Below are 62409 nucleotides of genomic sequence, written 5' to 3' on the forward strand. Positions count from 1 at the left end.
CTCCGAATTCCTTAAAGTTTTAGATAATTATTCCACAATTATTCCTTAAAATTCTATTTGGTTAGATCACATCTTAGTCTAGTTCTAGTTTAAGTTGCTTTCAGATACAAGATTAGTCGTCGTGGATTCGACCTCGGTCTTACCGAGTTTATTACTACATCACAACTCGCTCACTCCCCAAGTATAGGGTTGTGATGTAAGAATAATCGATGAGACCGAGGCCGAATCCACAGGAAATGGAGAACATGTGTGATCTGAAACTGACTAGATATAGAACTAGCAAAAAGATGTAATATAAATCCAATGTAAATTGATGAATAATGGTGGAAAAATTATCTAAAACTTAAGTAATTCAGAGGAAGGAAACTAGAGTTTCAGAGGATCCACTTGTAGAGATCAGGGAGATCTTATGCCTGCATCAAGGATTATGAGATTCAAACTGAACTTACTTGGTCTGGTTTTCAAGAGATGAAAGGTATGTGAATTAGAATGGATTCCATCACCAAACCATGCCTAGGAGACAAAGTAAACAACAGAATTAAACTAATTACCAACCAACCAACAATGCATGAAGATCAGGAAGGGTACTATCATCCTACCATGCCCATGGAACAATGATGAACAACAGGGCCTCCTGACGTCATAAACATCAAAAGAGAAAAAGAGATATTCAAAGCCATTGCAAACCCATTGTAATTTCAGTCACAACAGACCATTAAAGACTGAGAAAATATTCTTTTAATAATCAACTTAAAACCAAGTTCAGTTCAGAAATTCAAATTAAACGCATGAGATAATGTCTCCCATCTCGCTACAGGCTTCACCTCTTAGCCCTAGCTAAGAGGATTAGCCACACATGGATGGGCTGATTAAACAACAAAATAAAAATAAAAAGGAAAAGAAAAGAACAAGAGGGGAAGAGAGAGAAAACCCAGCCGCTACTTCCGTTTTTCCTTTCCCACCAAGCTCCCAGCTTTTCCTCCCGTTCCAGCCGTGGATCCCTCCAAAAAAACCTCTGCCACGTCCAGCATAGAAATATAAAGGAAAAAGAAAGAGAAAAAAAAAACAGAACCGAGCACAAACCAAAACCGAGCACCTCTCTCTCGTTCCAGCCACCTCCACACGCTGCCAATCACGAAAAGCCTTCCTCCTTACTCACGTCCCCTGCCCAACTGTATATCCCCTGGAGCTCTCTCTTTTCTTCCTTTTTATCCCTTGCTAGGGACGGAGGAGCGAGGTTGTTGAATTCGAAACGGAAACCCATCCGTTTACGCAGACAGAGCTGACGCAGTCGAGAATTTCGCAGCTGGAAGAACGACGTGGTCGGTGATGTTCACCGCGAATATCTTCAAGCAAACTTCCTTGCACGGTCGGTTTTCACTCCTGCTCCATCCGAATGGCTTGGATCATCATGAGGTATGATGATGGTGGCCCACCAGAGTCGACCGTAGCTTCCTGCTGCGAAACAGAGTCGCCGCAAGCCGACTCTGCCACATGCGATGGCCCATTTGTTGAGGCCGAGTAGAAAATCCACTCCGTCCATTGAATGAAGAATGAAAAACCAGGTGGGAATGGCTGGTTTCGGATCAAACTTGGTGTGGCCCACGGATTTATTCGTTGCACCGTCTATCCTGCGTTTACATGCACTCTACCTGTGTGTGTGTGCATGGGACAAAAAGGAAAGCTAGGTGACGGTTTTGGTCACCTTGCAGAGCATATGGACGGCTCTGATCGTCGAAACCTGTGATGGATGGGGCCCACTAAGAGGCACCGGCGGACCCACAATCTCCCGCTGTGAGAAGGATCCCGTTTTGAGAAGGAGAGTCGGTCAGCGCTTGCTGACCGACTTTTGGTCTTTTGGTGTGCACCCGGTGCACCTGCATAATGTGTACATGCACTACCTGTGTGGGTCCCACAGAGATGTTTGTGAGAAATCTACTCCGTCCATCTGGTTCTTCACATGATTTAGGGCGTTGAGACTGAAGATGAGGTGTTTCCAGAGATCAGGCGGGCCCCAGATCAGTAATTTGTGGGCTGATCTGCCCGTTGGGCCACTTCCACAGCAATCCAATGGGTGAAATTTTACGTGTACGGTTCATTTATGGTCTTCAGGCCACATATGGAGTTTTGAACTGATCAGATGGTGGGAACCCCATGATCTTGCATTCTGGACACTTTTCAGGCCACTTGAGCTTCAGTTTCTCAATTTTCTCAGACCCCTGGAGTCCGTCCCTTGCCCTTGGTAATGCCTGAGCTTTAAATCCATGCTTTTAACATCCTTTCCAGCCCATGCTCGTAAATATACTCTGCATCACAAATACGATTAAATCAGGTCATTAACCGGCATCATGCTTGTAAATTCAGGAATTAATTGGGGTCTAATATACAGTATTTGACCCTCAACACAACCCTATACTTGGGGAGTGAACAAGTTTTTGGCGCCGTTGCCGGGGACTGACGGTTACGTTTTTCTGAAATTAATTAGTTTTAGAATTAGGTTAGGATTAGGATTTTAGTAACTTTAGGCTAAAGGTTTTGATTTTATTTTATTTTTAGAAACTAACTTGTTTCCATGTTTTGTAGGATCCTGACATAAGTTCCTAAATTGGTAATTCCTTCCTAATTTCTCTACTTTTTCCACTTTTAAAAATAGGGTTTAAATTTTAGAAATCTTTTAATTCTACTATTTTCCTATTTGTAGGAAATAGTTTATTTTTAGAAATTTTCCTATTTTGTTTTTAGAACTAGGTTAGTTATTTCCCTTTTTAGGAATTAACTTTCTATTTTTATTTCTTTAGTAACTTTCTAATTTTAACTCTTTTAGAATCTAATTTTGTTTCCAAATTTATTTTTTGAATTTTTGTTTAGAAACTAACCTTACTATTTTGTAGGCCTTTAAGATAGAAATTTCTAATTCGGTAAGCTCCTTCCTTACTTTCTATTTTTCAGTTCTCTTTTAGTAATTTACTTTCTAGTTTAGGACTTTCATAATTTATTTTAGAAATTTCCAATTTCTTTTAGGAATTCCTTCTTTTAGAAATCAATTCACTGCTATCTTTCTTTTAAAGGATTGTTCTTCTCCTTTTTAGAATCTAACTTATTTTGTTTTATTTTGCAGGTCTTCAACTTAGGGCCTCCAATTTGGTAACTCCTTTCCAACCCTCTCTTTCTTTTTAGATTTTCTTTCTTAGGATTAGGTTTCAAATTTAAATTGAGGGCTACGAGTGTTTCATGCCCAAGTGGGCCCGTGACGACACTCGACGTCTCTTGACTGAAGGAGGATTGGTTGAGGGGTTGACTATCCATCGCAGGACTAGACACCACTCGAAATCCCCTGAGTTAATTGAAGTTATGGCTGAAGACCAACCTCCTCTACTTCCACCCAGGGTGGAAGATACCCAAGATGAGAATGAGGTGCAACAGGCACCCCCGCCTTGTACTTTACGAGATTATCTACAACCGGTGGGAGTGAGTATGCCCTCATGCATGATTTTCCCTGAAAACACAGGACAAATGAACATCAAGCCAGGAGTTATCCAACTCCTTCCCAAATTCCATGGACTTGAATCAGAGAGTCCATATTTACATTTGAAAGAGTTCGATAAGATTATAGCTACATTATGTTTTCCTAATGTATCTGAGGATACAATTAGGCTGAAACTCTTTCCTTTTTCCTTAAAAGAGAAAGCTAAGACGTGGTTACATTCACTGCGTCCTAGATCCATTGGCACATGGAACGACATGCAGAGGGAATTCATAAAAAAATTCTTCCCACATTATAAAACGATTACCCTCAGAAAAGCAATAATGAACTTTGCCCAAAAGGAAGATAAAACATTCTTCCAATGTTGGGAAAGGTTCAAAGATTTGGTCAGTTCATGCCCACAACACGGATTTGAAACGTGGCGCATTACAAATTTTTTCTACGATGGACTGACATCTTCCATGCGCCAAATGGTCGAGACAATGTGTAATGGAGAGTTCATTAATAAGGATGTTGACGAGGTATGGGACTACCTCGACAGTCTGGCTGAAAAAATACAATCTTGGGACTATTACCCAAAGTCGAACACCACGTCTAGGCCGACTCAATTAAAGGAGAAAGGTGGATTATATCTCTTGAAAGAAAAGGATGATCTCAAGTGTAAAGTGACTACGCTCATAAGGAAAGTTGAGGCCATGGAAGGAAAGAAGGATAAGGTTAATGAAATTGTTTGCGGCATCTGTGATTGCAACATTCATACAACTGAAAATTATCCTACAATACCCGCCTTTCGAGGAGTGTTGAATGAACAAGCCAATGCCGTAAACAACTATCAAAGACCTTTTACTGGACCTAACTCCAATATGTACAATCCTGGTTGGAAAAATCATCCAAACTTTAGTTGGAGGAATGGACAAACGGCTACTCCTCTAGGTTTCTTCAATCAAAATCCAAACCAAGTGAAACCTTAAGAGGAACCGGTTCACAATTCCATACAAGAGCTGGCTCAAGCAATGCGGGGAATTACAGATTTATGCAAAAGATAGATTCTCGTATGACGGTTATAGAAAAGGGGATGCTTCCTGCACAACCTCTCCCCAATCCTAAACCGCAGTACGAGATTAATGATCCCAGCTCTTCAAATCAGATGGGGCACGCTAAATCCATCACTACTCTTAGGAGTGGAAAGATCATCGATAAAACTCTTCCGGTTAGACCCGAAAAACCTCAAGAACCAGAAGAGGACAACAATGATGGAGCTAGTGATGCCCCACAAAAATTAGAACTGGAACTTCTAGAGAAGCCAGTTGCTCCGTTCCCCCAATGGTTGGTTTCACCAAAACCTCTCTCTAACTCTCAGGATATTTTAGAGGTGTTGAAACAAGTGAAAGTCAACATTCCTCTACTTGATGTCGTGAAACAGATTCCTTCATATGCCAAATTTCTGAAAGACTTATGCACGACCAAAAGACGGCAAAGTATTCAAAAGAAAATTTTCTTGACTGAGAAAGTGAGTGCTATCTTAAAGCAAGACGCGCCACAGAAATTCAAAGATCCCAGTAGCCCAACCATATCATGTGTAATCGGGAACCATCGAATTGATCACGCACTTCTTGACTTAGGAGCGAGCGTCAATCTGATTCCCTACTCGGTATACAAACAGTTAGGTTTGGGTGAATTAAAACCCACCCTAACCACACCACAACTTGCTGATCGCTCTGTTCGTGTACCAAGAGGGATAATCGAGGATGTGTTGGTCCAAGTTGATAAATTTTACTACCCTGTAGATTTTATCATCCTGGACACCGAACCCATCAATAACATAAGCACTCAGATCCCCGTCATTCTTGGCCGCCCATTCCTTGCCACTTCAAATGCAATTATCAATTGCAGGAATGGTGTCATGACTATGTCTTTTGGGAATATGACATTAGAGTCAAACATCTTTTTCAATAACGGCAGAAACTTAGAGGAGGATGACGATGTCTACGACATTAACATGATTGACTCTTTAGTGGAAGATACGACACCTCTGACCTTATCCTCTTACTCTTTAGAGACGTGCCTGGCCCACTCCCATGATTTTGATGATGACATGATTAGGGAGACGTGCGCCTTGCTTGATACTGCACCGGTACTTGAAGTTAACTGGTGGAGGCCACAATTTGAAGAATTACCACAAACCGATGTAGTGCCTCTACCGTCTAACCTCAAGCCGCCGAAGCTTGACCTAAAACCTTTGCCCTCTGATTTAAAATATGCCTATTTAGGTCAAGATGAGACATACCCGGTGGTGATCTCTGCCCACCTGGAGAAAGAACAGGAGAGTATGCTCATATCTACTCTCATTAAACATAAAGGAGCCCTGGGATGGACGATAGCGGACCTCAAGGAAATCGATCCCTCGATTTGTACTCACCACATATATCTTGAGGATAATGTAAAAACTGCTCGGCAACCACAACGTAGACTAAATCCAAATATGAAGGAAGTGGTTAAAGCCGAGGTTCTTAAACTATTGGACGTGGGTATCATATACCCTATATCTGATAGTCAATGGGTGAGTCCAACTCAAGTGGTCCCTAAGAAGTCTGGAATCACCATCGTAGCCAATGTTAATAATGAACTCGTGCCAACTAGAGTCACTACTGGTTGGAGAATGTACATTGACTACAGGAAGTTGAATACCGTCACGAGAAAAGACCACTTTCCTTTACCATTCATTGATCAGATCCTGGAAAGGTTAGCTGGTCATTCCTATTACAGTTTCCTTGACTGGTATTCGGGCTACAACCAGATAGAGATAGCCCCTGAAGACCAGGAAAAGATCACATTTACATGTCCCTACGACACCTTTGCCTACCGAAGGATGCCATTCGGACTATGTAATGCCCCTGCCACCTTTCAGCGATGTATGCTTAGTATCTTTTCTGATATGGTGGGGCAATATCTAGAGGTCTTCATGGACGATTTCTCTGTTTACGGTCCATCTTTCAGCAAGTGCTTGGAAAGTCTTAAATGTGTGCTGAAAAGATGTGAAGAAAAGAACTTGGTACTTAATTGGGAGAAGTGTCATTTCATGGTTCAGAAGGGAATTGTCCTTGGGCATATCATCTCGTCAAAGGGAATCGAGGTAGATAAGGCAAAAATCGATCTTATCTCTAACCTACCGCCACCCAAGAACATCAGAGACGTGCGATCCTTCTTAGGACACGCAGGATTTTACAGGCGATTCATAAAGGACTTTAGTCTCCTCTCTCGTCCTTTATGTAATCTTCTTCAAAAGGATGCTCCGTACGAGTGGACTGAGCAATGCCAGGAAGCTTTCACCAAGCTTAAGGGCACGTTAACCACTGCACCTATCATGCAGCCACCCGACTGGAGCCTTCCTTTTGAGCTTATGTGCGACGCTTCTGATTATGCTCTTGGGGCGGTTCTAGGCCAGAGAAAAGATAAGAGGCCCTACGTCATTCATTACGCAAGTAAAACTTTAAATTCTGCCCAAGTGAACTATTCGACTACGGAAAAGGAACTCCTAGCCGTAGTGTTCGCTTTGGATAAATTTAGGTCCTACTTGATCGGATCCAAGATCATTATCTACACAGATCATGCGGCACTTAAGTATCTTCTTTCTAAGAATGATTCTAAGCCCCGCCTGATACGATGGATCCTTCTACTCCAAGAATTTGATTTGGAAATTAAAGATAAAAAGGGAGTAGAAAACGTTGTGGCCGATCACCTTTCTCGCCTTCATACCTCTGATTCCCTTGAGATGACTCATATCAACGATATGTTCCCTGATGAACAACTGTTCAGAGTCTCCCATTCACCTTGGTTTGCTGATATTGCTAATTATCTTGCTACAGGTGCCATACCGACACAGTGGACTGCGCAAGATAAGAAGAAATTTTTCACCGAGGTGCGCAACTTTTTCTGGGATGATCCTTATTTATTTAAATATTACCCAGACCAAATTTTAAGGAGATGTGTACCAGACGATGAGCATCAGAGCGTCATCTCCTTCTGTCACTCACAGGCCTGTGGTGGTCACTTTTCTGCTAAAAAGACCACGGCCAAGATTCTGCAGTGTGGCTTTTACTGGCCTACTATGTTTAGGGACACTCATGAGTTTTGCAAAGCTTGTGAGCGTTGTCAGAAATTGGGAGCATTGTCCCGTCGAAATATGATGCCTTTGAACCCAATCCTTATCATTGAAGCATTTGATTGCTGGGGCATCGATTTCATAGGACCATTCCCCCAATCATTTGGAAATCTGTATATTTTGCTCGCCGTAGACTATGTCATTAATGGGTTGAAGCGATTCCATGTTGAACTAATGACCATCGCAAGGTCATTAAATTCCTAAAAGAAAACATCCTTTCTTGATTCGGAACGCCTCGAGCCATCATTAGTGATGGGGGCTCACACTTTTGTAATAGACCATTCGAGAGCTTAATGAAGAAATATGGTATCTCTCATAAGGTGAGCACCCCGTACCACCCGCAGACAAGTGGGCAAGCTGAGATTTCTAATAGAAAAATTAAATACATTTTGGAGAAAACGGTTAACCCTGATCGTAAGGATTGGTCAATCCGATTGACCGATGCCTTATGGGCATACCGTACTACCTTTAAAACCCCTATTGGAATGTCTCTCTTTAGACTTGTCTATGGGAAAGCTTGTCACTTGCCTGTGGGGCTGGAACATAAAGCATACTGGGCGATCAAAAATTTTAATTTCAATCTGGACCACGCTGGCTCGCTACGCAAACTTCAATTGAATGAACTTGAAAAAATCCGGAATGATGCGTACGATAATTCGAGAATTTACAAAGACAAGATGAAAGCATTTCATGACCAACACATTTTTTGAAAATCATTCATGCCTGGTCAGAAGGTCCTTTTGTACAATTCTCGATTACATCTCTTTTCGGGTAAGCTTCGATCTCGTTGGATTGGCCCTTACATTGTTGTTACTGTTTTTCCTTATGGGGCCGTTGAGATAAGAGATCCCGACAATGGCAAGGAGTTTAAAGTCAATGGACATCGATTGAAACCATTTGTCGAGAAATTTGATTTAGAGGACATGTCCATGCCCCTGACTGCTCCTGTTTACCAGGATTGATCTCCTAGTCTGATGGAGGTACAGGTAGGTTTATCGCTTTCATAGGACTAGGATAGTTGCTTTATTTGTCTGGCTGAAGACGGTAAACTTAGCGCTCCTGGGAGGCAGCCCAGCTCTTCATTTCATTTCGTTTTTATCATTAGTTAGTTCAATGTTTGTGGGTAACATTACTGCAAACCCTCACGAGACTACAACTCGTCCACTAGGGGCAACCTAGGGGTTTAAAGGCTTGTTGCATATGCTAAATGCAATCGAGAGTACCTGCGAAAGTGGTGTAGGTAGGATTTCATTTTTTTGTTATTTTTATTCTGTTGGTTTCTCTCTTGTGCTAACCCGCTCTTACATAGATATCTGTGGAAAGCCTCTTGATTCTTTCGTTCAGGTACTATCTTTCTATCACTCCTATATTTTCGTTGTCTCATGTGCATTGCATGTCTATTTCTTTTACATTGAGGACAATGTAGATTTTTGGTTGGGGGTGGGAGATTAGGTTTCCTAATCAGTGTTTTCTTGGTCTTGAGCAAAAGTTGTGAAAATTTTTAATTTTTCAGGATTTCTGATGAAGTCGAAGTGATTTTGACGGCCATCTAGGGCACTTAGAATTTCAAGATGCGTGATGTTGGTACTTTATGACTCTTGGATTCAGTTATCTATTAAATTTCACAGCTAAGTTTGAATTGTTAATCCATTATTAGAATTTATAAACATTGATTGAGTCATGAATTCGCAGGACACATCTCACTTGCATATTAAGGTTTCAGTTCGATATTAAAGGATTAACTTGGTAATCACTAAACATGAAAGGAACCAACTTGAGAAATTAAATGGATTGGGTGAACAGTCTTTACCATAGGTTTGCTCCCTATAGGTGAAGATTCGATTCCCCATGAATGATATGTGAAAAAGTTGGGTGTATAGTCTTTACCTTAGGTTTGCTCCCTATAGGTGAGGATTTGATCCCTCTTCTTGGCGTTACTTCTAATGAAAAAATCAAAAATTAAAAGAATAAAAAGATAATGTGTAAGCCAAGTTGGGTTATCGTGAATTCTCTTATTGGTTACCAATGATATCCTTAAATATCGAGGTGAATCTTAATGTTGACAAGTCGAGATTAGACTATACATCCATGGAATTCAATATTTAGAATTGTTCTAATTGATGGACTAATATTTTGAACTTAATTATGAAGTTACCGTGTGCTTAAGTCTAGGAGAGGAAGTAATGCCAACATTCATGATCTTAGAATTATAGTATCTGAATTGTTTTTTTTTTTTTTCTATAAATCACTTGAGTTATAAAAATTGTCCTGTAATTCTCAATTTATCTTTCGCATACCTTGCTCGGGACTAGCAAGATGCTAGTTGGGGGTTGTGTTGAGGGTCAAATATTGCATATCAGACCCCAGTTATTGTCAGGATTTACAAACATAGTACTGTTTAACGGCCTGATTTAATCATGTTTGTGATGCAGGGCGTATTCACGAGCCTGGACTGGGAAAGGGTACTAAAAACATGGATTTAACAATCTGAAGTCACCAAGGCAAGCGACGGACCCTAGGAGACCAAGATCGACAGATTTGCACGCCAAGGATCCATGAAAATCGAGGAATTGAAGCTCCAGTGGCCTGAAAAGTGTCCAGAATGCAAGATCATAGGGTTCCCACCATCTGATCAGTTCGAAACTCCATACATGGCCTGAGGACCAAAAACCTAACCGTACACGTCAAATTTCAGCCATTGGATCCCTCTGAAAGTGGTCCAATGGACAGATCAGCCCCTTTAATCGTTATGTGGGGCCCGCTTGATATCTGGATATGCTTCAAAATTGGTCTAGACGGTCTAAATGAGATGGCAAAATGGATGGATGGATTGGATTTTGCATATACATCAAGGTGGGGTCCATTTTATGCGAGCGGTGTACAAAGGAAGCATGCACTCACCGTGCATCGAACAGACGGAGTCGGTCAGCAGGCGCTGACCCGACGTCCGTGTTTTAAAAGGAACAGGGACCCCGATTCGCAGCAGGGCTTTGCAGGTGGGCCAATATCAGTATGTGTTTTTATGATCCACACCGTTCAATGTGATCAGGAGGTCAAACCGATCGCACACTGATCTACGGTCCGATTTTCCAAAAGCAGTGCATGTACAGGGAGTCCAAACGCCGGTCGGATGGATGAAGAACAGAGTCAGTGGGCCGCAATAGTGGAAGTAAAAATCATCTCTTTCTGCATCGAAATTCGACTGCAAGACCAATGAACGACCCTGATCTATAAAAAGAATATCACAGGTGGGTCACGCAGAGATCAGCGCTACCCCCTGTTTCCGCGTCCGGCCGCTGGCCGATTTCTGCGATCATTGTACAGCCATGATGATGATCGTATGAACGATCTGGACCGTCCATCGGGTAGACCATCCCAAAATGTCCCAGGGGACGTTGTTCTCTTGGAAAAAAAGGAAAGGATTTAGCGTATGCAGCGCCCGTTCTCTCGATGCGGAAGTCCTTTCGCATAGTGATTCGCAGCGACTGCCCCTGCTGCGTAAACTGATGCGAAACCAACTCCAACTCGATTACGGACGGCAGCACAGCTCTCCAGGGCTTGCTTTACCTATAAGAAGAGGGAGATTTCGAAGGGATGGGGGGGACTGTCACCGAAGGATATTAAGGGAGCTTGGTTGGAAGGCGCCAGGGAGGCTGGAACGTGAGAGAGGGAGAGATTATTGAAGGAGCTGGACATCAAGGAGTTGGACGTCAGGGAGCTGTGGAGTTTAGCAGGAAACGTGGGGAGCTTGGCTTGGGTAAACGAGAAGACAGGAAGAGGAAATGGAAGTTTTTCCTTATTTTCTTTTTCTTTTTCTTATTTTTTCTGGGCTGTTATTCTTTTCTTTCCTTATGTTTTAAGAATTTAGCCTAATCATGGTCGGCTAAACCTCTTAGCTAGGGCTAAGAGGTGAAGCCTATAGCGAGATGGGAGATTCTACTTTGTGCCTTTAATTTAATATTCATAAACTGAATTTGATTTAGTTGATTATTAAAGGAATATTTTTCTTAGTCTTTAATGGTTTGTTGTGACTGAAATTACAATGGGTTTGCAATGGCTTTGAGTATTTCTTTTCCCTTTTTATGTTTATGAAGTCAGGAAGCCCTGTTGTTCATCATTGTTCCATGGGCATGGTAGGATGATAGTACCCCTCCTTACCTTTATAGTATGTTGATTGGTTGGTAATTAGTTTAATTCTTTTGTTAACTCTGTCTCCTGGGCATGGTTTGGTGATGGAATCCATTCTAATTCATATATCTTTCATCTCTTTAAAATTACATCAGAAGAAGTTCAGTGTAATTTTCATGATTTTTGAAGCAGGCATAAGATCTCTCTGATCTCTACAAGTGGATCCTCTGAATCCCTAGTTTCCTTCCTCTGAATTTCTTAAAGTTTTAGATAATTATTCCACAATTATTCCTTAAAATTCTATTTGGTTAGATCACATCTTAGTCTAGTTCTAGTTCTACTTGGTTTCAGATAACGTACAGGTATCAGTCCCTGTGGATTCGACCTCGGTCTTACCGAGTTTATTACTACATCACAACCCTATACTTGGGGAGTGAACAGTAGCCTCCACAGGCGTATCGTGGTTGGCAGGATCGGATACCGAAAATCTTGTTCTACATAGGGTGCTATAGATATCCCTGGGTGAAAGTCCCTAAACCCTTATGGTACCAAGAGGTTGCTCCAACGTCTAGACTGAGTGGGTGCATGAGCGCCGAGTGCCGATTACCAGATGGTTGCGCTTTTCACTGTGTCGTGGTCGGTTGGAAGGGGGTGCGGCCTTACCCGCCTGAGAGTAGGGGGCAATGCTAGGCTGAGTCTGACCAGCTCGAGGAATGGGTCCACTATTGACGAGCCGAGCCCGATATTGGCAGGCGGATAGTGAGGTCTTTTCCACTCACCTTATTGCACGCGATGGGGCGGCAATCTGGCTTGGAGTGTACTAGACCCCGATGATATTCTAGATTTTGAGCTGTATCGATATGTGGACTTAGATGGGGATTTGTATGCTTGAGTTACATTTCACATTGCATGGCGTTAGTATGACCGACATCATTCTTTGCACCGCATGGCCTTGGTACGGCTAATGGTATTCTTGGCATTCATCAGCATGTTCTGTATTACTCTGATACTGTATAACTGCATTACCACCTTGAGCATACACTTTCACCACCCTCTTAGCTTTCTATAAGCTTATGCACGACCGTTGCGTGCAGGTGACGTTGGATCGCAGCAGCGCTGAGGCTTGGGTGCGTGGCTGATCATTTTGGAGTTTTGTTCATCTTCATTGTATTTCCCTTTATGCTCATTGTACTTGTAAAGTTTTTTATCATAGTGGAAATGTGATGGAGTTTTTGGTTGTTGTTTGTGGGTTATGCCTTTGGTTATGCTTATTACGAATCAAACTGATGAAAAAAAAATCCTCCTCGTAGCATCCCAGGATCGGAACCTGGCGAATGGGCACTGGGAGCTGAGAATGGGGTTCTACGGAGGCTGTCGGCGCCGGATTCGGCGATCGAGAATTTTGTGAGCCCGGTTTCCGAGTTTGGGGCGTGACATGTAGTACAAAACACATATCATAGTGGGTCTTTCAACAGATGGACGGCGTGGATTACAAAACATACATCACGGTGGGTAGGCCCCACCATTTGAACGGTCTGGATGAAACACTTTCATCCAGGTGGGGTCCCACGCCCAGGGATGGACCACGTGGCTAAAACACTTACATCAAGGTGGGTCCCACCAGATAGATGGACGGCATAAATAAAACACAAATGTCAAGGTTGGCCCCCACATCTAGCTCAAAACGGACGGACGAGCTGGATATAAAATAAATATATCAGAGGTGTGGCCCCACCCCACACGTGCTACACGTGTGGGTGGGTCCCACTCGTTAGAAAAACGGACGGATGGTCCGAATGCATAATACACCATGGTGTGCTCCCTCAGCACTCGCTAGTGGGGTCCACATATATGGACAGTGCAGATAAAACGCGTGCGCCATGTGGGCCCTTGCCCAGGTGGACGGACGGTGTGGATGTACCCCACATCTGGTGGGTCCCACAGATGGTGTGTATAAAACACATACATCATAGCAGCCAACATGCATGCTAACACAATACAACAGTTATATTGCTGGTTGAGGTATACCAGCCAGTCCGCTTCTAGGAAAGTGGGTCCCACGTGTGAGACTCACCAGGTCAAGATGGAGCTGATATTTGTATTCTCCCTTCATCCAGACCGCTGGATGGACGACGTGGATGCTGCACATACATCACGGTGTGGTCCATGGATGGGTGGGCCGCCCCACACCCAATTAAGTCGATATTAGTGTTTTACCTTCCGTCCAGGCCCGCTCGAAAACAAGCAGCAAGGCGGGCCCTTAGTGGACAGTAGTGTGTCCCACTAGGTGGACGATATGGATAAAATACATGTATCATTAGGTGGGCCACACATCGAGAGAGAGAGAGAGAGAGAGAGAGAGAGAGAGAGAGAGAGAGAGAGAGAAACGTGATGGAAGGAAGGGACCTCGCCACTATGGGCCCTCCCTATACAATGCATACATCAAGATGGGTCCCACCACAAGTGGGCCCTTAAACCATCAAAACCATATGTTATGAACACCCACCATTCTCGCTTCTTCTTAGCTCCATGAAATGCCTAACACCTTGGCTACCACTTTGATGGAGGATGATGGAGATTGGATGGTTGGGATTGGGTGGTAGGGAGTGGGCCACACCTAGCTTCTCTTCCTTGGACGTTGGAGTTTTCTCCTCTCCTTGGGGTTGCTTGAAAATGGAGAGAGAATGAGAGAGAGAGAGAAGTGATGGGAGAGAGGGATGGGTGAAAGGTGATGGAGTGATGGGTATACATGACATGTATGGTTTGTGTAAGAGAGAGAGTTGACTTTGGGGATGGGTTTTATACTTAGGGATGAGTGATTGATGGGATTGATTTGATTAGATATTCTCTTGGGTTTGCAAATTGCGCGGCGTTTTTCTTGAATTGAATGCGGGCCTACATCTACTGGCCTGAGTATCGCCTTAGCGTGCGAGACACGGCGTTGGAACTGCGGGGACGGCGCAGTCGCTAGGGTACAAGTCTCAGGTTGAGTCGACTTGGATCGATAGGATGCAACTCAGGGTCGCGCGTAAATGCTGATTACAAATCGTGGGTTACTGAAATTCGACCAGGAGGATCACGAGAGTCTAAGGAACGGTAAGAACTAGGATACGGGCCTGACAGGTAATGTAGGCAAGTTGGTATTGGGGGTGTTTGTGGGTGGGATTAGGTTCATAGGTACAAGTCTATATTAGTATTTTCAAAACACAACGTAAAATAAAAGTTTTAAATAATCTAATTTTATATTTTATAACCCTCTATTAAGATATTCTCAGATTTTTATAAAAAAGAAAAGCAACATCCTATGAATTCCTATTTAGATATTTTCAACACACCGCCACACACGCTGTAGTGGGATTTCACCACCTATGGGTACTCGAACCCTTGACCAAGTGTTAAAACTCCTAAGAGTCTACCGCTGGAGCAAGAGCAAGGACCAGAAAGTTCTATCCTATGATTAGGATTTATTTGAATAATGTTGTTGTCAAACCGTCTATTCATCAATGCTATTCATTTAATTAGGTCTTTCTTGGATCTATCTTCGATGAAGGAAAGAATAAGAGTTGCAATCAACCCTTGAAGTAGAACAATAGAGATGCTAAAGCTGTCCACACAAGTAAACCCCACACGCTGAAGGTAATATATATATATATATATATATATATATATATATATATATATATATATATATATATATATATATATATATATATATAAGGAAAAGGTTCTATATGCTCGACCGTATTATACCTTCCATAAGGTCGAGTGCTGGCAGCACGTTATTCGTCGGATGGTGAAAATTTTAAACAAATCAAGTAATTTTAAAGGGAAATTGGATAAATAGAACTCGTGCAACTGGTTATTAAAATATCCCTCCACCTCTATCTCTCTCACGCTTATTTTATGCCGAAAACCTTGCGTTAAAAACTTACATGGAGCTTACCGTGGTTTTTTTTTTTTTTTAAAATCTTTTTGAGAAATCCACCCCGTCTATCCATTTTTCCATATCATTTTAGGACAAGAGGCAAAAAATTAGCCGGATCCACGACTCAAGTGGGCCGAAAACGTGAGGATTGAACGTCCACAGTTGAAATATTCGTGGGGCCACGGAAGCTTTAAATTAGGATAATATTTTTATTTTTAGTTCATCTCAGTAGGAATATTATTATGAATGGTATGAATGTAATTGAAACATCACTTTTGACCTAGGGAGGTTTCAACGGTAGAAATTTCCCTACCCACCTTTTCCTTTAGCACGACCCACTTGAGTCTTGGATCCGGCTCATTTTTGTCCCCGTGTCCTAAAATGATCTCCAAAAATTGATGGATGGGATGGATTTCTCACAAAAACTATGGTTGTATGTGACCGAAAACAGTGCAGGGTTGTCTGTGACGAAAAATAGTGCAACCCTGACACGCCAGAGAATTTCTCAATTATAGAAGTTCAGTTCCCACTGATTCTATCCACTTCAAGTGCAATCGCAAATTCGAAGCGGATTGCGTACTTAATAACTCAGTACCATTAGCGTACTGAGTAAACTCCGTGGGTCCACCGTTATTTATTTAGTTTATCCACTCCGTTCATCTGTGTTAACAGATAAGTTTAGGTCTTGAGAACAAAAAAAAAAAGCATATACAAAGCTCAAGTGGACCACACCACAGTAAATAGTGTGATTAAACCTCTACCATTGAAAAAATCTTGGAGGCCATAGAAGTTTTGGATCAAGCTGATGTTTTTGTTTTATCTTCATCCACATCTTTTTTATATTAGTAACATGTTGGATGGCAAATAAACATTAATGTGGGCCCTATGAAGGTTTCAACGGTGGAAATCATTATTCCACACTGTTTCCTGTGGCATGGTCCACTTGACTTTAGATTTACTGTAATTTTGGCATCAACCCCTAAAATTAGCAGGAAAAATGGACGGACGGTGCGAATAAACCATATACATTCACAGTGGGCCCAGCTGAGTTTACTCAGTACGATAAAAGCGTACCTGAGTAACTCAGTACGCAATCTGATTTCTGCGGATTAGTTACGATAGGTTGAGTAGCGAGACACGCTGTTGAAGTGATGTTACTATAGGCCCCACCATGGTGTATATTTTGTATCCACACCTTTCATCCATTTGGAGAGATCATTTTAGGGCAATATCAAAAGAATGAGTTGAATCCAAAGCTCCAGTGGACCCAGCATAGAAAAGAGTGGGGAATAATGATTTCCATCGTTGAAACCTTCATAGGGCCCGCATTAATGTTTATTTGCCATCATTAAAAACTTCTAAAGGCCACAAAAGTTTTAGATCAAGTTGATATTTATGTTTTCTCTTATTTCATGTCTTCTTTAACTTTTGAACAGGTTGGATTTCAAATAAACATTATGGTGGCCTTGAGATAATTTCAACGGTGGGAATCACTCTCCCCACTATTTTTTGTAGTGGAGTCCACTACAGATTTTTATCTTCCTCATTCTTTATCTCATGCCCTCAGATTATATCTTAAAATGGATGGACGGTGTGGATACAACACATGCATCATAGTGGGACCCACAAAACTTGGTGACTTAACTTCAGTAGCCGACTTGCTACTCAACCTGTCAGGGACGCGGATTGCGTCCTACCCCCGCCCGTCACTAGCCCTGAATGGGCAATTCTATAGGCGGGCCCACCATGATGTATCCGTTTATCCAAGCCGTTCAACCCTTTTCTAAGATCATTCTACACATTAACACAAAAATGAGGCAGATCCAACACTCAAATGGACCACACCACATAAGACTCTTACATTTAACGCAATTAGCCTTTAATGTTTTGTGCATTTAATGCAACCAAGCTTATTATTTGGTGTGGTCCACTTGAGCGTTGGATCTGCCTCATTTTTGTGTTAATGCGTTAATATGATCTTTGAAAAAGGGATGAACGGCTTGGATAAATGGATACATCACAGTGGGCCTGCCTACAGAACTGCCTGTTCGAGGCTAGAGAGGGGTTGGGGTAGGACGCAATCTGCGTCCACCTCTCAGTGTCTAATCCGCCTACATCCACTTCCTTTATGAACGCGCGTCCTACTCCGTCTGGGCAGGGCTCTATGGGGCCCAATGTGATGTAAGTGTTTTATCTACTCCGTTCAAAGATTTTCTTAGATCATTTTAATATATGAACCAAAAAATGAAGTAGGTCCAAGGCTTAAGTGGACTACAAGGTGGGGATTGAACGTTCACCATTAAAAACTTCTTGTGAGTTGGAGAAGTTTCGAATCAAGTTGATATTTGTGTTTTCAATTCATCCACGTCTACATGACCTTATGAATAGGTTTGATGGTAAAACAACATAATGCTGGCACTTAGAAAGGTTTCAACGGTGAGTGTTGTTATTAGTACAACCTCCTTTATTATGGTCCAATGGAGCTATGGACCTGCCTCATTTTTAGGATAATAACTTAAAATGATATGAGAAAATCTTTTAATGGCATGGATAAAACACTTACATCACGGTGGCCCCCACAAAGCCCTGCTCGTTTGGACGACGCAATCGGCGTCATATTAAAAGTTGCAATGGACTCCAACGCTAGCTAGACGCAAATTAGCTACGACAGGTTACATCACCAGACCCACCATGATGTATGTGTTATATCCATATTGTCCATTCACTCAGAGATATCAATTTAAGGCATGAGAAAAAGAATGAGTCGTATCTAAAGCTGGAATGTACCCACCACAGAAAATAGTGGATAAAGTGATGCTTACCATTAAAAATTTCTAAGGGGCACAAAAGTTTTCGATCAAGCTGAAACTTGTGTTTTCCATTCTTTCGTGCATGTCTTAACTTATGAATAAGTTGGATCTCGGATAAACATCACAGTGGGCCTTGGGAATGTTTCAACAGCGGGCGCAAGGCTTTCACAAAAAATACGCTTGAGAGAGGTGGATGGATATTTTAATAACCTGTTTCACCGGTTTTGTTTCTCCAATTTTCCTATAAAATCTTCTCATTTGTTTAAAATTTTCACCATCTCTAGTTTCCCTATACAAGGTCGAGCGTATAGTACCTTTTCCCTACACACACACGCACACACACACACGTCCGAGGCTCTCTTTCTTTATATAAGGCACTTTTTTTTTTGATAGAATCTGTATAAATATAAGAAACAATTATGGTTTTAAGTAAGGGTGTCAATGAGCTTGGTTGGTTAATTTGGCATCTAGGTCAGTGTTAGGTTGGAGTATTAGGCATGAGGGTTAGGCTCAAGCTTATAATTCAAATCCATTTCTAAATCAGGTTAGGCTTAGACTAGATATCCAAAAGCCCATTACCTCGGCCCAACCTGTTAGGGTTTGTAAATGATGATTTTTTAATATGTTTTATATAAGAAAAATATTCCCATCTCCATCTCTCTCTCTCTCTCTCTCCCTCTCTCTCTCTCTCTCTCACACACACACACACACACACCTCTCTAACCCATAACCTCTCTACAGTCTAAAACAACCCACATGCCCTTGTCACCATTGTAGTAGCAAGGAGTCCTTGGCCATTACAGCGGTAGCATCCTCGTGAGCATTACCACGATGGCATCCTCGTGGCCATTGCAGTAGGTTCACCGCTTTCTTTCTCTATCTTTCTCTCTTTTTTCCATGGGCCTTTGAAGCTATTCCTATCATTGTTAAGGTCCACACGTATAGTTAAGATTCCATATTTTATAAATCGAGTTAGGCTTGACCGCCAAACACGTTTTCTTAATTCTTGATTATTCGTTTCATGCACATGTTGAGTTTAGGGTTAGATTGAACAATGTAGGTCAGGCTTTGATAAAGCTTGGCTCGATCTGTTAATACTCCTAGTTTTAAAGAGATACTAGTTATAGTACTTTACCGTCCTATTGTTCCTTATGCCTTACTTATACTAGAAGTTTGTAATATTGTCTTATCCCATGTATTGAAATGTATTCAAATTTTCATTGTCATAGTTGTTATGGGAAAAATATGTCGACTCAATGGTCCAACACTCACCTCTTAACTGACCAGGAAGGGAGCTCCATCTCTTGGCTTCAGGCCGAGACCGACCTCAGCAGAACTCGACTAAGGAGCTCCATCCCCTACTTCGCGCAAAGCTAGACCTCAACGGATAAGCCGAACTCGACCCTAACGTTTGGCCGAGCTCAACCTCAACGGATAAGCCGCGCCCAACCCTAACGTCAGCCCAAGCTCGAACTAGTCGACATGAGATCACGGAAACTATCTCCAACACGGTTCTCCTTGTCGAAGATCCAAAAGGATCCTTGCCACGTGTAAACTCATAATCCTCCTAGGATTTTGTCCCCGCCTACGCCACCGCCTTTTTCCACTTATAAATAAGATGATCCCCAGAAGGGAGAGGTACGCACAATCTCTAGTCCTAACCCTTCTACACTCAACTAGACCCACATTCTTAACTTTGGCATCGGACAATCCTCGGCACACGAGCCAGGATTTTCTTTGTTTGTTCTTTGTGCATGTTCAGAGCCAGGGAGGGCAGACCAAATTTCTACATCAATAATAGCCATCTACAATTGACCTAATACCTATGCAAATCAAATGATAGACAATACCAAATGTAAACGTCAAATCATCATTAAGTGCAATCAAAACCATTTTAACAACTAAAATAAAATTTTAATAGTTAAAAAGATTTGTAAATTTTTTTTAAAATATAGAGCTCAACAGAAAAATCACTTAATAAACATTGAATATTTAAGAATCAAGCCATAAGCGTGTTCATAGGATAGTAAATTCCTTCTTAGCCCATATAGGTATCAGTGGAACGAACCTTGATGGGTGTGTTTGACTATACTCAATTTTGTTGGCTATATATAATGATAACCTAAAGGGAACTAAAGCAAATATAATATACCTTGATTCCCACGCTTCTTAAGTTTAAAGTTAATTAAAGATAATATATCCAAAAGTCTATCATAATCCGGCACATGGGACTCTCGGTTTAAAGACCACCTCAATCTACCATGTCTAACATGTCCAAGTGGCCGGTGATATTGATATATCCAATCAGACCATTATTCATCTGCCATATCAGTCATACCGTTGTGTCAATTTGACTATTGATCTTTGAGATCAATTCAATCTGACGGTTGATTTACTAAGATACACTTTGATCCGTTTGATGGTACTATCAAATGGACAATCTCACTTTTGACTGGACAATCCTAGCCTTTCATCAATGCCTTCTCTTGTTGAATTTTAAAATCTGACTGCTTTTCATTATAGACGTCCATTGGCTGTTGACTGAGCAGCCATTTGTCGCATCTGTTCATCGTAATTATTGGTTACAATTATCTAAAAGTAGGACCCACTATTGGGATGGCCTAACTTGAGTTAAAATAAACAAAAGTATACAGTTGCGAGTGCCGATTACGAGTGTGTGAGCCCTAAAATCCTCCCGATCGGTCTATTTCTTGAATCATGTAGACAACATGGCAGGATATAGAAAATGTGTGGCTGTGATTTGTACTCAGAATTCATAAACTGAAGTAGAGGGGGTCACACGGACACTTTTATGGCTAAGATGGATCAGAAAAAGCCTGGTTAACGACATAAGTGATGTGGACCACGGAATTTGCAAAATACCATCATATCCCCGTTCGATTTCCGTTTTTATGATGAGTTTTAGTTTGAACTCTTCATCCGTTTGGCGTTGCGCCCAATTTCTACGAGAAGAGTCGAGAGAAGAATTCAGAACAGTTATCTCCTGACTATGGCTGTGCTCATATCACGTCCTTCCCTTCATCTTAAAGCACTTGAGCTTCGGATACGTTTAAATTCTGGGCTCACGGCCTAAAATGGGCTGGAAAAATGGATTGACGCGGATTGCGTCCCATCCCTCTCGTCTCTAACCCTGAACGGACAGTTCTGTGGGTATGCCCACCTTGATGTATCTGTTAATCCGAGCGTCCATTCCTTTCGTCAGATCATTTTAATGCATGAAAAAAGAAAAAAATCAACACATCCAACGCTCGAGTGGACCAAACCAAATAATAAGCTTGGATACATTAAATGCATAAAGCATTAAAAGCCAATTACAATAAATGCAAGAGTCACATGTGGTGGAGTGATAATCTCCCTTAATGTTTTTTTGTATTTCTGCCTTGAAATGACAGGTCAGGTCATCAGAGAATTGCTGATAGCCTAATTCCCATTGGTCCACGTCACCACTCACTAAAAAAATAAAAAATAATAAAAAACAACTTTGGACACCAAAACATTAGGGTAACAGGAATTCTCTGTTGACCTGATAACAGAGGATCCGGACTCGATAAACAGATGAGTCCGGATCCTCTGTTATCAAGTCAACAGAGAATTCCTGATACCCAACTTCTCATTGGTCCACGTCACCACTCACTAAAAAAATAAAAAATATATAAAACAGCTTCGGACGCCAAACCATTAGGGTAATAGGAATTCTCTGTTGACCTGATAACAGAGGATCCGGACTCGATAAACAGATACGTCACGGTGGGCCCACCAACAGGCCCATTCGAGGCTACTCGGGGCTAGAGACGGGCAGGCGTAGGACGCAACCCGCGTCCAGTGTGGATAAAGTAAATACGCTGTGGCCCAACAGAGCCCTTCGCGCCACCAAGGAAGTCTGTGTAGACAGGGTCACCACTAAATCCGCGTCCGTAAAGAAGAGGCAGACATCATCATTTCTGCTTACCATGAATTGGGGAGCGGATTAGGTGCGCCCCCAAGCACTCAGGACGGTGCGGCCCTTGGTGTGGGGCCTACCATTGATTCATGTATTCCATATCCACACTGTCCATTCGTTTTTTCAGATCATTTTAGAAAATTATACTAAAAAACTGAAGCAGATCCAAATCTCAGGTGGCTACTATTAGAAACAGGGTTGATTGAACGTTCCACCGATTAAAAAAATTACTGGAAACTACCTTAATGTTTATTTACCGTACAACCTTTTGATAAGGTCGGATAAACTTGGATGAAGGGTTAAATCAAACATCATCTTGATCCAAAACTTTCGTAACTCATTATAAAATTTTAATGTTCATTCACCCTGTTTATGATCAACCTGAGATTTGAATATACTTCATTTTTTATTTTATCTTATAATATCATAAAATGATATGTTAAAACAGATGGACGGTGTGGATATACGATACATGCATCAAAGTGGGTCTAAAAGTAAACGATGCACCGTCTTGGGTGAGGCCGGGCCGCACCTAAACGGCTCCCCATAATTTAGGACGCGGATTAGGTGGTGTTGCCCACCTACCCCAGCACTGATGTGGTGATGTGTTAGTTTCTGCGGGGCCACCTTGATGTATGAATTTTATATCCACTCCATCCATCCATTTTTTCAGCTCATTTTAGAAAATCTTTTCAAAAAATGAAGCAGATCCTAATTTCAATTGGACCACACCCCAGGAAAAAGTTGGAATAATGACACCCACCGTTGAAACTTTCCTGAACTCCACCGTAATGTTTATTTTCCATCCAACCTGTTTATAATGTCACGCAGCTCTGGATGAAGGGAAAACACAAATATCAGGTTCATCCAAAACTTTTGTGACTCGAAAGAAGTTTTTAATTGTGAGCGTTCAATCTCCTCTATTTCCTATGGTAGGTCCACTTGAGCTTCCGATTCGCTTTATTTTCTAGGTGATGTCCTAAAATGAGTTGAAAAACTGGATAAACGGTGTGGATATAAACAAATTACATCAAGGTAGGCCCCACAGCGCCCTGCAGATCACCGCACTACCTCTGGGATTGCGTCGGGAACACGAGTCGACCTTATCCAAGTCATAATTAAGGGTGTCAATCGGCCGGGCTCAAGCCTGCAAAACAGAATTTTGAAAAACGGGAAGGCCCGAAAGCTCGGCCCGAAACCACTCAAAATCCGGGCCGAGACCTATTCCAGGCCCGGCCTGTTGACTCACAGTCCTAACCGAAATTCATGGGCGCGCGCTCCAGTGCTACCAGTACTAACGCAAGCTACGGTAGCAACAGGCAGATGTGGGGCCCTAAGTGATACATGGAAGAAATCCAGCCTGTCCAATCATATGCTTCAATTATGTTACCTCCATAACCCTAAAATCCGGTTGATCCGTAAATCATTTTTTCCCCACCACATGAAACAAATTAGGAGCGAACGTCCACCATTGATTTTCATGGAGAGCTTGACATGTTAGTTATATAAAATCTATCCCATTCATATCCTTCATCTGGTATGGATGAAGGGTTAAGCTGAAAATCAGACTGTTTTGAGATTCAAATGGGATGCTGTTTGAATAAGGGTGAGCGAATTCTCTCAAATGAAATTTCATTTGTTTCCGCCCACTTTGGAGATGGATATCTCTGAATTTTGGTACCTAGAGGTGATATGAGGTCACTCATCTGATGGACAGGTTGGATGGCATTCATACATCACTTGGGCCCCACATCTTCCCGGTACCACGGTAAGCTTTTAGCGCTCGAGCGCGCCCCTAGAATTAGGTAGCGGATTAGGTGCAGCCCCCACCTAACCTCAGACGGTATGGCTCTTATGGAGGGGCCCATCTTGGTTAATTTATTTTATATCCACACCGTCTATACGATTTTTCATATCATTTTAGTTTATAATCCCAAAAAGGAAGCAGATCAATATCTCAGGTGGACCCTAACATAAGAAAGAGTGGTGATTGACCATTAAAAAAATTTTGTGGGTCATAAAAGTTTTAAATCAAACTGATATTTATTTCCCCTTTAATCCAGTTTGTGTGACCTTATCAACAGCTTGGATGGGAAATAAAATTACGAAAACATTAAAGGTGGGCGCTAGGAATTGTTTAATGGTAGAGCGTTCAACCACCACTGTTTCTTACAGTATGGTCCACCTCATTTCATCCCTAAAATAATATGAAAAACGGATGGACGGCGTGGATGTACAGTACATACTTTAATGTGGGCCCCACGGCAAGGGCCGCACTGTCCTTGGTGAGGCCGGGGCCGCACGTAATCCGCTCCCATAATTTTATTCCATCCAACGCACGCTGTCTATTGCGGTGGGCCCCGCATGTAGGAAATGGGGATTTTTAATTGATTACTAAGGAGACTATCTGCGCAGGAATCCTTAGACGGCACGCAATCGCCGTTCGCTGGTCGAGATGATACAGTAGATCTGGGAGAACCGGAATATGGTAGATCCCCCTATCCGAAATATACGTGGCAGGATCATATACCAGTCATATCCATCCTTATACTTGGCCTCGGCATGGATGGCACATACATCAAAGATTACACACTTTAAGATAATTATATCCATCTGATCGGTAGACATTATAGAGACGGTGGAAAATCAATGGTTTAACTGTAAATATTCAGTGGCGTATATTGAAGAAAAGTTACAGGTAGGATAGTCTAGTCGGTTTGAAATTTTTTAAAGATAAACCATCTATGATAGGCCCCAAATGGATGGACGGACCCGATTGTAACATAACGTGGCCACGTATTCCAGCTCAACCGTATATCATCACCGAAGTTGAAAGTGCGACAACTCTCATATCAGAAAGATTCTCTTTCGATGAATGGGCCTTCATGGAGTGCTGATTGGAGCATCAGAACCGTCCGTTTAATAGATATTGTTAGAGAGATGACGGGAAGGGAAAGAGTAAAGTAATCTAACGGCGCCATCGTCACGTGGGAGTAATAAGGACCGTTGAACCCATACTGTCTGGCGTCATCACTCATCAGTGGTGGGAAATTTGATGACTTAAAAAAATGAAAGCATCTTACCTCCTGTTGTTCTCTGAATCTTATAAATATCCGATCCCACCTCAACAGTTGCATCCGATCGGAGAAAATGGCGGGGCGGATTTCTCTACATTCATCGAAGAGACTGCAGCAGCTGCTAGTGCTGCTGCTTATAGGGACGATTTACGGTTTCCAACAGGGGGTAAGATAGTAGACATGGCCGTAAATCACTTTGCTTTGAAAGATCTGAGTCCGTTCATCTCAATAGGGAGACGGTTGTCCCTTTTTCTCTTCATATCGATTCTTCGCTGAAAGTGGATATTTGGTTGTAATCTCGATGCAGATGAAAGAAAAAAAGAGAGGGGGATGTTGATAAAACACTACCCTCAGCTATTGCATCAACCTTCTTTTTCTTGCTGTTGATTCACTGCAATATATTTTTCTTTGATTTTTTTTTTTTAATTTTTTATTTTATTTTATTTTTCTTATGGCTGATATTTTGCCTTACCATACGATATCATCGTTATTATACTACGCTGACTTTCTGTTTTTTTGTTTTTTTTCCTTGGTCGGCCTATTCATATATTATTGAAATTCTCTTCTGCCAAGGTGCCAAATACCTTATTAACTGTCAAATTAAGATAGAAAGTAGTTCAGGGTGTGTTTGGTTGGACCAAATTCATGAAATCATGAAAGTTTGATATATTGGGTGCAACCAAACGCATGCTTGCCAAATCAGTTTGGAGTATTGGACAGGTTGGAGGATACACAAAGTTTCAGGGTATTATCACGCAGCTAGCTGTATAGAAGTGTTGGCCATCAAAACTTGAGGTTGAACAGATTTGTCATTCGAATCTCCTAAAGCAATGGGACGTTAAAAACTATCTCAAAATTGTTAGGAATAGTGCAAGAGTAAAAGAATTGACATAAAAGAATCTGTGCTAAGGAACCCCGCACCTGGAATTTAGATCTCACTTTGTAGTATGATCAGATGAACCTAGGTCGAGCCGTGTACATGTCGCTATGATGAACCTAGGTCGAGCCGTGTACATGTCGCTATCTTTGAGATAGTTTGCGCCCCTCGGTGTATAGTACTGGTGGAAAAAAGTTGTCGACGCTTTTATCTCCCAGGATATAACTCCCCGGCCATTCACCCACCCAGCGGAGAAGCAACACCAGTAGGACACCCCCCAACATCTTACCGATTTTTCCTTACGCCTACAAAGAATATGAGATTTTTCCTTACGCCTACAAAGAATATGATTTTGAGTCATGATGAAAACCAAGAAGAAGCTCTCGGTTTCTCTTTTCTTTTTCTGATGTTGAAACCCTAACCCAGATCCCGCTTGTTAAAGCCTCGAAACCATATCTCGAATATGGAAAAATGGTTGCGACGTTTTACATGTCCGGATAACGGAGGCACGTTTCACACTATGGAAATGGCTTTATCTAGATGGGCACATTCAATGGTCACGATCAAACAACAGATCAAAAAATATTTTATCTGTTTTTTTTTTTTAAAAAAAAAAAATACACATAATAGAAAATGCCAAACACATGGAGGAAAATTACCTTGCTACCTATTTATAAGAATAAAGGAGGCATACAGAGTTACACTAACGGTCATTGGATTAAAGTTATGAGCCATACTATAAGACTTTAGAAAGATTGATTAAATACTAAGGCACGAGACAAATGTATAAAAAAAATCCAGGGAGGTTAACTACTAAAACTATTTTTCTACTTAGACAATTAATGGAGAAATATAGGGAGAGGAGGAAAGATCTTCACGTCGGGTTTATTGACTTGGAGAAAGCTTACGATTGGGTCTCTAGAGAATTAATAGAGTGGATGTTGGGAGGAGAAAAAAAAAAAAAACAGTTTCAAGAGGATATACTAGCATGATTAATGATGTGTATGAGGGAGCAATAACAAATGTGAGGACCACTAGTGGAGAGAGCTAAGTTCCCAATTATTTTAGGATTGCATAAGGGATTGGCAATGAGCTCATACCTCTTTGTATTAATTATGGATGAGTTAATGAGGCATATTTGTAGGAAGAGATCTCATGGTGTATGTTATTTGTAGATGACGTAGTTTTGATTGACAAGGCAAGGGAGGGTGTAAACACAATGCTAGATTTATGGATAGGTGCTTTAGAATCTAAAGGATTTAAAATTAGTCAGACTAAAACAAAGTATATGGGGTGAAACTTTAGTGATAATAGTAGTTAGAACTAAGAATTAGTAAAGATTGTTGACCAAGAAGTTTCTTAAAATGATCACTTTCCATATCTTGGGTCAATAATTCATTAGAGTGGAGAGATTGAGAAGGATGTTGTCCATAGAATTCAAGCAGGGTGGAACAAATGGAGATGTGCCTATGGAGTTTTATGTGATTGTCGTATACCACTCGAACAAAACGGAAAATTTTAACATGTTCATAAAATGAGTGTAGCTGAAATGGAGTTATTGAGATGGATGAGTGGCAAGCCGGAAAAGGATAAAATTAAAAATGAATGCATTCATAGGAACTTAGGAGTAGTATCAATAGGTAATAAGATGAAGGAAAGCAAACTTAAATTGTTTGGTCATGTGCAACGGAGACCAAGAACCGTGCCAGTTGGAAGGAATGAGTTAGTACAAGTTAAAAAGGGCAAGGGGAAGGACCAAAAGGACATGGATGAAGGTATTAAGAAAAGATTTGATAACCTATGGTCTAACTAAAGGTTGGGCTCGTCATAGATCAGAATGGTGGAATAGGATTCATGTAGCTGATGCAATTATTTGGAACAAGGCTGAGATGGTGATGATGATGCTGATGATTAATTTAGCAACAAATGCAGAAATTCAATCAATGAATCCTGAGCTGACATCCTCCTTGACTCTGTTTCCTTTGCCTAGGGAAAATTGCTGATAAGGATTTACATCTTTCAAGTTTCCTATATTAAGCAAAGACTTAATTATCGGTAGTGAAGTGCCAAGGGTTCCTATGTTAAAATTTCAGAGTCGAAATAGAAAAGAAACATGCATGTATTAACAGGGAAATGGGGGATCTCCATATGTAAATTTTCAAAAGTGACAATTCATGCTTGGTCACTTTACTTTCAAGTATGCCCATTTTACTTTCACATGTTACTCTGCCCAAAACTCATTGGAATTGCAAGTATGCCCATTTTACTTTCATATAATACCAACGAATCATTAATCATGTATAATTGCAGGTGGTTGCAGGGAAACCAATTCCTCAAATCCAGTCTACATCTGAGATTCTTCAGGTGCTTTTCTTTCTTAAATAATGTGTGGGACATGGATAAATGTTTCGGTTTGTCATGACTGTCTTTTGGGGGATGCTGAGTTACCCTTTTCATTCTGTTTTATAGGATTCTATCATACAAGAGATAAATGCAAACCCCACGGCAGGATGGGAAGCTTCCAGGAATTCTCGATTCTCTAATTACACCGTGAGTCCTCGATCTGTTTAAAATAATACAGCTATTTCCAATTTCATTATGTTCATGCCAATTTTCCATGCAGATTGACCAATTCAGGCATCTCCTTGGAGTGAAGCAAATGCCTCAGAATGCTTTGGATACTACTCCAGTGAAAACTCATCCCAAGTCCTTGAAGTTGCCCAAGCAATTTGATGCAAGAACAGCTTGGCCTCAATGTAGCACCATTGGAAGAATACTTGGTCAGTCACTTGCATCATCTTTGTTAATTTCTATTTCCTTTATATGATAGGCTGACCTTCTACTTCTGCATACCAACTTCTGCATCAACCTCCACCTTTCCAAATAAAAGATCAGGTGAGTTGGTTTCCCTCCCTTCAATAATCATGTCGTTCAACAAGGCCCATGGTGCCTAGCAATTACTCAATTGATTTGGGTTCTGATGGAGCAGGGTCATTGTGGTTCTTGTTGGGCCTTTGGCGCAGTGGAATCACTATCGGATCGTTTCTGCATTCATTTTGGCATGGTAGCTTCTGCTTCACATAGTATATTTTACCAAAATTTTCTCTTCTTGCCTCTGTACTTGCATAAGACGAAGAAACCATACTTACAATTCATTAATTTATGTTTGCAGAACATTTCCCTGTCTGTTAACGACCTCTTAGCATGCTGTGGTTTTATGTGTGGAGAAGGTTGTGAAGGGGGATATCCCATTCGTGCATGGAACTACTTTGTCCGGCATGGTGTTGTTACTGAAGAGGTTCGGATTTGGCTCTCTCCATAACCTTGTTGGCCTTTCGCTGTCCACTTACAAAGCAATTTATATTTTTTCCAGTGCTTATTTTATTCCATCTTTTGTTGGTTTCGTTTCCCTTTTATATTAACTATAACCTTCCTCTGATACTTGTAGCATAAGTCACTTATCTTAACCAGAAAATTGTTAATGGCCTTCCTAAACTTCCCATTTGTGGAGTTCTTGCTTGGGACGCAGTCTTAATCACTCTAGGGATAGATATCCTTAGTTGCATTTCTGGGTATTGCAGCAGAAGAAACTGGTAAATCGCATATGCATGCATACTTTTCCTCCTGCAGGGGGGTGAGAAACAATTATTCTTTATTTGGACAAGTAAGATAAGGATAAATGCTTTCTGTGAAACAATGCATTTGTTCCCTATTTTTCCCCCCTTGTCTTTCATTGTGGATTGTCTTTATAAAATTCTCAAGTTGTTCTGCCCAACCTAGAAAAACTAAAAGTTCTGCCTGGTGGTCAACATCTCTTGAGAAAACCACATGGAGCACATTGGTTATTATTTCTTACTGTTAGTTTTAGCAGTCTCTTTGGAAAGTTGTATCACATATCAGCTAGCTTCTGCCTGGTAGACCTGAACTAGCTCAATGTTTTCTCATCTGGCAGTGTGACCCGTACTTCGATGATGTTGGGTGTTCTCACCCTGGTTGTACACCTGAATATCCAACCCCAAAGTGTGTAAAGAAGTGTCAAGTGAAAAACCAACTCTGGAAGGAATCTAAGCACTTCAGTGTTAATGCTTATAGAATTGATTCAGATCCATACAACATCATGGCAGAAGTCTACAAGAATGGTCCTGTGGAAGTCTCCTTCACTGTTTATGAGGTAAAAGGATTTTTTATCCTTCGTTTTTTTTCAGATCTATTAAACTCTCAATCTTGATCAATCACATGGACAATAATTAGATTATTTCAATATGACAAGTAATTAGTAATGCCACATAATGAATGCCTTCTCAAATATTTCAAACCTGGGAATTTGCCAATCATTGGCAGTTTCCTTTTGTTCCTTGAAGAATATTGTAGATTGGGAAGATTGACATTAGATTTTGCCGCATGTTCCTAAAACTCAAGCTATATATTTTAAAGTTTGCTTCTTCTTCTTTTTTAATCATTACCATGTTGCATGATCTTTTTTTGCTAACTTTTGCTATTTGTTGCAGGATTTTGCTCATTATAAGTCTGGGGTCTACAAACACATTACGGGTGGTGTCATGGGAGGCCATGCTGTGAAGCTAATTGGGTGGGGGACTAGTGATGATGGAGAGGATTATTGGGTTTGTTCTTAGTTCTCTTTCTCAAGTTTAGAACCATAACATCTTCCTGTAGTATATTTGTTTAATGGGATGTGTTCTGTCTTGCAGCTTCTTGCAAATCAGTGGAACAGGAGCTGGGGTGATGTATGTGTATACCAACCTCATTCCCATCATGAATGAACATGTTGAAAGAGTTGTTGGTTCGAACATTCAACTAATTTTTTATTTGGTTTTGACAGGATGGTTACTTCAAGATCATCAGAAATACAAATGAATGTGGAATTGAAGAGGATGTGGTCGCGGGATTGCCTTCAACCAAGAACTTGATTTGGAAACATGCTGGAGTGGATGCAGGCCACGATGCCACCATGTGACTGTACAAATTCTACTCTACTAAAACCATTATGTATTTTATAGGGGTCAGAACTTGAAATTTTAAATACGTGCATCTGTGTTTTGGTGATTTATGCTCTCTATTTATGTATAAAAAGAACTGAGCAGCAAAACCCCTGTGCTCTTTTTTATGTATTGAACTATTGATAGGATATTTGCATGCTGTGTGAAAAACAAAGTGGCACCCCATAGCTGGATCGTCTTTTAACCACATAGTGAATTTGCTCAAAATTGAATTGGGGAGATGGAAGATATGCCGTTGGTTTAAATGATTAGAATTCTCCCTATAATTTGTTGTTTCCATCACTCATCAAATACTTTATAATAGATGAGATTACATGGGAAGGTAACTAGTAGTACTTCAGAAGATAAAACATAAGATGCATGGAACTTAAATGGTTGAATTTTTTTCTTTTAAACTCTTGGAGTCAGTGTTTTAAGACCTGGACTTTTCTGTCCAAACTGGTCCAACCACCAGTTCAACTGGTCAACCAACATGATGCATATTTAAATTAATTGTACATACCAAAAAAAAAAAAATCAGAAAATGTAAGATAAACTTCCCGGATTGAGCATTCCTAATCCTTCAACAGTTGGCCTAGCAAATACTGTTAAAAATACAGCAATGGTTCGCATTCAACCAAAAGGGCTAACAACCTATAGTATGAATCTTCCGATTCAGAGAATTTTTAGTGCAAGCATCATCTAAGCTGAAGCTCATCATGCCAATGATTTGGACTGGATGGTTGAACCATTACATGCTTTAACAAACTGAAAACCCAAACAGTTGGATCATTGAACTGTTATGCCAGAACTATATAATGTATAATATCTGAAACTTTTTAAGGAAAAAAAGTTTTAAAAAAAAACCATAAGACGATCATGATACGTTCATTATATAATAGCCTGAAGATGATGAAGAAGATACTTACCTGTTAGATGCTGGCTTGGACACCAGAGTAGATGCTATATAGGCACCAAAGAAAGCAACCATAGTAGGGAAGAGGGGAGAAGTAAATGAAGTTACCAAAGACCAATCCTAATCTCTTCCCCTCCTATAAGTTTTTCCTTTTTTAGTAAAAGAAAATATAAATCAAGCAATTCAACTGCCCGGAGTGTTTGCACAAACCCAACCGGGCCAGATGGCCTGGTCACTTTCATTTTTTTAAAAAAAAGGGTGCATAATCAACTTGGCCCATTTTGCTCGCTGGTTCCAGTCCAAACTGGTCCCTGTTTTAAAACATTGGTTGGAAGTAGAGAATAGTAATGAGTACAAATTAGTTATAGACTTCACTTGGAATAAAAGAAATGGTTTTGTTAGGGGTGTTATACATGCCCATCGTTTAGCATTCTGAAATGTTTATGTGATGGGACTCATCGTGGATAGTCCATGCACCAAAAATCCCCCGGATTGGAAGATCCTAGCTATAAAATATTGGGCTTTTATTGGCTCATTGAGAGCTGATGCTTTTCTCTTCGTAGATGTTTTGTTGTTGGCTTCCAATGAAAGGCTGTTTTTCCACCTGGGTTTTCCTTTGATTTTGCATCAACCATCCATTTCCACCTGGGTTTTCCTTTGATTTTGCATCAACCATCCACAGTGGCGCCCATGATATCAATGGCTTCAATCACTGGAAAGGGCCCCTCATGTACAAACTGAAAGCCCGAACAATATTGTTCCATATCTCGGCTGCTCATTCTATAATACCTCAGTTTTGTTATGCATCCTCTCATTGGTGAAGTGTGTCAAACTTACGACAGCACTTGATGAATGCACGAATTGATCTAAGCGTCCATTAGGACACCCATCCGATGACCCATTGCCCAAGACCTGAGTGGGGATGGTTCACCTCTTTGGTAGTCCATACAATTCATTTTAGGCTGAAATTGTATTAACCATCCAACTGATGGATATTGCCGGCTATTTTGGATGGTCCAGGCCATTGATCAATCAAGGTTGTGTCCAATGGCCTATCCAAGGTGGCCATTCTAATGGATGCTTATGGTCAATGAGCACATTAGCTAATTGAGTGCCAGCGAAGCCTGATGAAGGTTTAACATGCTTCTCCAAGTGAACTAGGTTAACAAAACCAACAAAACAAAAGACTCAGAACAACTAATTAGATTAGGCAGTAATATATGGGAAACTTTAGACTGATGTAGGATTAAACAGAACTAGGGTAGAAATTTTGATTGCTCCATCAGCATCTCATGGCCATTGCTCTGATTTCTTGTCATATTCAGTCCACCACTGGCCCCATTCTTTAACCATGATCAGATTTCTCATCTTCTTTGGCAAGTTAACTCAGAGCTTAGCTAAAGGAGGTTTGATTGGGGATAATGTTATTGCGTTGTGGAAGTTGCCTTGCATTTCCTTTCCATTGCTTTGATGAATTTTCCTTATTCCATTGATGAAGGAAAAAAGTGAAGAAACTATTTTTGAGCCATATTTTTGTTTATTATATTTAAAGATAGGAGGAGAAAGGAAAAAGGATGCAAAGCAAAGATACATTGCTAAAATGCTAATCCTGTACATGGATGATGGATGATGCAGAAAGAAAGAGTGAACTCTGCTAATATATACAAAATACATGGATGTTGACACTGCTCAATGCAGGGCCTTTTTACTACATAAACATAGAATCAGTTGGCATGCCTAGGTTTCTTGGTCGCAAGTTCCGCAACATGATACTGGGACGCATACTTGTGTGATGATACATCAATCTCCTCCTGTGGAGGCTCATTGAGGAAAGCCCAGTTACTTCTAGTCCACCTGTGCATACAAAACATACACATTCCAATCACCCATTTTGTTGAAGTTGAGAAAGGAGAAAGGTGAAATCCAAAGGAATAGCAGAGAAAAAGAAGTGAAATTCTCACCAGTCATCTGTCTTCTTTTCCATTCCAGATCCAACATCAGACTCCAATTCAGTAGTTGAATAGTAGGGAGGTAGAAAATAACGTGTCACTTCCTTCCCACTCTCCTGAAGCTCGCATAGGCAAGGAAAGAGTGATAAGAAATATGGTGACAAGATGAATAGAAATGGAAGTGAAATGAATTGCAATGATACAGAAATGCTTGAAGTTCTTTGAGGAAAAGAAAACTCAATTACCAGAGAGGGGTTATTATGTAAGCTGAGACTGAGAGTATGTGGGGGATTATGTTCTTCTTCTTCTTCTTCTTCTTCTTCTTCACATTTCTTGTGCAACCTCCGGAAATTCTCAATCTCTTCTTTAGTGAATGATCTGTTCCTCTCAGAGTTGACTGTGATCAGATGAGATTACAAAGAGAGAGATGTAAGTGAGAGGGTACTAAAAGGCAATGAGCCAAGACAACTTGAGAATAAGAAGAAGAATACCTGTCTTAGGATCTACAAAGGGAGAATCCCAACCGGCCATCAAAGAACCCATTTTCCACACTTGTTTGTTGCTTCACCTCAAAACTCTAGTGTACGTAACCTGATCTTCTCCTTGTGAAGGTTATAGAGATTGAGGGGGTTTTATATTACCAAAGGTTTTTGGCTGTTGGCGGCACACAGGATTTTCTCCAAACAAAAACCATAGGGCGGATTTTATTTAATATTATATGGGTTTTTTTTTTTTCTCCTAACGTCCCCGGACCTACCATTTAATTTGCACACGGGTGTGACTATCATTGATCTAACCATTCATTCGTTCATGCTTTCCCTGTCAACGTGTCATATCTGAACGCGGATTGGATACTGACAGGTTGAGTAGCGAGACTCACTACTGAAGTGACGTCACCAAGTTATGTGGGCCCCACCATGATGTATGTTTTGTATCCACACCGTCCATCCATTTGAAGAAATCATTTTAGGGCATGAGACAAAGAACGAGTATATCCGAAACTGAAGTAGACCCCACCGCAGAAAAGAGCAAGGAGAGTGACGCCACCGTTGAAACCTTCCTTATGTCCACCACCATGATGTTTATTTGAGATTCAACCTGTTCATAAGTTAGACATGAAGGAAGGGAAAACACAAATATCAGCTTGATCTAAAAACTTTTTTTTTGGCCCTTGGAAGTTTTTAAGGGTGGGCGTCACTCTCCCCACTCTCCCCACTCAGGAATGGATAAGTCTGATTTTCGCATAAGGCGATCTTGATTGTGGAGCGGACCTTCTACACGGAGTGGATATCCCACAACACGTGACATATTGGAAGGAAAAAGAATGTGCAGTGGGATAAGATGGTGGTGGGCTTTGACGCGTTGGAATAGCGGTTCATGGTTATCGCTAAAAAAAAAATAGGCAAACGCGTTGGAATAGTGGGTTCAGGGTTATCGGAATGACGTGGCTTCTTATCCAGCCAAACCGAAGACGTGATGAGTTTCCCCTTTCACAGTTTGTGGGCCCCACCAAAGTCATTTTGCGACCAGCTACTTCATCGAACGTGGCAAAAGGTATTCCATCCCTAAAATTCATCCTACCCATTGAGGTTGAAACCGCCTTTGTTCATTTTCTGCGGGTGTTATGATAACTGGTTTACGGTAAAACAATCATGCTGAATCTCAATTGGTGGGGTTGAATCAAACATCTCAATTCAATTCCCGCGGGTGGTCAAAATCGTCCCGATCCAAGTCAGTTGTTATCCGTGGCCTACCATGGTAGCCCAATAGACGGATGGTTCAACTCATTGGGTCATATGTGAGATATCCGGGACAAACTCTAATTATTGGCCCCATATCTTGATGCATATGAGAATTTCAATGCATAAACTGTTTGCACAATTCAATCAAACATGAGATCATGTCTTTGAACCATGGCTTATATTCAGTTAACATATGCAATTAGGGAAGTGCAATGTTAGAAGTGTACTTGACTCAATGTTTGATTGAACGTGACTTCAAGATATACCAATTAAAACCAAGTTTTAGGACTCAGCTATCTTTGTTAGTCACCGGTTGTAACAACAATCAGGTGATTTATGAATGGATAGGGGTTAGTCATTCCTTATGGATTATTTTTTTATCTTGTCTTTTAAGTATTTGTTCTTTAATCAAAGGAACAAAGATGGATAAACTAAAATGAAATACGATTAAAAACAGTGTTGGTTTTCTTTTATTGATTTATAAATATCGCTCATTACAATCAACAGAGTAACAAATAAATTAAAGAATAAATAAAAAGAGATAAATACTTGCACCAATCATATGGACAAATAATCTAAGTGAATGATTAGTAGGAACGTGACTAGAATGTTTGATCTTTCAACTAAGAACTCAGTTGATCAGGATCCAATAAGAAAAAGTTGTGGATATTTATCCTATTTCTACTATACTATAATGGTAGCAAAGGTAAATTATGTTTGGCATTGGCTTAGAACTTTTCATCACGTTCTCCTTTTATAACTTCTGTAAGTGGCAAAACCCTTGATGGGTTTTCTTGTTGGTTCATGATCATTCGCAGCCATGGCTTTTATGTGGTCTTCCCATGAAAGAACTTTATAAATTTAAAATCATTTTTCAACTTGCTAGTATGGTTGCAATGATTTTGCATATTGAAAATCATTTTCAAAGCTTTGTCTCATTGGATCATGGCTCAATTAGAGCCATCTTCAGAGATCCCTTATCATGATCGTGAATGTTCATGGAACTAGTGCCACCAAATCTTGATTGGGCATCAATTCATTGCTTTACATCCGCTCAATATACTAGTTTGATCTTTAGATGTTCAGAATCTTCGTAATTACCGCGAGAGCTCTAAATGTCTTTAGAAAGATTTGTCATTTTGAAATGACAATGAGAAACAGCTTTTATTGAGCATATTTGGATCTGTAATAAAATCCTTGCCTCAGCAGGTCTTTTTATAAATGTATTGGGTACACTTCATTGGTCATGTGCCACGCGAATTTGGGTTATGTATCATTAGACGCTTCATTTCTTCAAAAGGTATGCATATGATTATGTACCATTGCATTTATGACGGAAGACATATTGTGCGACTATGATTTTGTCATTATTAAACTCACAGCGTCAACACATGATGACATCTCTTTAACCCACGAGGGTGTGTTAAAAATGGTTGTAAACATATATGTACAGGATCAATTTTTGCGACAAGAGTAGTTGGTTTGATAGCTTCTCTCTATATATGTATAGAGAGAGAGACACACCCAGATCCATAGCTCAATTGGCAGACTGAGTGGAGATACCTCGCTTCAACACTCGAGGTCTTGGTATCGATCCCCAGCGGGGGTGGCTCACATGGAGTGTGTGTACTGACATGCGTGTGTACTAACAAGCTAAAAAAAAAGTATAGAGAGAGACATATAAAGGTCTCAAGTCTAATTGAGTGGGCCACAAGGTACAGTGCACCCAACAGTTTATTTTCAGCCTAATAACTGCACGTGACATCCGACTACTCCAACGAGTTGGTCCTACTATGCTTATCACCTACTGCAAACATCAGCCATATGGCCCATATCTACTCCTCAAGTGGGCCACACCATAGAAAACAATGCCAAACCATTGATAAATAGAAAATATAAGAGTATGGTCTCACTCATGGATGGATATTGTCTGATTTTTGTACAAGGTGATCCCGAATATTCACCTGTTGTCCATCGACTACGCCTTTCGGCCTGATCTTAGGCCCTGACTCACCCTCCTTCTAATCCCACCGCCCAAACAGACCCTTAGGGCCCGTTTGGCCGGGTGGATTGGGAAGGATTGAATGGTATTAGGGTGGATGGCATGGATTTCTAGGTAATGATGGTGTTGCCGGTGGATTGCTTGGAGATCCATGGGATTGCTATATCCAGTCTGTTTGGCACGCCCGGGCAAACCCGGGATTAAACCTTCTCATCCCTTCCAATCCCTCAAACCAAACACGTCCTAGGCAAATTTGAAAGGATTAGGGTGGATTGGATGGGATTTAAAGGTAATGATGGTGTTGTGAGTGGATTGTCTTAAGATCCATGGGATTGGGATCAGATCACCGACTCTGTTTGGCACGGCAGGCCAATCCTAGGATTTGACTTCCAATCCCTTCCAATACCATCCAATCCCTTCCAATCCGACCGGCCAAACGGGCCCTTAGGTTTTCGGGGCATTGGATTCTCACCAATGTTTGCGTTACTTAAGCCGACATTCTTGCTTCCGCTTCGTCCACACCTGCTCGCGGGGGAGCTTCCCTCTAAGCGGAACGCTCCCCTACCGATGCATTTTTACATCCCACAGCTTCGGCAGATCGCTTAGCCCCGTTCATCTTCAGCGCAATATCCGCAGGCAGATGGGAGACTTGAGATCTTCTGCTACACTTAAAATAGCGAGAGTCATCATTCAACAATACAAGAGGAATAACACCTCTATTATTGTTTTTTTTAATAAATATTTTAGAAGTACTGTACCACTTTTTCATCTCTTTGACCATATTTAAGAAACACTATTTCTAAGAAATCAAAGAAAGGAAAGAAAATTATTACTCTTTATGAAGTGCTCCATATTATAGCCACCTAGGTCAGCAATCATCTTTTTAAGTGCCCTATATTTATTAGTGTATCACATGTGCAATATATGCCACTACCCATATGTCTCAATGTGCCACAAGTGCAACACGTCCAACGTCTTAAACTAGAAAAAAGAAAAGGAAAAAGAAAAAAACAAGAAGAATATGTTTGCTACCATACACCTTCACATATTTAATAGTATCCATCACGACTATGGTGGTTAGATCTGGGGTTAAATTCAACGGTCCAGACTGTTGATTTGATGAGATAAAAGTTGATGGTGGTTGCTCTGGAAATATTTAGGATTGGAAAATCCTAAACTTTATATAAATTGCCTTAAAAAAATAATCTAATAGTATGCATCACAATCATCTTTTGAGGAATATACCATTGCAGCAAAGGAGCCGAAATAAAGAAAAACGAAAAAAAAGAAGCACAATTCCAATACCGGATTTTCCCCTTCGGACGGTACTATGACATTTTATCCATCCCATTTGTTTTGTACTGTAGCACCGACAATGGTATATTCCTCAAAATCCGGTCTTAAAGACAATCTTAATTTTATAATTCTATACATCAAAATCTTTTGTATACGAGAATCTTATTTTTCTAATTTAATAATGCCTATATCTAGATGGTTAACAAGTGAATAACAAGAAGGGTCAACATCCAAGCAAAAGATCCAACATTGATTGCTGGGATTTATTTATTTATTTTTTAATCTGAAATAGTATTGACCGGTGATCCATCAACCCTGTCACTCTACAAAATAATGGTTTGGATTAGCTTTCATGAGATTCACCTCCTACTAAGCTAATTTATTACAGATTAGCTTGTTAGTTCTTAGTCATGACAAGGTTTGGGTGGTTAATTTTCAATTCCTGGTGTTCAATGTAATGGAGTGCTCGTGTATGATGGTGCTGAGAATGGAGAAGAAGAGAGTCATCCCTAGTGGGGCCCACCCCTTGGCACGCATCACTAGCCACTCCACTCCCAAGTTGAGTAGGACTGTGTCTACCACTACTACTGGAGTAGAGAGGTCTAATTACTCCCTTGCTTTTACTGTTAATATTGCTCTGGATTAAGATCAATGGCTTGGATCATATAAGGGATGGGCTAGATGAAAGGGATCTAATATAATACTATCTTTATCTCTAATAAAGCCTCTGTGTACATTAGGAGCATGTTGTTGTAAGGATCACATCCTAATTTAAAGGGAATGGTCGAAGAGTTATCCCGTCTCATCCAATCTTATTTATAATTGAATTTAATTTTGAATTCATTTCTAAATTCAAATATTAGAATTCAATTAAGATCTAATAGAAATTAGAAAAAGAGTACCTAGAGAACAACTTTAGAAGTGTCAATGGGCCAGGCCTGAAACAGTTCAAAACCAGGCCGAGACCTATCCAAGCTTGGCCCATTGACAGCCTTATGTAGGACCACCTACTTAGTGGCTGTACACAAGTAGGCCCCACAGACCCCATTGACTTCTTTTTCTTGTGATTGCTTGGCAAGAATTCAACAAGGGGTTGTGCATTGGACATCAACCCCCTTCTTTAAACTCTCTTACAAGAGTATACTATTTTTAGAAACATAATTTAGTAGATTAGGATTGAAGGCCTTACTCAAGCCAGCTCATACAATGCTACAATGATGATGAACTTAAATAAACTGGCCACTATTGAATTGACAACATAGAGTTGTTGGGCTTCCATGATATAATTGGTCATTGAACATGTGATGCTATCAATTGTGTATTAGTCCATGGTCAAACGATCCAAGACATTGATCTGATGGACCCCATTGTGGATGGGAGATGGACCTAAAAACCTCTCTAAGTTCATAGACCTAGGCTTTTTGATCAGGTGGTCTACAAGGAGACTGTAATTAATAAGGAAGAGCAACATTTTCCACAATCAATGTGAAAAAAGGTAATCTCCAATTACCCAAGAAAAAAGAAAAGAAGAGCATGGGAGATTTGGGAGCTTAACGTGGGCTGGAGATGATGGATCACCTTACAGTGGAACCACATGAGTAGATCCTGAGCTTGTGCACCCCTAAACAATTTGAAGATTCTGGACCCTGGGGAGCCTGTTGTATTTGATGTTGTGTTTGCTTGGTGCTCTTGGATTGCTATCCTAGATCCATCTCTATGTGATTCCACAGTCCAAAACCCAACAGAGCCTACCTATTGCCATGTGGGTGGAACTTTCATAAGATCCAATTCATCCATCTAGGTGAGCTGCCTCTCATGCACCCTGGAAGTCATGCTTATTGCCATGTGGGTGGAACTTTCATGATATCCAACTCATCCATCAGGTGAGCTGCCTCTCATGCACCCTGGAAGTCAGAAATCATGACGAGCCAAGACAAGGTAGGACACACCATAAGAAACAGTTGGGATGAAACATGCACCATTAGTTGTGTGGGGACCACAGTGGTGTATATATTTCGTTTAATCCATTCATCTAACTTGCCTAATCAAGGTGAAAGCATTCTCCAAAAATCAAGCTATTCCAAAATTCAGGTGGGCAGTAACACATGAATTTAGAGGTTTTAAATGGTATATTTGAGTGTTGAAATAGCCTGAGTTTTGGGATCAATGCCAAACAAGGGGTGCTGTACTTAATGGACGGGATGGATCTCATCGAAGCAAAGCTATTTGCCACGTAAAAGCCGTAGCCTTTTTCCTCACACAAGTGTTTGTGGATATCCCATTACACAAGGGCTTAACTGAACCGAGCCAAATCAGCTGCACCATTTGTAGAATACATCACTTCTAAGAATCTTTAAAAAAAAAAAAACAGAACAAAACAAAACAAAACATAAAAAAAACGAGTGATAGCATCAGTCACCAAAAGAACCCAGCCCAACTTATGCTGAGAGAAGACACAAAGAACCCTTTCACATCTGAATTGAGGCACTCTTGATAAAAGCATTTAATCTCTTGGAGAGATAAGGAGAGAATACTCTGTATCCATTGAACTACCTCTAAGTAATTAAAATTATTCTTACTCGGAGAAATGGATGATGAGATGCGCGGACGCAAGCGTAGTCTCAAGCTCGAGTGTGGACGTGGGCAATGTAGCTGTAGCTTCATACAGTGGTGCACGAAGTGTGAGATGGGCCTGAGTTTTATAGGTTGTTGAAAACGGTTGGATAATGGATCCAAAACCGTCCACTGTTTTGAGAATAGCTAATAGCCTTAATAGCTAAGACGGTTTGGTGGAGTTTTCTTACTTGGAGAAATGAAAGATGAAATACTCAGATGCACACGTGCGCTCGAGCTCGGACATGGGCAGTGTAGTTGTAGTAGTGCTAAATGGCGCACTTTGCATTTCGCATGGCGGTGCAAGAAGTGTGAGATGGGCCTGAATTTTATAAGATCCTGGAAACGGTTGGATCAATGGATCCAAAATTGTCGACCGTTTTGAGAATGACTAGTAGCCTCAATAGCCAAGACGGTCCGAAAAGGGATGGGCCTTGATGATCCAACGGTCATATCGTTAATCCAACGATCTAAAATGCTTAGAAATTAATGTCTACGGTCAAAAATATTTTACAAACATTCTAAACTATTGATGACCACTTAGCAACGGTTCACGCCTCATATGCTATTTAAACTAGACTATCTTGGTCCAGAATCATCCAACTCCAAGAGATCCCATCAGAATCCAATCTAATATTTCCAAACTTTTTTTTTCTTTTAAGAAATTGTTGAATATCTCAAAAATTGTTTGAGTTACTGAGTTTGACCACTTATCAGATTTGTTAAACGATCAGTTGCGTTGACCGAGTTCCTTAGTAGATCCTTTCGTGATTGTTACATGTAGAATCTAAGATAGAAGGCTTGTCTTATTCTGAAAGCAATTCGCATGTAACCTATCTGCAATCGAGAAGGGTGAATCAAACTTCACGTAGCACTGGAACACACGCACGCACACGCGCGCGCTCGCGCTCGAGCACGGGCGAGGGTGTGGGCAGTGTGGCTGTAGTGGCTCTAGTTGGCGCACTTTGCACGTTCTGAACCATTGATAGCCACCTAGCAACGGTCCACTACCTAGTGCCTATATAAATTGAACCATTTCAATCCGATTTTCATCATCTCAACACCATCTCTCCCATCATATATATTCCAAATCTCCTTCTTAGAATACTGTGAACATCTCTAGTGTCTGATTCTGTCAAAATAGATCTGTTGCGTTAAAACTGTTCCATAGTGGACCCATCGTGATTGCTGCACGTCGGATTCAGATAAGACTTGTCTTATCCTGAAAGCAATTCGCTAGTAATCCATTAGTAATTGATAAGGGGGCGAATCATGCTTTAAGGACAGCGTAACATTTTACGTGATTCAGCCTAGTGAAAAATATTTCACATTTTATTTATTTCTTTTATTTTCGGTGTATCCAAAGAACATTTTCTAACAATCTTAAAGCATGATTATGGACACTGAAAGTGTTGCATCAGTCAAACTGATGAACCAGGATCTGATCCGATTGGACCGATTCGATGGTTCAAATTTCACTAGGTGACAGAACAAGCTGAAATTCCTACTAACTGCTTTGAAGATCTTCTACATACTGGACTTGTCTCTCCAGCCTCTGCCTGAAGCAAAGGACATCGACACTCCAGAACAAGTCGCTGCAAAGGGTCAAGCGACAAGAAGATGAACTGCTGTGTTGCGGCCATATTCTCAACGCTCTCTCTAATAGGTTGTACGATCTGTACAAAGGGATCATGTCAGCTAAAGAAATCTAGAGTGCGTTGGAATACAAATACAAAACTGAAGAGAAATGTACACAAATTTCTAATTGCCAAACATTTCGACTTCACAATGGTAGACAATCTGCAGTTGCTGGCCTAAATCCATAAATTACAATTAATTATAAACAAGATAAAGGCTTTAAAAATAAACCTACTTGAATCCTTTTAAGTCGGAGCTATTATCGTAAAATTACCTTCGAGATTGAAAGACTACAGGAAGAAACTACTGCATAAATCTGAAGAATTCACCCTATAACAAATCCAAAAAACAAGAAGTATCCCGTAATCGAGACAAGAAGGATGACGCTAATGGTGCATCCTCATCCAAGGTGAATGCAGTAGAAAGGTTATCTCAAAATAATAACTATGAGAAAGTTGATTCCCTTAAACTTAACAAAGATTAAGGGAAATTCAAGAAAATCTAAAAAAGGAAAAACGACAAACCTAAGGAAGCTTACTATGTCTGCGGCAAGACTGAATATTTCACTCGAGTCTGTAGGGACTGAAAAAAGCTTAAGAAAGAGGCTAATGCAGTAGACAATGATATCGTAGCAATGATCACAGAAGTGAACTTAGTTTAAGAGAAAATTCCTGGTTGGTGTACTGCCTGTTTCACTTCATCGTGATAGTGAAACCACTCTAGCAAGAGCCTACAGTGGTACCTATAATGGGAAGTTCAGACACTTAAGTTTGAGACATGATTATATAAGGCAATTGATTCAAGATGAAATTATTGCAATCTCTTTTGTAAAGTGAAGTAATAACTTGGCTAATCCTTTTACTAAACCTCTAACGAAAGAGGTAGTAAGGACAACATCTAGATAGATGGGGTTGAAACTCTTCAATCATAGTTCCACCAGTGAAAGAAACTCAACCCAAAATTAGAAAATCTCTAAAGATTGGGTTCAATAGGTAACAACAATTTACTGATAAGTGGAAAGTTTCAGTACTAAAATTAAAAAACCTCATTCAGGATGAAAGTGCTGGCCGTTATAAAGAGGGTTGATTATTAAAAACTCTTAATGAAATCCAGTAAAATAGGACAAGTGCTTTAAGTAACGGAAACACTGGACAGATTTCACTTATGTGAACGTAGAAGTAGTGCCGCTTCTCATGAGAGTTAGAATTTTTTCGGGATCGTTCATGAAACAGGATAAGCACATGGTCATTAAAAGTGCTAAGTGAGTTATATAGATAAACACATAATGCAGAAGCTATTATATGTGTAGTATTTTCGGTTATGTCATATAGAAATAACTAGTTCAATGCTGCGACAACCAGAAATTTCGAAATAACTTTAAAATACTTACACTAAAGAAAGATTCAAATAACAAGATATTTTTCTTTATGTATAATAACTATTATTCTGACAGAGTATTTTCTATTGTTTTAAAAAACCAGTGGGGGATTGTTGAAAATTTGTGGTTTTTGAAAAAATTTGAAATTTCAAAATTTCAAAATTTTGCTGACAAAAAGCCTTTTCGGAATTTCTAATCCAAAAGTGAGGCGTGTGTTTTATCCCACATTGGAAATGGTAGAAATCTTTTTGAGGTTTATATATGGACTTGTGAAGAGTATTCTTACTTGAATGTTTTGGAGGTAGAGATGCTCGGTGCACGCACGCACGTGCGCGCTCGGGCACGGGCATGGGCACCAGCGTGGGCGAGGGCATGGGCAGTGTGGCCATAATGGCGCTAGTTGGCGCACTTGAGATGTTTTTCAAATGTTCTGAACCATTGATAGCCACCTAGCAACGGTCCGCTACCTGGTGCCTATATAAACTGGACCATTGCAGTCTGATTTTCATCATCTCAATACCATCTCTCCCATCAGATACATTCCAAATCTCCTTCTTAGAATACCGTGAACATCTCTAGTTTCTGATTCTGCCAAAATAGATCTGCTATATTAAAATTGTTTCATAGTGGACCCATCGTGATTGTTGCACGCTAGGCTTGTCTTATCATGGAAGCAATTCGCTAATAACCTATCAGTAATTGATAAGGGAGTGAATCACGCATTAAGAACAGCACTTTACGTAATTTGGTGATTCAACCTATTTCACATTTTATTTATTTCTTTTATTTTCGGTGCATCCAAAGAACATTTTCTAACAAAGGAGCCAGTGAGAATTCCGAGTTGCCCACCAGAAATGGACAGTCCTGATCAGCGTGAGACATGTTTACGATGGGTAGTTTGATGTAGGGAATAGAAGAGGAATGCAACGACCTCTACCAAAAGTAAAAGGAATCTGGCCGTAGAGGGGACCTGAAGTCACAAATGCCATATTCGGGTATATGTCATCTATAAATATTCGTTTGGGATTGGAAGCTGATAAAAAGCTATTCTTTATTTCTCTTCCTCGGAGATTCCTATACAAGTCCTTTATTTTTCCTCTTTTAGAGAGCCTCTGCCTCTCTTTCTCTATCTCTCATCCCTAAAGCCATGAAATTCGGGAAAGAATTCAAGACTCATCTGGAAGAGACATTGCCTGACTGGAGAGACAAGTTCCTTTGTTACAAGCCCTTGAAGAAGCTTCTCAAGAACATCTCTCCCTCTGACGCCCCTCTCTTCCCTCCTTATCCTTCCTCTCCTTCCCTTGCTGCTCTTCGCAATATCGAAATAACTCAACCATGGATCGGTCTGGAGGAATGGTTTGTTAGGATTCTCAATGAAGAGCTCGAAAAGTTCAATGATTTCTACATCGACAAAGAGGAAGACTTTGTCATACGCCTCCAGGTTAACCCTTCTATTCCTCTTTCTTTTTCTTCTTCTTCTTCTTTTTCTTTGAATTGTCTATTCTTTGATATGACTAGTTTCTATGAAACTCTGTTGTTTCTCCCAACACCATCAATAAAATTCATGGTTTCCTATGATTATATTGTCGTCTTCTTCTTTTAATCGGTGGGTTTCATACTGGAACCCCATCATCATTGGCACTCATCCCCACTCTTCCCATCATCATTGGCACTCATCCCCAGTCTTCCCTCTATAGAAGGTGATGCAATCGACCCACATCCCACATGTGCACTACTTTCATTTTATTTTTTTTCCAATTCTCTAGATTAGGAAATTTCATTTCTTTAATATATTTATATTAGGTAGGGAATAATTTTAGATTTTTATTATCTAAGTATCTTCTTATTTAGACACTTTAATTACAATGCTTTGTTATTTATGTGCTTTTCTATTTTCTCAAATTTTTAGATTCTATAGCCTTTATTACAGATTGTAAGGTTTAATTATAAATAGGGCCTATGGCCTATGGAATAATACAAGTTGATTGATAATCTCTTTTATGAAATTCTCTTATTTTCTCTACGGTAGCTGTTGAAGGGGGGGAGGGAAGTGATCTCTAGCTTAAGACTAGAGGCTGTTGAGTTTGCTCGCAGTCTTGCATTCGTGGTCTCTAGCATTCGGCTAGAGGATTGTTGAGTCCTTTTCCACAATCTCTTTCTTATTTTCTTTGATCTATTTGCCTCTCCTTTCGGGTATTGCATTAGGAGGCCTGCACACAGCAACTCGACCATCGATTGGCAGGCCTGTGTTTATATTATCTGGGTGTGGGCTTAAAAGCATTGAGGATTTGCATTCAATTATATAGGATCCAGGTTTATTTGGATTTCAAAAAACAGTAGTCTTTTTTATTTAACGGGCTGGGACTTGAGAATGAAAATTCTCTTACAGTCATAGATCCCGAGGGAGAACTTGGCTAGGGAGCACATGTCGCATGCAAAATTGGATTTTGATGTAAATTATGGAAAATTTTCATTGCATCCTATAGCCATTTACACATAGAAGGAAAGATAAAATAAATGTTTTAAAATGATATTTAAAAGAGGAAACTGCAAAAACGCCTGTATACATAATTTTTGTTTCCTATGATGTCACCTGATAAATTGGTGGCCCTTTTGGTTTGTTTATCACATGCTAACATCAAAATGTTGTGGCCTTCTTCAATCAAATGATTTGGATCAAATTTGCTAAGAGTTCCTTCAGTATTGTTATGTTGTGTGTGCAGAAAGTCCGATCTCTGGTGACGAAGCATGGTAAATGTGAAACTGGAATTGGAAGATGCACTTTCAGCTCCTCATCTACTAATTCCTCTGAACTTTGGTTGAAAACTTGAAATGATTGAAGTTACTTGTCGAAAGATAAAGCCCAGTGGATGTCCTTTTCCAATCTATGTTCAGACATGCTAAGGGACCGTGGAGGGGGAATGACTTAAGGAATTTTAGGGTGGCATATCAACTTGTTCTTTGAGTTACATTGTTTTCCCTGTTGTTAGAGTTCTGCCACTGGATGGCTCTGACATCTCTCAGATTGTAGGGTGTATCGGCTTTTGGCCTTCCCTCATGGAGGCATGAAATAAATTTTAATGGTAGCAACCATTTTTACCCGAGTATGGGCATGAGTATTTGGCACAATACTGCAAGTGGGATCATTTAGGACAGGTCCTCTAAAACCAAATTTTCAGTACATGGTAAGGCAATTGGTTAAGACCCATAACTATAGTAATGTTAAAATTAAATTGATTCTTAAAAATATCAAAAGTTGGGTTTGTAGCCCCGTCAGTTCAATTCCCTTTGAATTCTAAGCTGCCAATAGGTCTAGAGTCCAAAAGTATTGTGTATCTTGAGTCAATGGGATCCTTTGTTCTTACCCTTATCTGAATATCCAAGTACCAAATTCTGGTACTCTAGTTCATTAAGGATCCAAGTATTTTAGGTAGCAAAGCCAACACCAATGATGTTTCTGTAGAAGAGGAAATATGAGCTGAAGAACTTGTAATTATGATGTCTAATCTAAGAAATATGGTGCTTGGGTGTCAAGAATGTTGGAATTATGGAAGCTCTCCATAGAAAATGGTTCTAGAGAGTTAGTGATGATGACGATGGCTCATGGAAGCAAGTGCTTATTGCCGACTATTGTTTACAGGAGGGCAGGTGGATTGATAATGAGGCTAATCTACATAAAGGTTATGTAATTTGGGAGGCAATGTCTCAGGTTGAGACCAGATTCAATTATGGCTCATATGTAAGAGTAGGGGATGTTGATAGGGTCCTCTTTTGGAAGGACCTTTGGTGTGGTGATGATCATTTTAGTAGGTGTCTCTGCCTTTATATCCCAACAAATGGAAAAGCTTTTGCTTGAGAACATTTTCAAAGAGCTCGTATTATTGAAGTGAAGAGTTTGATTTTTTTTCACCGGAGTTTGAAGATGAGGTAAGGATAGTGGTACATAAAGATTTAAAGGATAAAGTTTTAGATGGTAAGAGACTAAGTGATAGAATTTTATGAATAAAACTTGTGTTAGGAGGAGCTAATTAATGTTATTAATGCATATGCATTGCGGGTAAATTGAATGGATAGAATCAAGAGATAATCCTAGGAGGATATGGATGGACTAATGTGAGGAAGTCCAAATAGAGAGGATATTTGTCATAGGAGACTTAAATGATCATTAAAGAAGAAAAAGTAGAGGATATGACTATACATAGAGGATACGGTTTTGGGAGACAAAACAAGGTGGGGGATGCTATCCAAACACATACTTTAAAAAAGAGATGAGCATTTAATAACTTTCAAAAGTGGATCACATACAGGCCAAATAGATTTATTTCTGCTTGGGAAAATAGTAAGATCATAATTTAAGAATTGCAAGGTTATATCAGGAGAGAGTTTGATTGCGAAACATTGGTTAATGGTTATGGATGTTTGTATTAGAGGTGGAAGAAAGGGAGTGAAATTAATTTGTGTTTAAAAACTAGGTGGTGGAATTTTAAAGGAGAAAAAACAATGTTATTTAGAAATAAATTGGTGGAAGAAGGAAAGTGGAAGTTGAGGAAAAAGTAAATGTAATGTGGAATGAGATGGTTGAGTGCGTTAGGAAAGTGGCAAAAGATGTTTTAGGAGTATTTAAGTGGAAAGGCCAATCATATAAGTAAACTTGGTGGTGGAGTGATGATGTACAAAAGGCCATTCATAAGAAATGTTCATATTTTAAAGCTTGGTAAAGGACTAGAATGATGAAAATTTTGAATAATATAGAAATACCAAATGGATTACTAAGAAAGTAGTAAGTGAGGACTTAAGGCTTATGATGACCTTTACAATAGATTAGAGATGAGAATGTAAGAAAGATGCCTTCAAACTTACAAAAATGAGGGAGAGGAATGGTGGCGACCTAGATCATGTTAGATTAATTAAGAGCAATAACCAGAGAAGCTATATTCAAAACTTGTTAAATGCCAACTACTTTGAAAGCATAACGATGAAAGGAACCATAAACTCAAATGACATAGGAGCAAGGTATTTCGTATCGGTAACGGTGGCTGTAATAGTCACCGCTATTACCGATATGGGCATCAACCATAACGGTTGATACGGGGGCATAAAGATCGTTACGACCTCCGTAACAATTGATTTTTTTTTACTCGAGAGATTCTGAAAAAATATTTAGGAAATCTAGAATAATGTAAATATTCCAAAAATGTATTCATTTTTTGTTTGAACATGTTTATGGTAGTGTAATAGTCCAATCTTCGGTAAGAGTGTTGTATCTAGTTGTCCGGTGAATTTATGAACATGGTTATGTGCCTCTAATATGCACACATCACAATCAATCATTAGAACTAGAAATCGGAAAGAGATATAAATATCACTTTTTTCATATATATATTTTTTAAAATGGCCCTCAGAGCTTCTATTTGCTCAAATCACCTCAATCTACAATTTTAATCCTAAAAACTATAGTAAGAGTAGTTGAAATTTGCTATAGAATAATCTAAGGAAAGTTTTTGGAAAAAAAAAGAAGAAGAAGAGAAAATTGGATTTAAATAGAAAAATGTGGTCGTTTTTCGACCTTTACAGGGGTTAACGGTCATTATGCCCCCTATAACGGCCAATGCAGTCCCAAAAAACCAACTGCCCGTTTGAACCCCTGTATCGCGTAATAGTCACGGCCGTTACCTATACGTTTTAGCCTTTATGGTAGTATTGTAACGGATACAAAACATCTTGCATGGGAGACAATGGATTCTTTTGTAAGATTAAGAAAATGGGAGACAATGGATGTTATCCAAGCACATACTTAAAATAAAAAAATTTAAAAAAAAAAAAAGAAAAAAAAAAGGGATGAACATTTAATAACTTTCAAAAGTGGATCATATACAAGCCAAATAGATTTCTTTCTACTTGGGAAAATAGAAAGATTATAATGTAAGAATTGCAAGGTTATATCAGGAGAGAGTCTGACTTTATGGTTATGAATGTTTACATTAGAGATGGAAGAAAGGGAGTGGAATTAATGTGTTTAAAATCTAGGTGGTGGAATTTTAAAGGAGAAAAAACAATGTTATTCAGAAATAAATTGATAAAAGAATGGTTTGCTAGTGAAGTTATCACGCGTAGAGTTATTTATTGGGTGTTTGAATGGGCCACTGGCATCAATGAATTGGACATTTGGGTCCTAATTGCCCTTTTTGGGAGTGTAATTTTTGGTATGTCTTTTTTTTTTTTTTCCTCCCCCCCTTCTTATTCTTTTTGCTCTATATTCTTTTCCGCTCCTTGCAGCCTTTTAATAAATTTGTTACTTCTAAAAAAAATTGATGGAAGAAGGAAAGTGGAAGTCAAGGAAAAGTAAATGTAATGTGGAATGAGATGGTTGAGTGCATTAGGAAAGTGGCAAAATATATTTTAGGAGTATCCAAAGGGAAAAGCCAATCATATAAGTAATCTTGATGGTGGAATGATGATGTAGAGAAAGCTATTCATAAGCATTCATAAGAAATGTTCATGTTTCAAAGCCTGGTAAGAACGATAACAAATTTGAATAATATAGAAATGCCAAATGGATTGCTAAGAAAGTAGTGAGGACTTAAGGCTTATAATGACCTTTACAATAGATTAGAAACGAGAAGGTAAGAAAGATGTCTTCAAACTTACAAAAATGAGGTAGAGGATGGGTAGGGACCTAGATCATGTTAGATTCATTTAGAGCGATAAGCAGAGGGTACTAGTAATGGAAATTAGATCAATGAAAAATGGAGAAGCTATATTCAGAACTTGTTAAATGCCAACCACTTTGAGATTGTAGCGATAGAAGGAACCATAAACTCAAATGACATGGGAGACAATGGATACTTTCATAAGACTACGATATATGAAGTGAAAGAAGCTTTGAGAAAAATGAAAACAAGAAAGGCCGTCGGACCGAATGGTATACCAATAGAGGTTTTGAAGTGTATGGGAGATGCTGGGTTATTTTGGTGGACAAAGTTGTTCCACAAGATTGTAAGATCGAAGAAAATGCTTGATGAATGGAGGAAAAATATTGTAGTATCTATTTTATAAGAGTAAAGGAGACATAAAGATGCACTAACTATCATGGGATCAAACTTATGAACCATAGGGAGTGAATGATTGAGCAAAGACTAAGGCATGAGACAAATTTATCAGAAAATCAGTTTGGTTTCATGCTTGGGAGGTCTCCCACTAAATCTATTTTCCTAATTACACCATTGATGGAGAAATATAGGGAGAGGAGGATCTCCAAATGGTCTTTATTGAATTAAGAGAAAGCACAGGTTAAGGTCCCTAAAGAGTTAAGTCTGGTGGGTGTTGGGAAAAAAAGGAATTTTAAGAGGATGTATTGACATGATTAAGGATATTTATGAGGGAGTGGTTACAAATGTGAGGACCATTAGTGGAGAGACAAGTTCATTCCCAATTATTGCAGGCTTGTACCAGGGGTCGACATTGAGCTCATACCTTTTGTCTTGGTTATGGACAAGTTAACAAGGTATTTACAGGAAGAGATCCCATAGTGCATGTTGTTTGTAGATGTAGTTTTGATTGACATGATGAGGGAGGGTGTAAACACAAAGCTAGATTTATGAAGGGGTGCTTTAGAATCTAAAGGATTTAAAAGTAGTCAGACTAAAATGGAGTATATGGAGTACAATTTTAGTAACAATAGGAGTGAAAACAAGGAATGAGTTAAGATTTCTATCAAGAAGTTTCCCAAAATGACCACCTTCGATACCTTGGGTCAATAATTCTTGAGAGCAGAGAGATTGAGAAGGATGTTGCCCATAGAATTCAAGTTGGGTGGAAGAAATGGAGAACTGCCTCTAAAGTTTTATGCGATCATCGTGTACCACTCAAACTGAAATGGAAGTTTCATAGGATAGCTGTAAGACCAGCCATGCTTTATAGGCAGAATGTTGGGCAGTTAAGGAACAACATGTTCATAGGATGAGTGTAGCTGAAATAAGGATGTTGAGATGGATGAGTGTCAAGTCGGAGGAAGGATAGAATTAGAAATGAACACATTTGAGGGAACTTAGGAGTAACACCAATAGGTAATAAGATGAGGGAAAGCAAACATAGGTGGCTCGGTCCTGTGCAATAGAGACTAAGAACAACGCCAGTTAGGAGTAAGTTGGTACAAGTTGAAGGCTTTAAAAGGGCAAGGGAAGGCTCAAAAGGATGTGGATGGAGGTAGCAAGAAAAGAAGGTCACAATTGACAACCTTCAAAGAAGGTCAATGGTTATTCCCAACATTTGTCTGATCTGCATGAGCAGTGAGGAGTTGATTGATCCATTTTTCATCCATTGCCAAGTTGTCCAAAAGGTGCCTATCTTCAAGTTGTCTTGGGTGATGCCAAAGTCAATCGAAGACCTCCTAGCTTGGCATAGCAGAGGACTTAGGAGAGAAGAGGGGTGCAGCGGTTTGCATTAATGGCAACTTTATGGGCTATTTGGTGGGAAAGAAATTATCCTTGCTTTCACGATTTAAAATAAAAAATAATAAAAAAAAAAAAAAAATTTTAAAAAAAAAGAGAGAGAAAGAAAGGAAAAGAAAAGAAAGAAATAATCCTTGCTTTCAGAACATGAGTGGGTCAATGGCTGATCTCGTAAGAAAAATCGAGATTGACTCGGTGGAGTGGGTGTCTGGTCTTAAGACTGTTGATGTTTGTAATCTTTTTCAGTTGTTTGGTTGTAGTTTTGCGATCTGCTTTTGCTTCTGCTTCAGCTTCGGCAGGGCCTTTTAATAAAGTATAGTTATCTTTTCTTTTTCTTTTTCTTTTTTCTTTTTTAAAAGAAAGACTTGATATCCTATGGTCTAACTGAAGGTATGGCCTTTGATAAAGTGGAATGAATGAAAAGGATCTGATCCCAGTTACTTGGGATAAGGCATAGACAATGATGATGATGATTGTCAAACAGCCATTTACTCCAAAAGCTTAAGCTGTCAGAGTGTGGTGTATCAATGTATATCAAGGGACTTTATTACTCTAACACCCCCCCGCACGTGCAAGGTGGGAACTCCGCACGGGAACATATCGACGAAGGTGGAGGGACACTCACACCATAAATAGGCCGGGCTTAATTTCCCGGTCCCTGGGCCGGACCTGATTTTCCTGACCCCCCGTGGGAGAATAATATATTAGCGAGGCATATTTGCTGCTCTCGAGATTCGAACATAGGACCTTCCGCTTTGATACCATGTCAAACAGCCATTTACTCCAAAAGCTTAAGCTGTCAGAGTGTGGTGTATCAATGTATATCAAGGGACTTTATTACTCTAACAATGATGACATGCATAGCTATCAGAAGAAGTTAGTTTTGCTTTTAGCATCCCCATGTTTAGAGCATTTGACTTAATGTGCTCATCTTTCTTAGTTTTCATCCTTTGCTGTCTCTCTATGAAAATATCTTTTGATATCAGGTACTATCTTTTGACGGGTTATCCAACAGCTGTGATTGTTTTACTTGAATCCATGTTTTTAATCAGTGGTAAATACTGATTTCCCATCCCTCATGTTGCATTGGCTGCCACGTCAAACTTCAAAGTTCCTCTTTGCATTTGGCATGATAGGAAATACCCAACATAATTATATTCCATTTATGTGTGCTACAGGAGCTGAAGGAAAGAATTGAGAGAGCGAAGGAAAAGAGTAGCAAGGGTGGTATGTTCACCTCTGAAAGTGAGTTCAGTGAAGAAATGTTAGACATCCGTAAGGACTTCGTCACCATTCATGGGGAGATGGTTCTTCTCAAAAACTATAGCTCCCTTAACTTTGCAGGTAAACCTTCAGTGTTGTCTTCTACATGTAATTGCAGTCGAATAATTTAATTGATACCTCTTGAAGCTTTCACTGCAACCTTTTAAATGCTGGACCGGCCTTCGACCTGTTTCTTTCAGTGGTTTGCACACCATGCAACTGATTGTGATTGTACCCAAAAGGGAAAAAAAATAAAAATTGAACAGCCCAGTCCGTCGGGGAAAAATGGTCAACCTGGTTATGTGCACCCTTTCAACTGAACAGTTTGAATGATTCCTCGCTCAAAATGGGTTCTTACTGACCTAACCCGTTTCTGTGGTTGGTTCCAGCACAAACCAGTCCATACATCCAGTCTGGTCCAGGTTTTAAGAACACTGGTTACATCTAGTCGGCTTTTAAGGTTCTTTGGGTTATGCCTCGTTCTTTGGGTCAGCTTTTCATGATGTGGCATGGTGGTTTCCCACTTTCCCTCTTCTTCCGAGAAATGGAAATGGTGTATTGCTTTGTTGGCAGCTTTGTGGGGGCATTTGGAGGGAGAGGAATGATAGATGTTTCAAGGACAACAGCCATTCCTCGGCTGTTATTGTTAGTAAGGTGTTCTCAATGATCAGGGAGTGGGATTCGTCACTGGGGGGTTGCGGTGTTGTATTTTAGTTTTGCTGTTCTTGTGTTCTGTTTTGCTGTCTTTTGTCTTTGTTTGGCTCCTTGGACCTTTTTAATAATATTCATCCTTCAAAAAAACAATATTTTAATAGGCCTCGTCAAAATACTGAAGAAGTATGACAAAAGGACTGGAGGAGTGCTGCGCCTGCCTTTCACACAACGTGCTCTTCACCAGCCATTCTTTACCACAGAGCCTCTTACTAGGTTAGTCCGTGAATGTGAAGCCAATCTCGAGCTCCTTTTCCCGTTAGAGGCAGAAGTCATTGAATCTGATCCACAAAATCAAACAAACACGGGTAATAACACAAATGCCCCTGAGACGTCATCTTTTCAAGAGGACACAATGGACATATACCGAAGCACTCTGGCTGCAATGAGAGCCATACAGGGCCTCCGTAGAGCAAGCTCCACCTGCAACCCTTTATCATTTGCATCTTTCTTTCAGAACCAAGACGAGGATGGCACGGGTGCCGTTACAGATGACAACTCAGTTTCCAACTCCTCACCAGCCTTGCAAAATGAGGAGCCTGATCAAGATGATGACCATTCCAGCAAGTTGAAGCTTGGGAAGTGAGTAATGAGTAAACCTGATTTGTTTCTCAATTTTGACTAGTTACCACGTTGGTTTCTTTAGATGCAGCCTGCAACAGGGATAGAATAACCCTCGTTTGTGTATACAGTGTAAAGATTTCCCTTAATAAGCCATTTCCTTGGTAAATTCAGACAATGATTTTCTTTGAAGCGTTTGATTGTAATTGGCAGGTTCAGGTTCAGGTTCTCGTTTCTATTCTATCAATGCTTGGTCTGTTTGATCAACAAAAAATTCAGTATGGTATAATTCTTACTGTCTTCCCTTTTTCTCTCAGTTACATGGCTCTGAGATGGTCCTTGCTCTCCAGTGAGTGAGTGCAGAAAAATTCCTCAATTCATCTCAAGGCCAAGTTCTTTTACCAGCGAGGAAATATGAGTTCATGGAGCTGAGATATGTAAGAAAGGCAAACCAAACACAACCACCTTGCCTTGTGTCCATTTTGCCCTTTCGGTATTATTTGAAAGAAAGATCACTAGTGTTCTTGGGTGTAACAAGTGTAACAAAAACAATTGTTGAACAAGTCCCATCTCTTGGAAAATTTCAACTTGCAGAGACAAGTGGATCAATGCCTTGTTTACTGATATTTAATACTGGAGCATTATGGCCCGACAGCTCTAAACTCATATTTGTCTCTCAAGAAATGAAACGTTGAAATGGACCTATGTCATCTTTGTTTCTTTTCCCTTAGTTGTCGGTAGGGATGGCATGGCCAGGGCCCAGCTTACTCAGCAAGAGGGGAAAGAAAAAGGAGGGAGAACTGACCACCTATAGTCTACCTGCACAGCACAACATTTTCAGCCACAAAAATTCACTTGGAATGCTGGGAATTATTATTTTTCTTTCTTTCTTTTTCTTCCTCCATGATTGCAGGCAGCCTGTGGGTAATCAATCAACCCATTTATAAAATAAAAAAAGAAGAAGAAGAAGAAGAAGAAGAAGAGGAAGAGGAAGAGGAAGCATGATGCCTGCACAAGTGATAGGAGGGAAGGTATGGCCACACCATGAGTAGTTGCCGCACGGGCTTTAAGCCATCACTCATTACACAAGTTGGCTACCTGAAGGTCCCTAGACCCGAAAGGAGGAGATGTTGGTTTGAGATCCTCTCTGTACACTTTTGCCAGCTCACATTGTGACATGAGCCAAAATAAAAAATAAAAATGAGGCAGATCCAGAATTGGAGTGGGGCATGCCACAGCTTTAAAACCTTCTAGGAGTCGACTGTGATGTTTATATATGGTCCAAACCATTCACAAAACTCAAAATATTAGGTGGATCCATAATTTCTGTGGCCTTATGAAGGTTTCAACGCTGGGTGTTTCCCTCATTTTTTGGGCTCATATGGATGCCATATAGACATCTCAGTCAGTGGGCCCTCTATGGGAACTTTCATTCATCTGAGAATAATCGATCCACAGTTGAAGACAAACATAATAATGTTATGAATGACCGTGTCAAAGGCCGGCCCCAATTTGTTGGAATTGAAGACCCTTAGCTATCAGACATTGTCTGCTTCATTTCGTAGACAAACATTGCGCTTGCCCTGTTTCCACCTTTTTTCATAGTTATTATTAAAATTTTGCTCATCTCAGTGGCCCTCACCATGGATGAAGATTGATTTTGGAATATCCCACATTGGATAATCCTAACCCTTCTCTTGGTGGTCAACTAATAGACGGTTGAAAGAAAAGATATCTAGCCAGTAAAGGCTTGTGATCTTCTGTCTAGGAGATTTCTGCAATTCGGGCCATCACATGAATGGACAGCCATACACCCACATGAAGCCAACACTCCGGACGTTTGTGGATAAGCACCACTCTATTTTAAATAATTCCTCTAATTTTATTTTTAAATATTTTAAGCTGTAACGCGGTTGAATGTGAACAGAAGTGGGACATGCGGGGCTAAGATATGTATGGTCGGATCATTAACACAACAAATGAGCACTTTTTGATACATGATGTGAGCACAAAATCTGAACCATCCTTGTGATGCAACACCCCATAAAACCGTTGAGGCCCAACTTTCAGCCTGACCCAAAACTCTGGTGGTCATGGAAAAAAGAAACGGATATCTCCCTTGATTAGCCTCTCTCTTTGCTATGGCCCAGTAGAGTTTTGGATCAGGCTTAAAGTTGGGCCTTTCGGGTTTCATGGGGTGCTGTATTATGTGGACGGTTCAGATTTTATGCCCATAACACGTGTGTAAAAGTAGGCATATATATATATATATTCCAGCATCTCTCTCTCTCTCTCTCTCTCTCTCTCTCTCTCTCTCTCTCTCTCTCTCTCTCTCTCTATATATATATATATATAAGATGGTAGCTGAGGGTAGCGGAGGGTGCAAAGGCAGGTTTGTTGATTCAATAAAGCATGCATGGGTTATAAGCAGAAGAAATGTGGCCAGTATGAGTATTTTCTCCATTGTCAAATTGGTGGAATCTCAACCATGCAAATGGGCCCGTGGTTCACTGATCCAAGCTCTTGATAGCATGAGGCCTGCTTTGTATGCCCAATGCACCTACTCCTAGAAGGTGGAATCCTAACCTTTAATAATAGGGTTTTTTTTTGTTTTTGTTTTTTGAACTGCTTTTGAGGAGAGAAACTACTAAAATGCCTTTGGCTAATTCCTCTTTAAAAAAAGTGATCAAGTGGAGAATTATAGGACCAACTGGCACGTGTACGACATCCAACCCGTTTAGCATGCATCTAACCATGATGATCAGATCAACCAAAGATCTGGCTGTTCAAATCATCAAATAGGCCACACATTAATCTAAATATTTTGGGGTTATGTACATTGTGTTTTTTTAATCCATTTATAACATATTTTATGATTGGACCGTCCAGAATTTTGGTTCATCTGATTATCATGCAGTTATGTTTGTTGTATGATTTTGGATGTCATATCCATAACACGTTGACCCAACAACTAAGCTTTACCACTTTTTAAAGATACAAAGCAAAAAAGTTAAAAATAAAAAACGAGGACATTTTAGTCATTTTGCTCCTCCGAAAGCACCTCACCCCTTTTGATTAATCCAGCTTTATTTGTTAAAATCTGAGTTACTGGAGACTTTTTGAGTAAAAATCTAATGATAATAAGAAATAGATGGTTTATACATAAAGAAAATGCAGCAACAGTCCAGCTTCAACTAAGAAAATGGGAAATATTTTAAAGCTAGAATCTTACACTGATGGTGATTTTAGTTGGCAGGGGCGTACGTCCTGGGTGAGGCCCATTCCACCATTGAGCCATTGGCCCCACCTAAAAATTAGAAAAATACAACTCCCAAATATCTTTCTCGACCGGCCAAATAATGGAAAGATAAAACCCTTCTACTCTGTTTCGAATTTCGGTAGTGACCCTCCCGTACCAACTCGGTACTGGTTGTTATGGAAAAATATATTTGGGCCCCTCCATTATGCATGTGTCTTATCCACACCGTCCATCTATTTCTAAAGATCATTTTACAGCATTAGCCTAAAATCGATACAGATCCAGATCTCAGGTGGAACACATAATAGGAAACTGTAGTTATTTTACTCCTATCATTAAAAACTTATCAGGGGACACAAAAGTTTTGGGTAAAGCTGATATCTGTGTTTTCCATTCATCCAGGCATGTGTAACCTATTCAACAGGTTGGATGGAAAATAAACATTACATTGGGCCCTAGGAATTTTTAATAGTCAGCATTCAATCGCTACAGTTTCCTGTGATGTGGTCCACCCAAGAATTGGATCTATCTCAATTTTGGACTCATATTCTAAAATGATCTTGAAAAATGAATGGACGGCGTAGATAACATACATACATCATGGTGGGTTTCACATAGCTTTTCCAGCACCAAACTGGGTACTGTAGGGGTGAGTACCGAAGGCGAGTCCGTTGTACTCAGCCAGCAAAGAAGAAATATAATTTTAAAGGTTTGTCCAGCTTGATGTCCTGAGAATCACGTGCATTCCCTAACCCAAATGCTCTTGGAATTGAGAAACGGTCTGCTATTCGGCCTTCTCCGCACGCATTTTTACCGCATACGTGGATCCTCCATCATGGCCAGACCAAATAGTACACTGACCCTCTGATCCTAACTGGCTGATTGGTGGACATCCAACGGACAATGGTCCAATTCCAACATCCGACGTGCGAGGGACGCATTTTAATGCATCGAATTATTACAGTCTCGTTGGCTGGCGTTGCACCGTACAATCCCGTTTTACTTTCTCCCAAGTTGTGCCAGGCTGTCAGCAATCCAAACAATTGGTCAGTTTCCATGTCCCTAAAATTGTGTAAAATGTCCCTAGATTTAGCGGTCAGGATCTTTCAACTGAGTTCATTTTTGTCACTTATTCAATTCAAGTTGAGAGTGGACAGATCAATGGTCTGGATTAGATAACCTTCGGGTGCACTTGCCATGGCTGAAAATGCGAGTATAGGGGTCTATCCTACTATAATTCCTATTTTAAATTGTTTAATAAATAAAAATAATAGCTAACTACGTACCTCCTCCGGATCCGCTACTTACGCGTCTACTTCCACTTTTGCGGTTGCATCTCGAGGGGAGTGGAGTTGGTGAGACCCCTGCAAGATGTGTGTATTCTGTATCCACCCCATCTATCCGTTTTTCCATATCATTTTAGTGTTTTACACAAAAAATGAAGTAGATCCAATTATAAGGTAGACTCTGCCATAAGAAACAAGGTGATTGGCTATTAATGGGATACAAAAGAATTTGATATTTGTTTTTTCCATTGTGTCGTATGTGGCCTTATAAATAGATTGGATGGCAAAAAAATTCTAAGGAAACGGAAACATTAAGGTGCGCCCAAACAAGTTTTTAATAGTTGGGTGTTCAAGTACCACGGTTTCCTATGGTATGGTCCACTTGATAATATGATCTGCTTCATTTTTTGAAAAATATTCTAAAATGATCTAGAAAAATAGATGTACGGTGCATACAGAATACACACATCAAGGTGGGCCCCACGTTAAGGACCACACTGTATATATATGTGTGTGTGTGTGTGTGTTTTGTTTTGTTTTGTTTTGTGTTATTTTTACGTGTAAGCGACACCTTAGTAGGACATGTTAGGACAATAGAATGAATTGAATGGCCCAGTTTTTATACATACTACCATGAGTAAGTTTATCTACACATGACTACAGTTGGGATCACCCATTTCAGAGTAAGGGCAATGAAATGGACGGTTCACATCATAGGACTGTCTTAGTTGTGGGCCCAAGCGCATGTTCCTGGCTACCCAAAAAAAAAAGGGAGAAAAAGCGTTCCCAAAATCTCCATAACATATAAGGCTCGGACATTTTGCCCGTGCAATACATTTTAAGAGTTGTGGAAATGAGATTTTGAGATAAATTAGCCATATTTGTGTAAATTTAAAAATCTTGAATTTTAGCCCATTCATTTTTTATTTTATTTTTTGGCACCAGCAGCCTACTCCAACACCTTAGGCTATGGCCATAATAACAATTGCCTAATACTTATCTGAACATCTATTGTGCCATCTTATGTTAGTGGTTGATCTAAAGCTTAAGAGAGAAACAAGCGGCAATGGGTCATCCATTGAGGGTGACCTGATCTCTTCCCCTCTATGCATGCCATCCTTTGATTTTTCTCTCCATTTTGAAATTCTCCCCCAACTTTTCTCACCAGTCTCTCTCACTCTTCCCTAACGGTGAAAAGAGAAGCTTTCGGCATATTAACTCAAAAACTAACCTTTGGAATATGGGTCCCAACAAATGAAATTCTATTTTCTATATATTGGATTATACAACATCTTGTAAATGGCTGTACTGAAAGTAGTCAACCATCCTAATTCAACAAAACATTTAAATTTTCTAAACACAATATATCAGTGATTGGAACTTTATTTTAGATTGTTTAAATTCATTTAACACATGTGATGGGTACAATTTATGAATTCCTTAGCATCAAGAATTACAATCTACTTAATCATAGAATAAACTCCCAACCTAAAATCTTTGATACCCTGGCAAACATCAACTCATAATAAAGCACTGAGAAATTGTACATTTAGTCCATATAAGCTTAAATTCAACCATGCAAATCATGGGCCGGTTTTTTTTTTTTTTAATGACTCTTATACTGACAATTACACTGAATTATTTTTCAACTTACCAATTGGTGAATATATATCAGACAATGAAATGAAATATTCAACAGTCCTAATGCAACAACATTATGCCTATCAATTGCAGCCTATGATCTCTAATCAATCTGAATTTTTTAAATTGATTATCAACCATCCTACTCTATTGAAATATTGAATAACTTCAAAACTAAATATTGTGAATTTTTAAAATTGTGTGCGGCACCCAAGTAAGTTTAATTAAATTGTCCACATTCAACTGAATAAACCCAAATTTAGTGGGTGCTAGCTTCCAATCT

General features: G+C 39.9%; 3 protein-coding genes and 1 non-coding gene across 4 annotated transcripts; 2 read left to right on the forward strand and 2 right to left on the reverse strand.

The window, feature by feature from the left end:
* Positions 1-3789: 3789 nt before the first annotated feature.
* On the reverse strand, positions 3790-3896 carry LOC131226385 (small nucleolar RNA R71). Its single transcript, XR_009161773.1, has one exon. It is a non-coding gene; the product is annotated as a small nucleolar RNA R71 (small nucleolar RNA).
* Positions 3897-25549: 21653 nt separating this feature from the next.
* Positions 25550-31654, forward strand: LOC131224811 (cathepsin B-like protease 3). The gene is made up of 11 exons (XM_058220213.1): positions 25550-25713; positions 28735-28788; positions 28894-28974; positions 29048-29204; positions 29315-29319; positions 29414-29488; positions 29597-29722; positions 30377-30595; positions 30933-31046; positions 31134-31169; positions 31265-31654. Exons 1-11 carry the CDS (start codon positions 25621-25623, stop codon positions 31397-31399), a joined length of 1095 nt encoding a protein of 364 aa, XP_058076196.1. The 5' UTR covers positions 25550-25620; the 3' UTR covers positions 31400-31654.
* A 2255-nt stretch (positions 31655-33909) lies between these two features.
* On the reverse strand, positions 33910-34935 carry LOC131224810 (uncharacterized). Its single transcript, XM_058220211.1, has 4 exons — positions 34778-34935; positions 34532-34683; positions 34299-34402; positions 33910-34191 (listed from the first exon to the last, which is right to left on the reverse strand). The coding sequence occupies exons 1-4, from the start codon at positions 34827-34829 to the stop codon at positions 34062-34064; spliced, it is 438 nt and encodes a 145-aa protein (XP_058076194.1). The 5' UTR covers positions 34830-34935; the 3' UTR covers positions 33910-34061.
* An 11035-nt stretch (positions 34936-45970) lies between these two features.
* Positions 45971-56164, forward strand: LOC131225861 (SPX domain-containing protein 4). Its single transcript, XM_058221463.1, has 3 exons — positions 45971-46396; positions 54584-54749; positions 55484-56164. Exons 1-3 carry the CDS (start codon positions 46103-46105, stop codon positions 55963-55965), a joined length of 942 nt encoding a protein of 313 aa, XP_058077446.1. The 5' UTR covers positions 45971-46102; the 3' UTR covers positions 55966-56164.
* Positions 56165-62409: the final 6245 nt, after the last annotated feature.

Source organism: Magnolia sinica, chromosome 14 (assembly GCF_029962835.1).
Source record: "Magnolia sinica isolate HGM2019 chromosome 14, MsV1, whole genome shotgun sequence".
NCBI classification, from domain to species: domain Eukaryota; kingdom Viridiplantae; phylum Streptophyta; class Magnoliopsida; order Magnoliales; family Magnoliaceae; genus Magnolia; species Magnolia sinica.

Coding starts and splice junctions, on each gene's coding strand:
- LOC131224810 (XM_058220211.1), bottom strand. CDS start 34,829: ATGGGTTCTTTGATGGCCGGTTGGGATTCTCCCTTTGTAGATCCTAAG. Junction 34,684..34,777: donor CTTTGTAGATCCTAAGACAG/GTATTCTTCTTC, acceptor ATCTGATCACAG/TCAACTCTGAGAGGAACAGA. Junction 34,403..34,531: donor TACATAATAACCCCTCTCTG/GTAATTGAGTTT, acceptor TGCGAGCTTCAG/GAGAGTGGGAAGGAAGTGAC.
- LOC131224811 (XM_058220213.1), top strand. CDS start 25,621: ATGGCGGGGCGGATTTCTCTACATTCATCGAAGAGACTGCAGCAGCTG. Junction 29,723..30,376: donor ATGGTGTTGTTACTGAAGAG/GTTCGGATTTGG, acceptor CTCATCTGGCAG/TGTGACCCGTACTTCGATGA. Junction 31,170..31,264: donor GGAACAGGAGCTGGGGTGAT/GTATGTGTATAC, acceptor TGGTTTTGACAG/GATGGTTACTTCAAGATCAT.
- LOC131225861 (XM_058221463.1), top strand. CDS start 46,103: ATGAAATTCGGGAAAGAATTCAAGACTCATCTGGAAGAGACATTGCCT. Junction 46,397..54,583: donor ACTTTGTCATACGCCTCCAG/GTTAACCCTTCT, acceptor TGTGTGCTACAG/GAGCTGAAGGAAAGAATTGA. Junction 54,750..55,483: donor TAGCTCCCTTAACTTTGCAG/GTAAACCTTCAG, acceptor ATATTTTAATAG/GCCTCGTCAAAATACTGAAG.